Source organism: Phragmites australis, chromosome 2 (genome assembly GCF_958298935.1).
Source record: "Phragmites australis chromosome 2, lpPhrAust1.1, whole genome shotgun sequence".
Lineage (NCBI taxonomy): Eukaryota > Viridiplantae > Streptophyta > Magnoliopsida > Poales > Poaceae > Phragmites > Phragmites australis.
In genome coordinates this window covers 43,702,516-43,774,114 of record NC_084922.1, presented here as the reverse complement: position 1 = coordinate 43,774,114, position 71,599 = coordinate 43,702,516, and the positions used below count along the sequence as shown (strand labels likewise).

Here is a 71,599-nt window from a genome sequence, read left to right as displayed (position 1 = left end):
GATTGGTGGAGATTTCACAATGTGGTATTGAATTATTTGCTACGTTCCTTATATACTATTGATGACACGAGGGTTCAAGTTCCACATGTTATTTCTATAATTAATGATATATTAGAGATTAATTAGCTATTTGATGACATAATATATATATATATATATATACACATATCAATACTTACACGTCTTGTTTTTTGAGAATGACACATTGACACCCCTTGATTCTAGCATTTTATTTCTTTCTTGTGTCTGTGGTCCTGTATTTTGAACTTTTTTCTTTTCTTAATGTAATGGTACGCAGTGTCTGAGAAAAAAAATCTTCTTTGGTCGGCAAGAGAGCGAGCATATATGGAAAAAAGAAACTGCGTCTCCAAATTTCGAGTCAAACTGAATGTTATCACCAACAGATCACTCCGCAGGAAAAAATTCGATTCCCTGCGAGAGCTCAAAATGCGATTAATCTCTACTACTAGCAGTACCACCATGATTTTGACCACCCAAAGGCATCGCAGATTTTATCATCAGAGAATAAACCAGTCATGGATTGCGCCTCCAAATGTAGCACGACAAAGAAATGTAAAAGGACATTCAAGCAGGGAAGATCGACAAGGCACCCAATGCAACGAGAGAGAAAGAAGAAAAAGAGAAAGAATTCAGTTCCAATTCTTACCGATATCTCGAGTATATTTTCTGAAGATTGATTTTGGGAATCATCCATCCAAGAGTTAGAAGGAAAACAAAACAAAAAAACTTTTGGCCGATTGCAACGGGCACGATCATCCATCCAGGACAGGATACCGTAAAGATGAGTCAAACGGGAATAAGAACCCCAAACAAGTGTTTTAGCGTCTCAATGATTACAATTTAGAAGAGCAATGGAGAAGCCTCCATGCTTTCCAGACACAGAAGTACTGCTAATACAACATGCAGCAAGCAAATTAAAAGAGACCAATTAAGGCATCTTGCACTTAGCAGAAGGCTGCCGACCTCTCCTGACCAATTGCATTGTAGCTAGTGATTTGTTAATTTCTTCCACAAGAGGTAAAAGAAAGAGATTCCGGCAGTCATTTGCTAATTACTACTCCTATATCCCAGGAGGTAAAAGAAGTTCAAGCCAAAATCATCCACATATAAATATGGCATGTGACGAGATACAGTATTAACCGGGAACTCAATTCAAACTCTTATTACAAGTCTATGTTCATGCATATACCTTTGCATGTGACAGTGATTCATGTGGTCAGTTGCTTCGATAATTATGTCATAAGAGTGACTAATGCGTCTTTGCACTTGCAGGAGGTCTCTGCTGACTGTCTCCCTACTACGCACTGCTAACCTACCCATCTTTTCTAGCACAAGACATTCTGAAACTCTACATCACATGAAGGCCATTACATTGCATTGCAGTTTCCTTACGTCGGCAAGTTTTTTTTCCATAGGGAGATGTTTCAAATGATTCTTCATAGGGTAGGAATTGGGAAAAGGGATTAGTGTTTAGCTAGGAGGAGCCCTATAATTAAGGGCGCACTAATTCCCCCACTCGGCCACTCTCCTTTGTATTTTAGAGCAAGCAGCTGGCTGCATCTTTCTCTCTGTCTCTTTGGAATTTCTAGCTTTGGCCAAGGCTCTCTCTCTTCTCATTTCGCTTCCTCTCCCTAGAGGCGGGGAGTGTGGCTGCCGATTCTTTGTCGGCCGGTAACCCGAATACTTTGCGCAGATAATCTTGTTAAGCGGCTATGATTTCGGTTGTAATTAGTACTCCTTTTGTTCATAAATTCTTGTTTTCAGGCTTAAGTTCATGAACTTGCAATTGCTGTTGCCGAAAATGCTACTAATCTACTACTACAGAATATAGGTAAAATGCAGTCTTCTGCATCAGCTATTCTGAGCCTTTTCAGCCAACGCCGCGCGACAGTTGATGTTGGCTAACACGCTAATCTTCAGGTAGACTAGCTAGCTCCATGATGATGAGAAATGAGAAGAGAATGTGACAAGCAATTGTGTGAGGGCAGTTCATATTTTATAGTAGCATGCAAAGTAATCAATAATTAGAGCATTAAAATTAGAAGCACCAATCCACTTTCTCTAGTGGAGGAAGCAGAAGGGAATCGTGTGAGGTGTTGCATTCCCTCTCTCTCTATATAGATATTATGCAAATTACTTATACAAGAAGTGAAGGCCCAAGAATCAAATGATGGTCTTGCTTTTATGAACAAATCAATCATAAGCGGAACACATGGCATGAACATCAAAAAGTGCATGCTTGGATGCTATTGCTGACCCTAGTAAGAAATGTAGGGGCAGTAACCCACCCCAACCCCTTCAACAATTAGCAACCTCTTAACCCTTTTTTTTGGGTGGGGGGGGGGGGGGGGGGGCTAGAACAAAACAAAAAAAGTGTGACCTTTGCGCAGTCTCAAGGGACCCTGAATGGGAAAGTAACACTAGTATAAGGACGGAATCAAGTTTAAAAACACTGAATGCAAGAATAAGGTCAGAAATTCCATGGAAAGGGGACAAGGTCATTGTAGAAAAGGTGAGATCAGAAATGTCATGAACATTATTTACCAACTAAGGTGGCCCAAACTAATAGCGTGACTAGTTTTGCTACAATATTTTATCATGATAATTTTTTATTAAAAGTTAGCCTATTTAGTTTTTTATAAAATTAATGTCATCTAGTTACAAAATGCATAAAAATAAAAAATAAAAATTTTGTTAGTGGAAAAGAAAATTATCTATGTTCTAAACTTGTACCCGAATCGAATACATGTATTAGTTCGGTTTGTATATTTTTTGATCAATTGTCAAAATCGTGAGTAAGGTATAGACAATCCAACCAAAATCATAATATATTTACCTTGCCTTGCCTATGTGCTGTGCCTTATTTGCGGTCTACTTGATGTGATGACCTTGAGCTACACAGTGCTTCTTAATCTATTATTTAGTAAGAATTTTAAAATTTTTCATTATTTTTATTATGAATTTTAGCTATTGATTAATTGTATTTTACATGGACTCTTTATTTAGGTATTTGATTTTTTATAATACTATATTTGATATGGATTCTTATTTTTCTATTCTAACCTCAATTTTAATTATTATTGATTTTATTTTATTTGGACTCTTTATTTATATGTTTTGCTTTCCAAACCATATGAAAATTGAACTACTAATTTTTCATAATTTTTAATTCCAAATTTAGGTATTTATTAATCGTATTTGATATGGACTCGTTGGTTTCCGAATTTAGCTATTTATTAATCGTATTTGATATGGGCTATTTGGTTTAATCTAGATTGTTACATGTTTATAACAATGAGTGGTCTACATCCTTTTCTTTTTTTCGTGTAATATGGTAATTGCATGGTCTTGAGAGCAAACATGGTAGCTCCTTTTTCTTCTTAAATAATAATATAATAGACTAGCAAGGTGACCTATACCTGTTACGATATTAGATATGGAGATTAACAATTATAAAAAGATTTGGTTTCACATGTGCATACTCTAATTTTTTTTAATGAAGTGCACAATTTAACCTAATCAAGCCGAGCCTACATTGTCAAAGAAGAAATATAGCAAGAAAGAATTCTCAAGCAATAAGATTCAACAAAATTAGAGGTGAAACAGGGACAACGGGTCATAGTCTGCCATTTCGACATCACTTTGTTCAGGTTCTCCTCCTTGAACACATCGTCACCTTGTGCCTAAGTTTCCCTTATAGTTTGTAGGGCTATCATTTGTCCACGAGAAATGTCTACTTAAGGAGGTAGTCATAGTTTGGTATTAGGTATCAGATGGTAGTGATGTTTCGAAAAACTATGATGTCATGACCTTCTTGTTGCCTCAGTCTCACCTTTTATAAGCAAGAATTGATGGTGTATGTATCAAGTGTAGGTATATAATTTAGAGACAGTACATGCATTGGATACCTTCCTGCAGCGAGCGATCACTGGACTATGAGCAGTCGGCGGCATGCGGTCACATCGGTCTAAAAAGGTGATTGCGAGCGGTTTCATCAGTCTGAAAATTGACAGCGATGGGTCTCATCTCCCTGAAATGTGGCAGTGAGAGGTGACTTCACTCTGAGAAGCTGGTAGAGATGTCACATGAGATTAAGAAACGCATTAATGACATGGTAAGTAGTAATGTCTGAACTTGTAATACATAGAAAGCAGACATGTATGAATATGTAAGACTAGACATGTCATATATGCCATTTGTCACATAGCTGACAAAGGCAAAACATTAGAGGGAGATAATTCATTCGGGTACGATTACATAACACAATTACACTGCAATATGGCACACACATAGGAAAGTTACAATTTTTCTGGCGTTAGGTATCATGGTCGATACAAAACATAAGCATAACATGTTACATGTCTTAGTGAAAGTAAATAGCCGGCCTACAGTGCAGTTGTGCCAGAGTCAATACTCGGCACTTGATGCTTCTTTCTTATGCGCTTGTGTGCGGGATTCTTTCTCACACCTCCAGTTCAGCTCGTCCTCGTCCCATTTCTTCCTTTGATCCACCCATTCCTGGTCCTTGGGGGATATGAAGTCACCAATCCACTAATGAAATGAACACACTCCCATTGGTGGCTGAATGTGATTTGTTGCATGCAGACGAAATGTGTTAGTACAAGAAGTGAACGGAAAGTAGACATGTCCAAATATATAAGACTAGTTTGTGAATTGAACATGCATCATGAAACAAGCATCTAAGTTACGAAAGCAAAGATAAAATCAGACTATTACATCCCCTGTTGTCGTCGGCTGTTCCCACCATCATGGTCTTGTCGCCGTTGCTGCTGGTTCGCCCTCATGTGGCCCTTAGAGTAGGTCAGGTTGCCTGATGGAACAACCTGCCTGGTAGGCCTTGTAGCGATCACAGGAGTTGAGACCTCCTTCTAGGTCTACTACGTCAGGAGTAGAGCAGTGAGCAAATGGGACCATATGATGACGTTGTAGTTTGGTGTACCCCCGAAGAAGTCCCTCACGAGGTCAAATGGGGGGGGGGGGTCTGACCTAGGCTCATTCTCCTGACTTGAGTAAGACGACTGCGATGGTGCCACTGTCGTCCATGCATAATCACTAGAGGGGGTAATAGTATGAATGTATTAGATACGGTAAATGTGGAAATGAATGTATTAGTAAAAATACAATGTTGTACATATATGGTAGGCAGGGGTAGCAGTAGATGGCCAGACCTGAGTGTCGAAGTAGGGTGCGAACGGTGGAGGTGAAGATGAAGGCATACCAGCTTAATCATCATAGTAACCTGCAGAAGGATGATTACATTAGATATACTATTAAATATATTGAATGTGGTAGTATATTGGCGCCCATTACTCGAAAGGCCTGCGGACAGTGAAGGTGTCGACACTGGCCATGGTTTAGGTGTCAACGCTGATAAGTGTGTAGGTGCACATAATATATTTTTTGAAATTAATGCATCAAAGGATATCGTCAAACGTTGTACGCGTGAAAAATATGTACATGTTGTTACCAGCCCTGGAAGTCATGGTCGAGGTGGCAGTGTGGATGCTGGTCTCAGTGGAGGTCGTTGCATATCAAACCTCCTGGATGACTCTATGTGGACCTCACTGAACCTAGAAGGAGCACTGGCAACGTCTGCAGTGGATCAGCATGAGGTAAGCTTCAGGGTTCGGGCGGTCTTATCGAAAACCCGCTTCACAAATCTCACTACATCCGCCACACTAAGCTGAATCCTTGCCTAAAGCGTCTGTCATGTACTAATTCCTTAATCATGTCATTAAGCATAAACATGTCATTAAGCATCATAATCATCATGATTATTATTAAGCATTTTGGATTGCTTGCTATCTCAATTAATGTTTTGATTTTTGTTAGGCGTTTTGAAAATAACCAACGTTAAACTTTTCGTTAGTTTAAGTCTCGCTTAGAAGTTAATCACTGCACAAGTTGTTATAAAAGTTTAGCATCAGTTATTAGGTTGTCTCTCTTATGAGTGGGACCCACCTTTGGTCGGCCCCACCCCTCCTCTCTTTTCCCCTAGGCGCCCACCCCTCTCCACCTCAGCTCACTCCCTCTCTCCCACCTCACTTTCTTGCTCTCTCTCTCTCTCTCTCTCTCTCTCTCGCTCAGCTAGACAAAGCAAAGGAAACAGTCCCTCTCTTCTCCCTCAAGCATTCTCACTATTCTTTCCCTAAAATCCCACCCAAGGAGCAAGAAACGAGATTTGCATGTCACTCTATGACATTCTCCACCCCTCTAGCTTTCCACCCATTTAATTCTTACTCACATGCATGAAGGTTTGGAGGATTTGTAATCAAATTTGTCACCCTTGTTGTTCTGCAACTTTCAATAAGTTTGCTCTCCCTTCTCCGTGTGTTTTCCTTCAGTTCTTTCCCAAATCGACGTCCTCAAGCCTTGGCAAAGGACCTTGGGTAAGTACCCTAGGGTTTCCATGATAGCATCACAAGTTTTAGCTCGATTTTGGTTGAATTTGTAGACAACAATGGAAGATTAGCAAAGCAATGATGTGTTCTTGAGGCATTAGAGATGGAAATAAGATTTGGATGAGATAGCTAGTAAATCGGGGATGTAGAGTGAGTGTATTAGGCTTATTTGGGAAAGATTGACATGAGTACCCCTTACGTGGACCTGTGTGGTCATGCGAGCTGAATGATCCTCAAGTCATGTGAGTAAAGAGGTACTCTCTTGCAAGGTATATAAAATAATTTGAATTGTTGCGCTCTAGGTTATAAGCACTCTTTTGTCCATTTGTAGCAGTCATAGAGTTTCTGTTTGTGGTCATGATGGTATGATGAGAGATGGATAGTGATGTTGATGATGGGTGGTTTGGTTCGTATTACAGTTATAGTTATGTTAATGATCTCAGAATAGAAAGTTACTCATGGTTAGATGTAGATGCTTACACTTGAGTCGAAATTGCATTTGCTTAAGAACGTACTTAACCTTGAGGTCGAGTTCTTGCTAATTATCCAAATTGCATTCTCCTTAGAGTCAAGCTATTTATAAGTGTGAGTCTCAGGCCTCCACCGATCGACCAGTGCAGCAATTAGTGAGCGGTTAAAATAGAATCATCTTGCAACTGTCTCAGGGTTCTCTATCGCTCAGGCCTCCACCAAACGACACCGCGATAGGAGTCCAGACGCTGCCAACCTGTATCATTTGGAATATTAACTGAATGTAGAACATGCAATAAATAAATAATCATAAATATACGCAACTAACTCACGACATACCGGTGCTTCCAACGATCATCGATCGTAAGTAACTCCCTGAGGCCACGTGGTTGGAAAACTCCTAACTCCGTCTGGTGAACAACAGATAAGAAGCTACGATGCTTCTTATCCACTGCAAGTTCAAGAAGCTCGGGGGTCGGTGGGTGCTCCATATCTGCATTAAAACCAAATTTAGCTTAGTTGTATCATACATATACACACAATTACGTGAATAATATATAACATATAGGTACACAAAGTTACATGAACATATTACATATACACACAATTACGTGAATAACATATAACATATAGATACACAAAGTTACATGAACATATTACATATACACACAGTTACATGAATAGATTACAACATATAAGTACATAATCAAATAGAAATGTAAAGTCCAAATACAACGTACATAGGTACTGTGAAAACCTTATAAATATAACATCGAGATACGCTAAACACATTCACACTTGACCGCCGTAATGACCACATCTACACAGCAGGTGCATTTTTTTGGACAGTTCTTGTATTTGTGACCATTTTCATCGCACTTGCTGCATCGCTTCACTCTTGGACCTACCTCGGATTCATCCATATCATTTCAAATCCGTCGAGTTTTTTGATATCCCGGTGTGTACTTCATCTTCTCTTTGTCTGCCACGTACATTCATGTGGGACCTGAATCACTTGTAAACGTATCAACAATGTTGTAGCTATAAAGCTCATAATTCCATGTTTTTAGTATCTGATCCTTCATAAAGTAGCATGAAACATATTGTTGGGGCAATATATTGGAATCAACACATATAGCTATGACGTGTGTACATAGCCTGTGTACCAATTGTGGCTTCTGGCACGTACAGATGGATGTTCCATTCCTAAGTATGCACTCTTACAAGTGGCACTCACATCTGCCACCCCTATGACACTTATTCTGGCACAGGATACTGAACTTGTGCTCCGTAATTCCCTCTGATTCGCACGGTGCATATGTGCATTATTTGTGTCCTTCTCCATGTACTCACATAGCATCTGTAAGACCCCATTACCGGGATCTCATGTGCCTCCTGTATCAGTCCATGGATTAAGTAGCTGATACACACAGTACAACAGTTGTAGTATCACAGTCAAACTTCGTATGTAAATAGTAAGATTCTGGGTGCAAAAGGCTTACAAACCATACTGAATATTACACACCTGACCTAGCGGCTAGCAGAATACACAACGGAAGCAAAAGCCCGAGCCACGAGCAACGAGGGGGCAAACGCGGCTTCAAAGACTATTCTTCATCCCCAGCTTCACCTCCGGCGGAGTCGGCATTGGGTTCTTCATCTAAAGGACAGCAGGAGTGAGTACAGAAGGTACTTAGCAAGCCTATACTATTTCAAGGTGTTGATAAATACATAAAGGGTTTATTCAAAGATAGGCTTTAAGGTTTAGATTTAAGCATAAAACAGTTTATGCAGATTACCAATTGTATCCACTATGATTGATTTCAAGATATTTTAAGTAGTTCAAAACCAGTGATGAGCTGTTTTGGGGGTTTCTCGATCCAGGGAGGGGCGATACCTCGCTCCGCAGTCCCTTTTTATCATATCTGGTGTACTTCTAGTACCACACAGCTTCTGGCGGAGTGAGCCAGGAACCACATTATACGGATATGTAGTCCACACACTCACTCGTCAAAACTCATGCACTCGGAGTCTATTCAAGTGTGAGCATGCCTTCGCATGTCCATGACCATGGACACGGCTATTCGAATAGATTTACACTTTGCAGAGGTTGTACAGCTTTACCCATACGATATGCTCAGCCTCCAACCGTTGCAAGCGGAGGAGCGAATCATACCAAGACTCTCCAAATATCTTTCCTGCTGGGCTTTTCCACGAGACACGCCAAGTCCCAGAGCTGCATGTTCTGAAGGCCAGCATCCCTTTTTAAGACTAAGCCGATCCCTGAAACCTCCAAACAGCGGGACAGATGGACCCTTGGCTGCTCGTTGCTCTCAGCCTCCTGGTATGATGCCCAACTCAGTCTAGCGAAGGAAAGTCAAGTCCTGCCCATGCAGGACGCACGGTTGCACGGGGTGGCTAAGCATGACGGCGCAAGACTCGGTCCTTAAGTGGCCAGGCTAGGCATCTTCATGGGCAATGAATACTACCATGTAACTCAAGCCTCCAAGAGCATCCTCCCTGGAGGACCACTCTACCTGCCCACGCCAAAACAGTTTTCACCCATTTTTACACATCACCATCCATGTCCCACATGGCATCAAGGATTTCACAACCATTACGGAATTCACAACCAACAAGGAGGCATGGTATATGAATTATCATTGATATCAGTAAATCTTATCTCCGAGGAGAAGTGTTTTAAAAGCGACATCTCCAATGAGACGTATTCAATCCTAAGCATGTTAGATATCAAGGCGTCGTCTATTGTTAATATATTTAACAACAGGTATTCCTAAGGTGATATGTATTTTGTATGATGATATGTGAGGCATGGCAGTGTTGATAGGATTAACTACTACAAGTAGTTTGAAAGAAAACGCAATATATAGCACATGCGATAATAAGTCCGTTTTAGTTGATCATGTATATTAATTGAAAACATAGGTTCAATATGTTCAAGGAAATAGGACTTGCCTTCTTCGGAATTTTCTTCGAATTCTTGATTGTAATCGGGATCCTCCTCACTCCAGATACTTCCAGCGCAGCACTCGCAGAAGTCGGGTTGCCCTGAAATCGCGATTACGATCAATAACAGCAATATTAAAGAAAAATCAATTAAGCACCAAATGGAAAGTCAAATGAATCCTAATGGACACCACAACATGACAGATGAGTAGATCCCGATTTTAGATGAATTTTAGTGAAAGAATTGCCGAAATCGGAGTTAGAACAGAGAAGTTACGGCTCCTGGAAGATTTAACCAAAATTTAAACCAAAAAATTAATAAACCGGGTTTTGGGCTAAATCGGAGTCAGAACGGAGAAGTTACGGCCCACATGAACAGTAACTCATGCCCACATGAACAGTATCATTTTGGGTCGAATGGGCTTGGATGGGCCGGATCCGGGCCTAGATGGGCCTAAGCTGGGTTTGGTACGGGCCGGGCTGCACAGTGTTGGGTTGTTCGGGTTTTGGGCAGCCTGGCTAACAGGCTGCGGAGGCAGTCTGGCTTACCATGCGGCCCGTCTGGCGACTGGGTCGGTGAGGCCGGCGGCTGGGCCGAGCCAGACGGAACCGTGACCTGGTTTTGCGCGCGCGTGAGCGCATGGCGGAGAAGAGGGGAAAGATTCGGCCAGCAGCGAGAAATCTCGGCGGGCATCACCGGAAAGGTCGCCAGGGTTGGGTTTTCGTCGGAGTTTCAGGACGATGAGCAGATGTCGGCCTTCTACGTGATACAGCAAACTCAACAGGGGGCATCTCGTCGTCGACCGGCGGTGAAGATGGCGCTAGTTCATCGCCGAAGAGGAAACATTGGTGTGGCGTGACTGGACAACATCTCCCCTGCACGGGGAGGGGCCAATCCAGCATGGGAAAGATGCCTAACACCTCTAGAGCACATGGCACAACGGCTGGTGACCACACAAAGTGCACAAGCACGTCGACGGCGACGCTTGCACGGCAGCACGTGGCAATCATGTGGTGGCGCACGACAATAAGCAAGAAGGGGGTTCGGGAGTCGCCTATATGCTATCTAGGGGGGTTGTTAGGGGAACCAAGAAGCTCACCGAGCTCAAGGATGTGGAGAAGCGGGTCGGCGGCCGGCGACTCATCGAAGAAGCGGCAGCGGCGATGCTTGGCTATCGGCTCCCGGTGATTGGACGGCGGCACGAGGTCGGTGATGACTCACCGGTGATCCCTAGCAGCACGTCGTCGGCAGACGGGAGGCGAAAGGGGTGCGACGACCACAATGGTGATGGTGGCTGTGCTGTGGCGGGGCGAGAAGAGAAGAGGAAGAGAGAGAAATGCGGGGCCGCTATTTATAGAGAGGGAGAGAGAGCACGGAGGCGGTGCTTGCGTGCGTGACGTTGGGCATCGACGAGCGGGGCGACAGTGAGGTGGCGGATCGGCGCCACCACAATTCCGGCGATGTAGGCGCTCTGCGCCGGCCACACGCGCGAACGTGAAAGTCGCATAGCATGGGCAGCGAGCATGGGCGGAGAGGGGATGTAAAGAGCGGAGAAGCGGAGGTCGGTCGGGGCGCGGGATTTTTCCAGCGAGAGAGAGAGAGAGAGAGAGAGAGAGAGACCGACGTCCGGCGACGAGCGCACCGTGCTAGAGGGTAAAGATGTCCAAATGGGCACGACACTATAGGCACGGCCCAGGCATAGCACGGCCCGAGTCGAGATGGGCCTGGCCGGCACGGCACGAGGCCACGGGCCGTGCCTGGGCCGAGCGTGTGGCACGTCACGGCATGTCCCGGGCACGTGACGACCCAGCACAGCACGGCCGGCCTGGCACGGCACGGCCCATCGCGCCGGCTTGGCACGCAGCGGCCCACGACACGGCATGGCCCAGCGCGCGGGGCACGACTCGGCCGGCACGCGGGGGACGACGGGCCAGCGGGGGCACACGGGTTAACAGGTTAAACGGGCCGGGAACAGCCCGTTAACCTGATATTTTTGAATTTTATAGTCGTTTTGTGACCGTTTGTGCTCCAAAAAATTCAAAAAAAATTACAAAAATCATCATTTTTTACCTATAAATAGAGGAGCACACTGCCCTTCCATTCCACACCATCAACACTATTTTCTCTCGTATTTCCTCCTCTCATTCTTGTCTCAAAGTTTTTGAGAATTAACGATAATTTGACAAAATTAGTTTGAATTGTTGCAAAAAAATCCGAGCAATTCCAAAACCGTTATCCTGCTGACTTGCTGTCTTGAAGTTGAAGAAATCTTGGTGATTTTTTTTGCATCGTTGTTTAGTCTTATTTATTATTAGTTTTATTACTTGATTATTTCTAACTCTGAATATTTGTAATTTTTGTAGTGTCATTCGACATTGATCATGGATGCTGATGATCATGATACATCCATAGATCATGATTTTTTTCTCCAAGGACTCACAGGGTACTACGGACCCTTTGATACCAGTGCTGCAGGTGATGATGGACCCGACAGTGAACCTCCGGTTGGTTCACATGCAGGTGATGCAGCAGCAGTTCCATCGTTAGGCTCTACAAGTGCACACACATTAGCAAACACCGGGTCTAAAAGATCAAGAGCCAGTACTTCCAAAGTTTGGTAGGACTTTGAAAAGTTCTACAAAGAGGAAGATGTGGTAAGTGTCAGGTATGCTAGGTGTTATATTTACAAACATGAATTATCTGCAAAGCCTTCGTCATTGGGAGTACGACTCTCCCAATGCTCGAAAAGAGCTATGTCGCTTCATTGCAAGAGCGTATCTACCACTCAATATCGGTGAGTCTGCTGCATTTGAAGATTACATTAAACAAGCTCATAACCCTATGTTTACGTATGTTTCTAGACAGACAACTAGTAGGGATATGGTAAAATACTACAATGCGTGTCGTAGCAGGTTTAAAGAAATGTTCCAAACATGTACATTTTCAGTTGCTTTGACCTCGGACATATGGGCAGGTAGGGCTAGAGAGGATTATCTTAGTGTGGTTGCTCATTTTGTTAATAATGATTGGGAATTAGAAAAGAGAATAATAGATTTTCGTTTGATTGACAACGCGCATACCGGTGAAAATATTGCTAAAAAAATATCTCAAGTAGTTGCAGACTTTGGTATCACGAATAAAATATTTTCTATCACTTTAGATAATGCCGGTGTAAATTCTAGAGCAATGGATATTCTTACTCCGTTGTTTAGTACCTATGATGAATCTTTCTTGTTACATCAACGTTGTGCTTGTCATATTATCAATCTTATAGTAAAATCTGGTTTGAAGAGGTTGTCGCAGTACCTAGACGATTTTCGTACTGCAATATCTTTTGTGAACTTCTCTAACCAACAAATTGCAGCATATAAACAGTATTGTCTTGCAATGGGTGTGCGTCCACGTAAGTTTGCTCTGAATATGCCGGTAAGATAAAACTCTACTTTCTTGATGCTTAAAAATATTATAATATATAAGAGCACATTTGGTGTGTTTATTCATACACATTACCATCAGCATTGGGGTCAAACTTACTCACAGAAGCGCATTGGTATGTTGCTAGGTTGTACTCTTTTTTACTTTGCTAGAAAGGTTTTTAATGAGGCAATCTATCAATAAAGCTCATTTTTAGAGTTAATCATGTGTCCCTGTTATTTTTAAGTTTTTTATTGTATTCATGTTTTTTCTTTATTTTTTTTTAAAATAACCCCCACAGCCCCACCCACCTCTCGTCTTGGCCTATAAATACCATCTTAAACTCCATGTGATCTCATCGGTCACCCATCTCTCTTTTCCTAGTTGCTAGCCAAGTAGCCAGTAGTCACTTCACATCAAGAAATAAATTCCATATTTCAATTTATGAATCAAGACGCCGAGAACTCGCGTGCATGGTCATGGGTGTGGCAACATTTTGAAAAGGTCTTTAGAGAAATTAACGGGGAATAAGTAAGATTTGCTAAGTATAATATATGCAGCAATGAATTAGGTGCCAGATCTCCAAATAGAACGGGACACTTGAGGAAGCATATTAAATATTGAAAGAAAAATTTTGGATTTCTAATGAAACCATGTAATTTTCGGAGCATAATCATAGATTGTACTCTTCTTTCCTTCTAGTAGAAAGGTTTTTAACGAGGCAACCAACCAATAAAGCTCTTCTGTATTTATTTTCTATATTTTTATTGATTTTTTGGATTTTTTTTAGCTATTATTTTTTTCTATTTTCGGAGTGCTGGCGGGCAGAACATGCCTCCACCATGCCGGCCGGGCCCGTCGTGCCTCCACCGTGCCGGTCGGGCCCGTCGTGCCAAACTGGCCCGTCGTGCCTCCACCGTGCCGGCCGGGCCCGTCGTATCGACCGTGCCATGGGCCGGCCCGGCACGGTCATGAACAGTGGTCCCCGAGTACCCAGAGTTCCCCGATGACCGAGAAGAGACATATCCGGGAGAGGGCGCTCGGGGCTATGAACAATAGTCCCCGAGCACCCAGAGTTCCCCGAGGACCTGAGAAGCCCATTGCCAGTGGGTCCCACAAGGGCTCAGCGGTGAGGTGTCAATTGGTGAGAGGCTCGATGCTGCATTTAAGAGGGAGCGTGGCCTGTCACTTCCTACCACTCCTCCTCCACGCCTGTCATACTGAGTACGTCGGTCCCTGTCACCGCCTGGCAGGAAGGCGTGGGGACATTTAATGCGACGGGTCCCATCACACGTCACCATGCGGGGCCCATAAGGGGAACAGCTCGGAGATATCGTTGCTAGGCTCAAGGCACATCGCCTACCACCTGCTGTGTCAGACCTGCTCTGACCGAGCGGGCATGCGGGGTTGCCCGGTGGTTGCCCAGTGGGCCCCCCTGCACCTGCTGAAGTTGGCGTAATGGGCGACAGGACCGGCCGAGGGCGCATTTTCAACCCCCTGTAACGTCAAACTGCAGCCCCATGATGGTTGCTTTCCATTTATAGCTCTTGGGAACTCGTGCCCTCCTTTCTGGGCACGCCAAGCCTCCCTCGACGGGATAAAAGGGGGGTGCACTCTAGAGAAGAACATGCCTGAACAAGCTGAAGCATACGACACACAAGTCTGAGAAGCTGAGCAGAGGTTCTCCAAGCTTGAAGCAAGACCCAAGCTCTAGACTTAGACAAAAAATCTTGTAATATAGAGATCCAGAGAGAGGCATTCCCAGAGCATTAATAGCATACACACAGGAGTAGGGTATTACGCTCCGTACGGCCCGAACCTGTCTAAAATCCCTCGAGCATTTACTCCCACTAGCAGACGATCATCCGTCCCGCCTATATCTCACATATTCGCATTAAATCCACGTACGAGGTAGATTCAGAATCATCCCCCGGCCGAATCTCAAAGGGGGGTCCCTCAGGATCCCCGCTTGCGTAGTTCATCCTCCGACTCATACCTTGCTCCTTCAGTGTCATACATCAAAGTCCATTTCTCTCTTGGCTCATTTTGTATCCACTGCGAAAAGTTCCCAACAGCTGACCCTAAACTCCTTACTATCTTGGGAGTATCTGTTAGGATGGGTCCAAGAGCAACTGACTCATCTCCGATGTCTGCTACCTCAGCTGTCTGTTTCGTGGTTAGTTAGTCTAGTCTTGCACATAGTGTGTTGAACTTTCTCTACTGCTTTTGACTGCACAATACTTGAAAAAATTCATCAAATCCTTGTTTTTGAATTGTCTGTAAAATTTTACATCTATATGCCTCATGCACCACTTGCTCTTCGAGTCGGGCCACTTTGCTCTTACACATCATCGAACAGTGCCGTATTGCATATTCAGCAAAGCTTGCAACATCCTACATGTCTATCATAAATCAAACATACATCAAGCCAGTTCAGAACAATAGCATGCTTGACCCGCTCAAGGAACCAATATCAGTTGTCCCCATTCTCGCTCTCCACAAAAGCAAACCCCGGTGACATGACTTGTTTGTTCCCATCTACCCTAATTACAGACAGTATCTATCCTTTATACTTCCCAGTAAGGAACGTCTCGTCTAAACAAATGATAAATCGATAGTGCCTAAATGTCTTGATAATTGCCACAAATGCAAAGAAAACACACTGCAATACTCGCTTTCCAGTCTTCTCACTCGAGGGGTAACGCTTGATGTCAAAGTAACTTTTAGGGTTTCTCGCACATATTGTGGCTAGTTGATATGGTAAGTTGTTATATGAATCTTCGTATGTTCTAAACCTCATCTTAATATCCTTCTATTTCTCCCTCCATGCCTTATCATAGTTTATTGTGTATTAGAACATTTCCTCAATAACATGGATTATTGAACATGACTCCTACTTTAGGTTGTCCATAATCTCTCTATACATAATATTGGCAACAAAAGCAAACGACAGGTTCCAGTGGGAGAACTCTATTTTCTCAATGTGACAGTTATACTCCCTAACTATTAAACACTCACTGTGGTCAACCTACTTCTCCCTAAATGCGTGCACCCATCACGGACAATCTAACACCAAACACTTGACATTGTACTTTCTTTTGCTTGACTTCACAACCTTAAACTACCTCGGAAGAAATAGCGATTAGAATTTCACTGCATCAATAACAGTCTCTTTAGTATGATACATAAAACTCTGGGACACCTTGTTCTCATGATATTCCTATAGTGTCTGATGATCCTCACTGACCACTAGGTTTGAGAATTCCTGATTCCTCCACTCTGCAAGAATAGGAGTACTTTCTTCCTCGTTGGATGAATCCTCATCGGCAATAGCTTCCTCGAGCTTCTGATCCTCCATCTCCATCTCTTCAATTATGCTAGAGATGTGATCCCCTCATCGGCTACACCCATCAGTTGCATCTCTTGCACATCCCCAACATCTTGCTCGTCCCCCACAGTTGTCGGGTGTGCTTCATCCACCACTGTCTAACTTGTTCCTGCTACTGCTTCCCTAATATTTTTCCCTGTTGGATCCTTCTGGCATGCCTCAGTTAGTAGTATAAGAGGGAGACCACGTTCACATGCTATATCTACGTACTGCCTTCAAGTAAATGTCATATTAATCGGGACGAGCTCCTCGAAGTACCCCCAAGTAGCATGGCTTAGCACAGCTCTCAGCTTAAGCTCATGTTGTTGGCGATCCAGTTGAAAATGGTGTATCAGACACTTGCACATGCTCACTATTATCCTCTTATTGGCTCTACTAAGTCCCTTGATGACATGCTGAAATCCAGAGAGATCTACACCGTTAGGACCATAACCAATATGACATTCATCATAATATATCTAAAAATATAGCTTATCGGACATTCCTAAAAACATCCAAAAATATGTTCAACGTTAATACCGAAAAACTATACTTGTGATTATCAAAACTATGATAGAATTATCGGAACCGATGATCACCTAACAATACATTTAGTTAGCTACAATCAATATTACTCCTAAGAAAACTAACCAATTTAAACTAATTAAACCCCATCTACTTAATAAAATTTCTAATTATCTATAATAATTACCTACGTCACTCTTTTATAAATCTAGATAATCGAGACTATCGTACTCTAAATACAACTATATATCTAATGATTATCCAACCATATTGAAATAGATCTTTATAATATACTACAAAAGACATAAAAATCTTATTTTCTGATTACCTTGCTAAACCCTAAATCTCATATAATATAACTATTATTATGTCGCTAAACCTTTAATCTAGTGGTATTTTAATTACTAATAAAAACATAAGTTCAGAAAAATTACCGGAAACTGAGATTCAAAATCCGCAGATAAAAAATAGTAGATTTTCGCCGCACTGCCTTCCTCTCCTCTTATTCCCTCTTTTTCTTTTTTTCTAGATTTAAATAGCTATTTTAACTGATTTTTAACATTTTTATAGTACGTTGGGTGAGAGATAGGCACACAACGGGGGGTAACCATCCCTGATAGAGCTGTAAGGGTGCTAACCGCCTTCTCAGAACGTGGTAAGGAAGGCGCTCGGGGGGCCTACCTGCCCTCTCAGTGGACGGATCGAGATGGTACGTGCTTTGCGCTAGGGGTAGGGTCTATCCACTCTCTACGGAGGTAGTAAGGGGGAGTGTGTGACTTAACCATCTCCTGAGAGGACGGTAAGAGATACTTGTGTCATCGTAGTATATTAATCATCCTTAAAAGGGCTTTTTCAGATAGCGGTATAGACTTATATTTAATATTAATATTAGAAAATGTAATAAAAAAAGTCTCGTACTGCTTGCTAGGGCAGCGGGCCTAACTCTATGGGCTTGCCCGGTAGCTGAGGGCCGAGCCCAAGCGTCCAGGCTGCCATGTATGCCAGCCCACGACCGTTCATCTCATCTTCTCGCCTGTTTGTCTTCCTTGGGGGCGTGCGTGTTCGGGGGGCGTCGGGTGAAGGGGAACGAAGAGGGCTGTGATTAGTCAGGGAGCTTCAGCATCCTTCCACGGAGCGCGCCGCCCGCCTCGAAGGGATCCTCCTCTTGTCCTCTTCGTCGTCGTCGTCGTCGTCCTCCACTCGACTGCACTGCCGTGGAGCGGAGGGAGATCCATCCGGACTTGGATTGGTTGCTTCTTTTTGTCGGTAAGGAAACCCTAGCCTGCTTGGATGGATTGTTCTAAGAGTGAGTTTTGTTCTGAAGGGTCTGTTCTTTGTTTGGAGCAATCGAATCCAGATCCTTGTGCACGGATGAATGGCTCCAAATCCATCAAGTTTGTTGCTGACTTTTTGGTGTGTGGTGGGGGGGGGGGGGGTAGGAACAGCAGTTTATTATCCAAATTTTTTGGGGGGTTCGTTCGTCCACATTAAGTTCGCCCCTGATTGTGGTTGACTGTATGCTTGGAGCCATGGTGAATTAGGGAGTGATGCTTAGGATTTAAGGTGCTGATTTGTATGTACTGGAGAATGCAGGTTGCTCTACGATGGTAGCTGTTTCCAGTGTGAGTTAGGCTTTGTTTGGGTGCATGGCGAGAATTTCTCTGGAAACTAAACACCGGTGGGGATTTAATTTGGTCAAATGAGATCCCAGTGCAACATCTATGCGTTTTTAACAAAGGGTAAATCGAAATAAATCCGAAAATCTCACAGCACAAGGCTTGATCTCCATGACCAGGCTGCAAAATGCTTGGGTGGTGAGGCTCCTCGGTGTTGTGCCATCACTGGGCAGCCCCCAAGCTGTGCTGCCACATTGGTTTAGATCTGAAGCAGCGGTATTGATGATGAGTTCGAGAGATGGCACGATTCGTGAGGTGCGAGGAGACGGCGCTCGCGAGGTCGTGGGATGCGGTGGATGGTGAGCCGCGCGTGACGGCGGAGGAGATGTGACTAGCCAGGCAAGTGTTGTGGGTGGAGGAGGCAAGCGCCATGAATCGACAAAGGAGGCGAAGGACTCGAGAGATTGTGGAGACGGGGATAAGTTTCCACATGTCAGGAGGTGTTTTTTATTTTCCCTGTGGATGGAGGAGGACTAGGGCAGAATGGGTGGTGGATATTTCGGCACGCTTCGTATCCAAACAGTCAACCGGGTTAGCCGTGGGAGCATAACCACAGGCCAAATTGTCCCAGGGAATAGGCAGGGATCCCTGCAGGGATTGGGCTATCCAAACAAACCCTTAAAGGAATGTTTGTTCTAGGCTGTGTTCTGAGATAACATACTAGAAGGAAGAAATGCTGGTATGAGCTAGATATAATGCTAACACGGCAGTCTCTTTATCATCTCAGACTAATAGTCCGAACTGAACTCAAGTTTTGAAGCGTTCTGTTCACAATGGCCACTCTGACTCTTCTGCTCTGAAAGATGAGTAGCTTTAGCACTGACTAGTTATTGACCCATGTATTTCTATCACAATGGTATGTGAGTAGTAAGTAATTTGTTGGATCAGCTTCCTCTGAACTGAGACTTGTGAGTTGTGAGCATATGGCTTCCTTTCTTCTCTCTTTGCAGTGAGGAATGTGGACAGTAAAATGGTACCATCATTGAGAAATTGTGGCTGCAGTGGATACTTGTTTTAGGAACTCGAGCAGCCACTGGGATTTGAATCATCTTTTGGTAGCTCTGCTCCTGAATCCTGACTAATAGCACCTATCCTTTAGCAGTGTAACTAAGGAAAACAAATGGCACGTTTTTTTTTGTGGCTATGAAGAACTTTTATATTAATTTTTCTTGGCAATCCACGTGCCCGAATCATGACCTAGGCTCTTGATCTCCTTTACTTTTTTTATTACTATTATTAAGCCTTTTTTATTTTACTTTTATATCGTCATTGTTGGTTTCTTGTTGGGTTTCATCTCTAGCCTACCCCAACTTGCTTGGGACTAAAAGACTTTGTTGTTGTTGTTGTTGGAAGATTTATCTCATATTTGGTTGTCTGATTGACAAAAGTCCAGAGAAGAAACATTGCTATTTTGTTCAGTCCAGCTCATTGTTTTGCATTCTTTTCATGAAAATTGCTTGCCGTTTCATTGTAGAATGCAGAGAGACGGTTCAACCCAGCTCCCACTTTGTGTTCAATGTGGGGAGATCGTTTAGTTGTTTCACTGAACTTCTAACCAATTTTGTGTCTGATGTGATCAGAACTTTCAGATAGTTGTTTCACAAGCATATTTGGAAAGCTGGATTCTAATTATTCTCTGAGTAGTGGGTTAGGCTTAGAAGTTGGGAGTGGTATTAACAAGTCGTCTGTGCCCATTAATATTTTCCCCAAACAAACCTTAGTAAAATACCGCGATTTCAGATATATGGTTCCTCGTAAAAAATGATATTTCCCACTTTAGGCAGCCTTTTCCTGAAATGCCTAATAAGTAAGCTTTACTTTATTTTAGTTCTGAAACTATACTAGCAAAAATTAATCTTAATGTAGCAATCATTATTATGTTTTGAGTTATCATTTGATTACCTGAAAGGTGGTCTTAAACCAGAAGTCCAACTAGTAAATCACTGGTTCAAGCATGACCTGCTGATTGCTGAGTTATGCCCCTAGTACAGTGCGTGCTTAAATGGGTGGCTGTATAAATGGAAGTACTTGGAGAGTGTTAGTTTTGAGGGCTTGGTGAGCAGGCGATGTTGGGCGTGCAGGATGGGCCAGATGTATGAGAATGTACTTTGTGTTGGAGAAATTTTCTTTTCTAACAGAAATACACAAACTGCACAGGTTTGTACTAGTGTCCAGTTCCTTGTTGAACTCCTCTATTACTACAATAGGTCTCGTCTGTGATGTATCAGTGCTTCATAGGTGTTTACTGATGCCTGATGTGTCTCCACATGCCTGACTCAGCTAAATCCCAAATCATACTATAGCTGTGAAATGTGAACTGTGCGTTCTTTGGCTCATGGCTGCTTGCCCTGTAAACTATTGCTTCGACTTCTGCTTAATGCCAGCATATAATACATTAATACCTTCTTTTTTATGATTTTTTCGTATTTCCTTTCTTCTCCAGGCTGTTTACAGTTTATCTAGTGGCGCAATAGAAGACCATGGAGGGAGCTCATGGCATGCAAAAGTCAGAAACTGCATCCGTCATCAAAGTTGCCAAAGAGCCTGCCATCATTATCAATGGCGTTCCAGACTTGCCTCCTGATTGCACATCTATTACACAACCTGAGGTAAAAAATGATGTTGAATCTCAAGTTGATCCCCATTTTGGTGAGTGGTTAGAAGGGAGGAAAGTGAGGAAGCTTTTCGGAGACACCTATTACATAGGGAAAGTGGTCAAGTATGACAATGAAAGCAACTGGTATAATATTGTCTACGACGATGGAGACCAGGAAGATCTTGAGTGGTGCGAACTTGAAGAGGTCCTGCTGCCATTGGACATAACCATTCCACTCAAAACACTTGTTATGGACAAATGCAAACTTCAGGGGACAGTTACTGAGTACAGACCTAAGGTGGGCAGAGGCAGAGGCAGACCAAGGAAGGTTTATGGTACATTGGATGGCAATGCCAAGAAAACATCAAATATAGTTCCAATACCCCAAGGAAACAATGTTGGGAGCAATCAGATGTTGATGGTTGAATTGGAAAATGGTCAAGGCCAACAGTCAAAAAACGTGCAAGGGTTACTTCCAGCATCCATACCCAATGATGCAACGAGTGGTCAGTTAGTGACTGTCACAGCAGAAGGAAATGCTCGAGCATGCTTGCAGGGTAGTAATCAACCTAGAAAGAGGGGCAGGCCTCGAAAAGATAGAACTATACCTGCTGATTATCAACCTAAAAGAAGAGGAAGGCCTCCTAAAAACAGGAGTGCATCTGGAAATTCTCAGAGTGCAGAAAACACACCGGGTTCTCTGGCACTTGTGCCAGCGCAAAATGATACGCAAGAATCTTCCCGAAGAGAGAATAGTAACCTTAAGTGCAGTACAATGACAGCTCGGGCAGAAAAACTAAAAAGAGAAAATTTGCGTGTTCAAGGCACACCATCTGGAACTTGATTATCCTGAAATGCAGTCTCACTTCTCCAATATATCTGTAAGCATTTCAAAATCCATGTGTGGTGGTAGCATCTGACTTTCAACACGTACTTTGTACAACCCGGCGTATAACAAAACTTGTGAAGCTAAATATGCTATACTAATGCTATTGTATTCTTTCCTATACAAGTATGTTTGCAATCTGTTCGGAATTTCTCTGTTATATATGCTCTTAGAAGTTTTCCTTGTGGAAGTGGAACCTAGTTGTTGTTGTCTGGCTGAATTCTTTCGAAAGATCCTTGAGTTGTTTCGTGAGGGTTGGAGATCCACAATAGAAAACACCTGAAAGATTTATGATTATATCAACTGTTGTACTTTAAAGTCGAAGTCTGTTGTCGCGCGATGTTCAGTTATATTAGCTCACCTATGCGAGAGTTCTTGTGTGCATTGGCCAAATCAGAGAATACCTTTCTCCAATTGGGCCTCGCAAAATGTGTCCGGATCTGCAACAGGAGAATCCGATGAACAAAACAAATACAATAGCACATACGAAATCAATTGCAGATGAAAAAAAAGGACGATGACCAAATACCTTGCTGCCGGAGACGATGTCCATGCCATTTTTGGCATGCTGAAGTGATTGAACCATAGCAATCAGGGCTGACCTTGCATCCCCTTCTTCATACACGCTGGTCAGGTAATTGTGCATCTCTATGATATTCTGCAGTAGCCATATTTTAGCTTAGTTTCTGTTTCTGCAACTGAAGGATGGTATGCGAAGATGCAATCATGCAATTACGAGAAATGAGAGTGAGATAGTACATTGTGATCACTTTCAGCAACATCATTCATGACTCCTTTGAACCATTCGAAGGATCCTTGCTCTCTGGTAACCCAGTAGAAATAAGCTCTTCCCGGACCATTGTTCTTGAAGCTGCCTATCTCAGAGCCGTGGATGCTTTCCACCTCCTGTTGCAATCGACTCGATACAATTATCAGCTATCCTTGAGTTTATAGAATTGAAGGAATACTTTGTATCAAAAAGGAAAGTTACTTCGTTGTTTTTTAAGTTGTTCAAGAGATCCTTCAGTATGCTGATGAAAGGAGTTGCTCCAATTCCAAGACCGATAAGCAAAAGAATGTCATATTTCTTGTAATTTTGTGCTGGTGCACCATAAGGCCCATCTATAAGGACTCTTGGAAACCTAAAGGAAACATAACGAAGGAAAGCATGTTAGGATCCTTCAGCACCTCTCAAAACAAAATGAATATAGGATGTGTCCAAAAAGAGAAGCTGATCACCTAGTGTCCTCTATCTGAGCATCCGCCACAACTGTAGTTTCAAGTCTTGAAAGGGTAGCCTTCTTGGAAGTTACTTGTGCCTCGCAAGCCTGTATGAATTGGATCAGTAGTTCGTTTTTTATACTCCACATTCTTCCGCTATAATTCTTAAATAAAGGATCTTGTTACTCTTGTTACTGCATTTCTCTCAAACTGACCTTTCCAAAAAGGTTCCGAAGTTCAGATGTCCAGTCACCCAACGTACGGATATGCACGCTCAAGTAGTCGTCTCCTGGTGCAGACGTAATAGAGAAGGGATGCCTGCAAAGATTGTAGAATTGTAAGGAAGAGCTTCAGATAAACGACTCATTGGACATGTATGCAACGGATGAGGATCCCCTGATTCCCCACACGTTAGTGACGAAGTCACAGTGACATTGAAGTGAGAGGATCTCAATCCGTATGCAACAACGATGATATGGTACCATTCGAAAGGCGAGACATCTGGGCATTTTACAAACAGGTACATCCCACTCTTGTACTTGAAACCCGGTGGCTTCTTCATGTGAATTGAGAGCACATTTCCTGGATAAATTGCTGCCTGCATATACATCACAGCGTTGATTAATTACTAACAGTCAGAATGAACCAAATCATGTTAGTAGTTCAGTATCTTACCTTGACAATGCTCACACGGTAGTTGTTCTCGCGAACTTTTCTGATAGTTCTTTCACAGGCATAGAAGAGGACAGGGACAATCAGGTACATCCATGTCTGCATGGACATTTGAGATCATCACCATTTCATTTTACTGGTCCCAACATCGAATTTACAAAGGAAAAGGATATGTGTGTCCAAGGAAGGTGTCTGAGGATTACCGTCTTCTTATACCACTCCCTGGTGAGGAATATGAAGTAGGAGTGCACCACCAGGAGGACATAGGCGAGGACCAGCAGGTGGTGGGCGTACCAGAAGGCATTGAAACCGGCCAGGTAGTGCAGCGGTGACGGCAGCTTTACCACGCTCCGCCGGAAGGAGTGTGTCGCCAGCGTGAAGGAGAAGGACATTATGATGATCATGAGGATGCCTGTGACCCCTGGGGCGCTCTCCAGCAGGACCCGGTACGTTGGCTGCTTGTAGTGAAAGTTCGGCCCCAAGGTGGACATGAACTTGTCCGTCGGGCAGCTGATCAACCTTGGGAAGTCGCAGGTGACGTGAGCAAGCGTGTGGATCGCCGTGGCGATCGCAATTGACATGGCGATGACCTGATGTTGTGATCACAGCAGAAAAGGATTCAGACAATGCTAGCTAGTTCTACGTATGTTGTCACGGGTCAGTTTCAGTCCAGCGCTGTACCTTGTGGAAGTTGATGTTGTCGTCGAAGGGTATGACCTTGCCGAGCGCGGTGGACCTGAGCGTCGTCAGCGTGTTCCGGCAGACCGGCAGCAGGATGAGCGCCATGTTGAACTTGAGTGTCTCGGCGGCGCCCTTGGCGACGCAGACGCAGTAGCCCATCACCTGGAACGCGGCGTGGCGCTTGTACTGCTCGAACTTGTACGCGAACAGGCCGATGTTGACCACCAGCCACAGCGTCACTAGCCATATCCGCTTCCAGTTCTCGTGGATGAAGTCCACCGTCTTGGAGATATGCCGCTTCAGCGGGTTCCGGTACCGCGACGGAATCATCGTGCGCGCCAGGCTCGACGTCGTCCGCTTCAGCTTCTCTGGCGCCTGCGCGCTCACCATCCCCCGGAGCAACGTCTCCAGCTGCCAAATCTGCATTATCGAAGCACGCTGTAAGCAAACCAGATCATTCATCCCTCTTGATCAGAAAGCAAATAATGTTTCTGTACGAGTACGACCTCGATGTAGCCGCGGTCGTCGGGGTCGAGCTCCTCCATGATCAGCGACGCGTAGGTCGCGGCGTGCCCCTTCAACTTGGCCAGCCTGTTCGCCGACGCGCTCAGTATAATAACCTGGCGAAGAAAAACAATGGAAAAACCAAATAAATTCATTGATGATGTACTGCAAGATCTGATCATCATATCCGGTTCAGTGAACTCCTCACCTCTTTAACCTCATCTTCAGTGAGCATCCCATCGCCGTTCTTGTCGCACCTGCGTGAGACGCATATAGGATTTCAATCGATCAGTAGGTGAATAATCCGTGTGCCATTGGCGTGGGAACGAGGGGGCGGTGGATCTTTACATGTCAAAGAAAATGCGCAGCCGCGAGTCAAAGTTCTGGTCTGTCATCTCCTCCCAGAACTCCTTGAGCTGCTCTTTGGTGATGCCGTCCTCCGGCTCGAGGCTCCTCCGCCTCGCCAGTGCCACGAACAGCTCGCCGGCGAACTCCCTGGAGTCCCCCATGCCTTTGATAAACAGATCCGTCAGTAAACCATGGATCATGGGCACTATTTAAAATCAAACTTGACTACTACAAACGATCTTTAGAGATCAAAATTGATAGTTAGGAATAATTCTAAAGCTAGCATTCCATCACCTATTGGCTCAAGCATAGTCATAGGCATGCGGTAAAACTGTGCATGTGGTGGTTGCACTAGGATTTTCTTGTTCCAGCAGATTACTATCGAGGGACCATTTCGAAGAAAAAGCATCAATTTTGAGAAGATTCTTGGGGACCAAATAGTGGACCTCAGTTAAGTAAGCTTGTCCTGCCAACTCTTTGAGCAAACAGACACAATGTTCATGATATCATCAAAGAACTGTTCCAAGCATAAATTTGACAAATAAAACGAACAAGCTGCCTCCAAGACTCCAACTTAATATTTCCATTCAAACGCGTTGCGTCTCTGTCAGGGATTTGCGGTTCTCATCAGCGATCGATTGCGTTTGAGGTTATTTTCCATTCTGGATCACATTCACACCAACCACCCAGACAGCGTGTGACCAACCGACAGAAGTGGCAAACTCGGTAGGTACTCACCGATGCACTTGCCGAAGCTCTCCTTGGGGAGTCGGCCGCCCTTGTTCATCTCATCGAAGCGACGCTCAACGGACTTCCATCCTTCCTTGCTGCCGGAGGTCTTGTCGAGGAAGCGCAGGCTTCGCAGCCCCACCTGCGCGCTGGACTGCATCCGCGTCATCCGGCCCGGCCGCATCCCGGACACCCCCTCCGGCACCTTCATCGACACCCGCGACGCGAACTGCCGCACCCCCGAAGCCAGCCGCGACGGCTGCTTCATCAGCCCGCGCGCGAACCCGGGCGCCAGCGGGGGTCTCCCCGCCCCCGCTCCATGCTGCTGCTGTGCCCTGCCCCCGTCGACGGTGATGCCCTCCAGCGGCGCCCGCTGGTCCCCGTACCCCGCCATGCCGCGCCCGGCCGGAAAACGTAATGCCGCTCGCCGGCGCTCGAGGCCGGCTAGCTCTCCGGAGGAACGTGGCGGGGGCCACCTGCGGGGGGAGGGGAGGGGGGCAGAAGAAGGGGACAGAGATGGCGGGTAACATGCGTGTCCTCTCCCAGTTATAGCCGTTGAGGCGCCGCGCTGCCAGTCTGCCACACGGATCCACCTGACGACGGAGCGCGAGCCGTCGGATGCACGACGTACGGTCCTCGTGGGCGTGCCTTCCCCTGCGATATATCGGGCCGGTCGGTGAGTCGTACCGCGCCATCGTCTGGCACGAGTTTATCTTCCCCTTCCCGCGCAGGCAAGGCCGGGCACACGTGGATGCCCTCCCCGCCGTCGGTTGAGGAACGTGCGGAGATGAAAGGGGATGTTCGCAGCCCGCTCTTTTGGCGGTGCTCGCAGCCTGTCGTGACTCGTGCAGGCGTGCTCGCCTTTGGCAGGCTCTGCCGCGGGTAGCAGCAGGCCGAGGCGGTAATCGGACGGCGGAGAACAAAAGCTGAGCAGAACTTGCTTAGGACTGCTATTATTGATGACGAGCTCTCAACTCTCAACCGTTTATGAATTATGATGGACTCGTAAGAAATGCAAGACAATGGTTTCATGGTGGGGCCCGCGTTTCAGTCGTATCGTGCAAGTACATGCAGTAGTGGATCCATAACAAAATTAAATGTCCTATACACATCACTTCCTATAAATGACAACGGATACTATATTTACAGGAACAAGCTATACAAATTTATATCCGTAAGCTAATATATGTTACAGGTAAAAACTGATATTCATGCTCGTCTCTTTAGACATCACGTACTTACAGACATATCTATATACTTGCTAATATAGTAAACATGTATCGGACATAAGAGAAAGTATGTAACAATAATATAATCAATTTAAACATACATCTCAACTCAGCTAATGAACATATAATATATTATTTCACAATTTGAGAGTGCTTAGTGCAACACATATGAACATTATTCAACAGATAATAAGTATAGAGCAGGAGCAGGTACATAGGGTAAGCCTATTTTATACCTATCTCTTTTATAACGGTTGAGTTTAATTTTAAATCCGTACCTAGATGTGTACTACAAGATATGAGTGTTTTAGAAAGAAAAAAAAATGGAAAACTTTAGGGTCAAATTTTTTAGAACCTTTAAATACATGAGTAGGGTTATGAGAGGACTTGAACCAGCTATTTAGGAGAGGCAGTGATAGATTTTTAGGAGAGAAGATGAGAGGCTTAATCTTGTAATAGGTTAGAGTTTTGTGAGGGAAAAATTTTGTAATCTATTTAAAATAGGATTGATCTCTTTAAATAATGAAGTTTATGTTTTTGCATATGTTTGAGTTCTCCTTCTTCTATTTTCTTTCTATTGTTTCTCCTGTAAGTTTGTAAGTTTTCGGTGTTTTGTTGTTGATTTTTGTTTTTACTTTTGGTCTGAATTTTTAACACTTTGAGAGTTTATTTTTCTTGATGCTAGAGACATAAAATTCAAATACACATGTATATGTGATGGAGTCTTGAATTCACTTACCTCTAAATCATCATCTTAAAGAGTTTACTTGTCCGATGATCTTGTCTTTGTTTTACCTATCTTCAAAATTACGAGCTTTTGACACAATGACATGTAGAATGTTCTTTAATGAAACTAATTGTTTATATTCTATATGTAGAGTCATATTACTTTGAAACGTTTTATCTTGTTTTGTCTCTCTGAGTATTTTGCTTCCGCTTAAAATTTGAGATACGCTAATGATGAAAATAGGAGAAAGCTATCTATTTCGTAAGAAATTATTGAAACATTTATTCCGTACTTAGTTGTCGGTCTCGATCCTACATAGGATTTGCCACGTAGTTCTGCAGTACATGTCAGATAGCAATATCTTGCTTGTGAGTACATGAATGTTGTTTGCAGTCAAGCATCGAACTTTTGATGCGCATTAAGATATGCACAGTACACATCTGAAAATTCGTGGGCGTGTACTGTCTATCAGGTAGCCTCGCTTCTTTTAATCTTGCAAAAGCAATAGATGTGAAAGCCATTGCATGCCCGAGCTTTTCCGAAAGGAGCTAATGATCTAGAATCTTGTCTGCGATACTTTAACAGGGGCATCTTTACGACCTACCATTGCAACCTCTGAAGTGTGAAGAAGTACCAGGAGAACTTTACCAAGCGTGCTCGCCCTGATATCGAGAAATAACAATCAGGACCCTAAATAACACATTATTTCCATGATTTATGTAGTACTGACATTGGCAATAGCTTGCTTGGTCCTTAAGACTGAACCGTCATGTAGGACCGAATTTCTCTTTCATAACTAATATGGGACTAAGGTGTCTCTCATCCTTTCATCGTTCCTTCATCGTACATACATGGTCTCTCAGTCTATGCCCTACTGACACAAACGATCTATCAAGTATTCACATACTAGTGTTCATCGGGTCAAAAATTGTGACCCAGCCCTGATAAACTATTCCAACATAGCCTCTTAGGCAACTGGTAACTACGAGCTGCTGCCTGTGTTGAGTTTGCTACAAGCTGAAGCTGTCGAAGAAGCAGTGGACGTTCGCATACAACCGCCGTGCCACATGACGAATGGCCATCGCCGAGGCCGCTTTCGCATCCACGCCGGCTCGAAATGCGACACCTGAAACGGCCAAAAGGCGAGAGCTGCCGGTGGGACTGATCGCCGTGGCGAGCCAGTGGAGCTCGCTGTCGGTGTCCGTCTATGTCAGTGAGGGCAACCCGGATGAGTGCGAAAACTGGCAGGAGCAACGGTTGTTAGCAGCACGTGGTCCTTATCGATCCGGGACCAACGTTGATCTGCCCCTGGCCCTGGCTGCCTGCTCGACTGACAGCGAGCTTAACGTCGGTTTGGTTTTCCATTTTCAATCAGCAGACAAAAATATTATGATTAGGATCTTTATTTGCGGTCATGATTAGGATCCTTTTGACCTAATATAAAGTCACGCAAACATTGTCTCCAGACCAAATCGAAACTATTTTCTTTTAAAAAAAGAATTAAAAATTCGAAAAGAATGCGCAAGAGCCGCTTTCGATTTTCAAACAAGCAACCTTTGATTAGGTGTTCCATCATTGCCAATAATTTTTTTTTATCAGGTACTCCAATCTTTGTTTTCGGTTCACCAGATCCTTGAGTTACGCGGCGAGGCCTTGATAAATTCGTAGCCGTGCGACGTTGTGCTTGCCACTAAAGAAATGGGCTCTGGAATAGAATGTTCCAAGCCACAGTTGTTTATACGCCAAGACAACACCAGCCTGTACTGCAGCCTGCAGGGGAGAAGAACCCAACAGTTGACATGCACCGTCGCCGGTCGCCCGGGCATCTCACGAGACGAGAAGTTCGACAGGCCGCGCCGGCGAGGGGTTGGCTGCATTCTCGCCGCACGTCTCGCACGCCGTCCGATCAATCAAAGCCGCGCGAGTCGTCGCAAGTTCAGTGGCGGGAAAATGGGCCGCACGTTGGGCAGGGGAGAGAGAGCAGAGTGAGAGGCCACACCTCCCACTCCCCAGCCAAATCCTTGTCCGTTCAGCTGCTCCGCCGAATGGGACCTCTCGTTTCTTGCGCGACTTTTTCTCTGTCAGGTACGGAACTTGCCGAAACCATAAGAAAATTGCAGGTGCATTCCTGTTGATGTTCCCTGTATGCTTCGGCAAAAGAAACGAGATTATTATACTTCACACACGGATTAGTAATGCTTTTTCGGATGCTTAAGCACATGGCTGGATCTGTCTCTCTTTTTTTGAAGGAATGGCTGGATCTCATTCAGACGGTTGTTTACCTGTTTCTCTACCTAAAGACTAAAGGAAGCATTTATTCAGCACATCTATGTCTACTATGGTACTACTGCGAAAGGGGGCGATCGGTAGGAGAACCCCAGCTGCTCAATATATTGATTGATATCCATTTTATTTTATTTTTTGACGGAAATTGATATCCATTTTAATTCAGTACCAAATAGCGCTCCTGCAGCTTCCCTCTACCAAAAAGAAAAGATAAGAGGATCGAGTCATGTCGTTGGTAGCTTATTGTTTTCAGAGATTAACAAGCCCTGGTCTTTGAGATGGCCCTGAGATTGTACTGTGCTCTGTGCACGTCAATATCAGACAGCTATGAGCATCTTACTTTAGAGATTGCAAGAACAAATGGGTAAATGCAAAGCTTATGTAGGGAGCAGTACATGTAGATGGTTAGTGCATCTTAATCAAACAGAAATTGTGATATGTGTAGGGTGTGGTTGGTTGCTTGGTGGGGTTTTGTTAGGATTCATGAAGTGGGCACTTCCCTGCTTGCACATCAGCAAGTTGGGACTACATCAACCGTTAGAAGGGGGGAAATTACATGGTGCATCATAAATGTATAATGCAATAGAGTTCCTTTTTATTTATTTAGTGATTTAGGCGTACTTTTTTGGTCAAGTCAAGCCGGAACAGATTAATTTTATAAGCTTTTCTGGCATTGCAAGCATGAACTATCTCTTTGGTCAAGGTTACAGTTCATTCCTGTCTGTAAACCGTGTTGGTTTCAGTTTTCCAAGGATATGGTTGTAAGAAAGCTGTATCCAATCAAGGTCCTGGAATTCGTAATGGAATCTCTGATCTTTTGAAACTTGCAGGTTTTGATTCCTAGTTTAAAATTGTCACATTACTACCACTACTACAGAAAACATAATCCATTCAGTTCCAAAATGGTTCGGTTTTCAAAAACCAACTTAGATACTCTTATTCCAGTCGGTTCATAAGCTCTATCAGTTGGATAAAAACCAATTGTAATATGGTATTATTTCTATCGGTTCATAGCTAAAATTGAATAAAATAATAACGTTATTATTCCAATCAGTTTGTGCCTATTATTCCAGTCGGTTCATGCCTAAAACCTTATTTTGCTAATAAAACATCAATAATAACATTTTTATTATTAATAATTAAAAAACATTTTAAATAATATGATAAAAATATTTTCACAATGAATAATTAGTATGCATATGGTCTGTAACACATGGAATTCCAATAAATATATAAGGGGAAATGGTCAAAAGGAACATTTATCCTATTATATTAATAAAAAGTTGGATGGAAAAAACGTTTATAAGAAAATTGTAGCCCTCTACGATATGATTTGTCATTAGTATCCCATGCATTTTCCTCAATCCCGTGACTTTGGTAAATCAGCACTATATGCACGTAGCTAATCATTTAAGAAAGGGATTTGCAAACTCTTTTACTCTGCAGTAAATCATCTGAAAACCTCAAGGTTATCACTTACCGTTTCAAGTAAAGAAACAACATTAATTGGGTAAGTAGCCCGTCCACATTTGGGCACTGTTAAGAGCACTTGTAAGCATAAACCTAGCTATTGCTTCTTGTCTCTTCCATCAGCATCTCTCGCTCACATAGACAGCTCTTACCTACGTAGCCAGCTATAAGATTAGCCTAACTGATGCTTTTATTATAGCGACACTTGTAAGCATTAGGATCACACCCATCAGGTAGGCATCGCTATCACCATCCATCACGCGACTTGTCCACTTGTTCCGAGTCTCGATCAGCAAGGCTCAGTATATGCGTGGAATTAGCACCTGGGTTAGAGATTCTTCGTCTCTTTGCCGTTGGGCGAAACACCATTTGGTTGCTAGATAGACACTTAGGGATATAAGTTTTGTAATTTTTTTGGTTGATTGGATCTACTAAACCTTAAAAAAATTAAACTAAACTGCAATTAAGGTTTAGAGACTCTCACAGGTGCAACGGTTGCGAGGGCACGGTTTAACCCAACCGGTCTGGGTCCGAGGTTCCTCATCTACTTTAGGGAAAAGCCGGAGGGGCATCTTCCCCCAAGGTATAATCCTTCTCACGTCATCGTGTGCCAATTCCTGCAAAAGTTGATGGTTCCTCTTGGCATAAAAAAAAGTGAGGCTGGTGCGGTACCGGTTTGATGAGACCTCGCCCCTACCAAATGATGTAAACGTAGTGATGATTTTGATCCGTTTGTTAGGAAAAGAAGCTTCGATTAAGACTTCGATTCAATCTCTTTCCTCCTTTTTTATTAAAAAAGGAGAAAAGCTTCGATTTGAGATTGTTGCGATGCAGCGAGGCATGACACAGGTTTGATTGAACTGGATATGCATGCACATCATTTAAAGTTTAGTACTAAATGAAATCCAAAGTGGCGCATAGTCGGCTCTCACCCGACCCGGGTTCTAATCCCAGCAGTGGAATCTTTTTTTTATCTCTCGCCTTGTTATCTTTTTTCTTTCTAACTCCTCCTCTGTTCCGTGTTTTCCGAATCGCTATTCGCTTCCTGCTACTTCCTAAAAAAAAATCGGAGAGCAATGTATATGCATTCCATCACGAAACGCACTGTGCCACAAACGGCTACATGACATGACTGAGCAGTGAGCACTTGCTTTGCCACTTGAATCATGACTGCAACCGGCAGTACCGATAAGATTTGCTAAAAGCCAGAACCTGAACGTTCCCGTCTCTCCTGAAGTCATGGCTTCGGCCTTCGGACGATATGAGCAGGCTCGCCTCCCCGGTGGCAACTCCCTCTCCCATCATCCCCTGTGCTCCGATCGACCTGCTCGGCCAGTGGCGGGGAAACGCGCGACGCCGGCCTCGTCCCTCGCGAACGCCATCCCGCGGGCATGCAACGTGCTGGACTGGGACGGTAAGTCTGGTGTCAGGAAGAGCCCCCGCCTCCACCCCCACCTGAGCAACCTTGCATGAAACGAAAACACAAGCACAGGCGTTCGTCTCCAGTTTCTGCATCTGCACGTACTCGTTACGGCTGCGTTCAAAGCCCCGTAACGAGTACATGGCGCGCACCCGATCGCCAAGGCTGCAATGTTTCCCCATCGTACGTGTCAGTTGTCACGATGCTCCCAGTTGCCCGTACGATGTCCAGCAGGCCGAGAGGCCCATTATGGAAGTGAAAACCATCTCAACCGGGCCCAAACATGTTTTGCTCGTTCCAAAAGAAAAACGGGAGCAAGCCCCCATCCCAAAATGCTGCACCGAATCGGTGGGCTAGGCGGCGCTGCCATGGATTCGTGCTGCGCTGTGCGCGACTGCAGCATCGTGAGCCTGTGTGGTGGGGGGGGGGGGGGGGAGGTCGTCCAGCTATGGACTATGTAGTATCTTTATCAAATATATATTACGTATCACTGGTTAGCATCCTCCGTTGTAGTCTAGCTGGTTAGGATACTTGGCTCTCACCCGAGAGACCCGGGTTCGAGTCCCGGCAACGGAATTTTTTTATTGTGCAAAACGGCACGCTATTTTTCTGCCTTCTACTAACTCACTAGTCACCACTGCGAAGGCCAGGATGTGCAACGCTCCATCGCTTCCGATACGTGAAGCCAACGCATCCAACGGTACGTCGGCTAGCTGCTGGTCTTCGGCGAGCGGAGAAATGCGCTATGCTGCAATGCAGTGTCTGCTTGTTTGACTGTGACGAGACGCATGCGAGTTGTGGCTGGCAGCTTTTGCTAGTACCGTACCTGTGATATCCGATAGGGGAGACGCTCGCAGCCAAGCGTATGTTTGGTTCCGGTACCTGGCCTGATGGGATCGACCCGCTCTCGCCGGGTGTTCGGTTCACCATTAGATTGCATGGCAAAAAGCTGGATGAGCCTATCCGGGGGAAAAAACCCACATGAGGCTGCTCGTGTTCTATATTTATATTTTTTTTATTTAAATATCGATTTTATTTAAAGAATAAAAATGGTATAAAAATTCTAAACATTTTAATAAGTAAATTAAAGTTTACTAGCAATCCGTTTTAATTGATTTGATTCCAAAAGCCTAAACTGATATTTAATTAAAGTTCTTTAAAAACCTATTTTTATAACTTAGCAGTTTTTAGTGTCTCAAATAAATTTTTAAAAATCTATACAAATTCACTAATATTCTTCTCATATAATGTACTAATTTATAAAAATATTTTCAATCTAAGTTATTTGGTGAAAAAATAAGTTTCTTTGTAATGCTCTATTTATATGTATTTTTATCATTTTATGTGATATTCCCTTTTTAATTTAATTTGAATTCAAACAAATTTAAACATACACAAATTACTCTAAATGCTTATGAAATACATATAAACAGAAAACTGATTCATCCTACCCATCTAACTAAACAGAAAACTAACTCACCATATCTAACTAATCTCACCATCCAAATAGAAAAACTGTTACGTCACATCAATCCAACTAAATAAAAAATTAACTCATCTCATCCTATCAAACCTCTCTCTTCAACCAAACACATTATGAGTGTGGATTACTCGCAACCATGCACTCTGTATACGTAACATGTTTGTCTACTACGTACAAAAACTACACGATCCGTAAAAGTGCCCTCCTACTTAGATCCCCTCCCCAGCAAAACTAGCATTCAAAACCATGCAATGTGTTGCAAATGTCAGCACATTTACCAATATCAGATCAAAAGCTTTCATGCATATAACAAAACCACTTGCAAAGTAATTCAAGCATTCATCGATTCATAGTACTACGAGACATACTACTCCTACTAGTTGCTTCCAGTCAGTACGTAGTTCTATTTCTACCACAACGCACTGAATGAGAGATATTACCATGCCAGATATGCTAACTCCGCAACAGCAAACAGCACAGCACCGTAACGCAGAGCTCAGTTGAACACCTCGAGCGCGTCGTACTTCGGGCCGGAGATGGCATCGGCCATGACTGCTGCCGGCGTGAGCGCGCCATTGGCCTCCAGGAAGAGCCTGACCAGGTTCTTGGAGTAGCCGCTCACCAGCGCCGCGCCCTCCTGCGCCACCACCACCGGCATCGATGCCTTGGACGTGCCCACGTTCCAGAACACCACCTCCGGCACCGTGAAGCCCTCCGCGCTGAACCTGCTGCGGATGGCCTCGTACTCCGTCTCCCACGCCGCCACGGAGCCGGCCCACCCGTCGAAATCCATGTCGCTCAGCACGAACACCCTCCTCACCATCATTTCCTTGCGCAGCCTGCCCGCCAGCGCCGTGCTCAGGATCTTGCTGAACACGCCCTGCAGGTTCGCGCCCTTCTTGCGCGCCTTCATGGCTGCCACCAGCGTACCTTGTGCTGCTGGTGCGTCTCGTCGAAGGTGATCACCCTTCCCTTCCACGGCTCCTGGCTAGAGCTGAGCCCCAATGTTCCCGGGAGTACCAAATATATACACACACTCTGTTGTACAAGCGATCCTAGATCACACATGCCACCCCAAGGAAAGTTAATCTGGGGTTTCAATCTCGGCCGTCAACGCACTAGGTCGTTTGCATGTACGGGCGCAAAATCAATGGAAGCTACGACTACGAGGGTCCACCTCCGCTCTCCGCGTGCTGTACTCCAACAGGCCTTAAAACGTAGGCGACACCGACCAGCCCACCGCACGGAGGAACTTGGGCGGCTCTTTTTTCCGTGCGGCCCATGCGCAGTGAGTCGTTCCATGTGCAACGAACAACAAAAAAAAGTATGTACTTCTGTTCTCATCCTAGCGTGTATGTGCATGTGGTATGAATGTAGGGTACGAACCCTCTAAAAAAAAATCCACTGAACAGGCCGTACCGAAAATTGCAAAGGCTCTTAAGGCTGCAACTCTGAGTGTATACAATACAATTATCTTATTATTCTTTTTTTTTATTGATCTCCTCTCCAATCTTTAATAGGAGCACCTTGGCTCTAATATATAAATACAATTATCTTATTCTTCTTCTTTTTTTATTGATCTCTTCTCCCATCTTCTATCTCTACCTCAAATGTTAAGTTTGTAAGTTAAAATAAAGTTATTTAAGTTTTTGTTTTTAGTCTAAAATAGAAATAATATTGCTTACCTAAATACTCTCAGTGTATCTACAACTCTTGCTTCATAAATTTCTAGAGTTAGGAATATCCAGCTTCAAGAGTTCTTAGAGCTGAAGCTCTGCTAAACAGCTAGAACAGTTTTACGATTCCTTTTTATGTTACTAGTTTATTTTGTTTGTTCGCTCATATAGTACCAAATCGGTTGGGAAGGAATGAAAACTACCGCTCACTTAGTGTCAAGGTTAGGAGCGGCTGAGGGATAACGACCACGAGGCCATAAGTCCTAACTCGGTTTGAGCGCTGGTCATCACCGAAGGGCTTATCGTGCTAAGGGTTATTCTGGACACCGCGAACCTAGCTAGCGAGCAGTGTGGAAAGCCACGGTTACCCTAGAAGTAACGACCAATCTAAGCCTACTCACCACTTGAACGAAGGAAATATTTATATAAATTCAGGTCCTTATATTATAAAATGATCGCCCATGTAATGCCCGAGGTTGGTTCTGATTATCTATTTAGTGTCCCCAAGATCCGAAGATGCTTGACAGCGGTTCGAACTAGACGGTCCAAAGGAGGGAGCGAGTTGCAAAAACAAATGTGTCAGCAAGATCATGGAGCTCCTTCGTAGTCTTTCGGGCACCGATGAAGCCTTCAGAGATGGCCAAAATAAGGTCGATGTCGAGGAAATGCTCACTGACGCACGCAAGGGCAAGAAAGGCGTCATAGACTCCGACCTAAAAAAGGTGGTCGCCAAAGGTCTCGCGAAGCCTCTGCTTGAGTACACCCGCCTCCTCAGAGGCCACCAAGAGTCAGTCGATATGACCAGTCACGGTGTCCCTAGGAGTGGGGTGAACTTGAACGTCGATAAATCGAAGTAGTGAGTCGAAGGGTGTGAATGCCCGACTAAGGCAATCGTAGAAATACGCCTATCGCTGGTCGTTTTCACTCATCATATGCTCTAAGTCCCTCTTCACCGCTAGCAGTTCCTCCCGACAAGCTGGTCGAAAAAACATGCCAAAAAGCACGCAGTAGTCAGCTAGTCGGGTCTCACTCGGCTAGCCTAAGAGGCTAAGACTACATGTGGCTTAGTCTGGGTAACACTGACGCACCTCGAAGATCACTCTGCAAGTTCTCTCGCTCGACAGCGAACCCGAGTTCACATTCAGCCACTCTTCCTAACTACATTGGTCGTTAGTGTCGTCGATGGATGTGGTCGGGGGCTCAGAGCGAGCAGGATGATCAGTTAATTCAGGGACTCTACGACCACAGTATCAACATAATCCCATCAAAGAAATGAAAAACTTCATTCAAATACGATACAAGCCCAAGTTACAGTATGATATTTATCCTTCGGTGGTCTCCACCCAAAAGAGAGACCCTACATGCTCCACCGCCTCTTGGCACTTCGCCTACAGTCTCACCTCGGCAGACCGGCGGTCACGACCCCCTCCTGGATGACTTTGAGGTTAAAATTGGAGTCGTGACAACGCTAACATTGGAGAATGTACCCCGCCACGGCTTTCGTTGCCTTCACCACGTCCTCTGCTACCCTCGTCGCCAGGATGCCTGGGAGCTTGGTGAAATTCTTCGCCAGGACACCAATGACATAGGCCTAGCACTGTGCAGTATCTTCCTTCAGCTCGGTGGCTTCTAGCCCGACGTTCCTTAGCCTCCCCTCGCATTGCCATGAAGGCATCATGAAGAAAGCCACATGCCATTCGCTCATCCTGCATCAGCTTCGAATGTCGAGCGATGAGCGCGGCCTTCTCTTGCTAAAATGTGGCCTTCTCCTGTTGAAGCGCAGTGTTCTCCCGCTAGAGCACCCGCCTCGCCTCCTTTTTCTTCGACCACCAGCCTCTCTAGTTTGGCGCACTTGCAGTCTGTCACCTCCCTCTCAACGATCAGTTTGTTGATGGAGGTGGGGAGGCTGGTGACCAGGGAAAATAGGTCGGAGGCAAAAGCAAACTCCACGGTAGGCTCTGCAGGTATGGGGGTCACAACTAGTGCTTCTGGCGTCGGGGCCACTGCTGGCTCGAGGGCTAGAGTATCCAGCCGAGGCACCGGAGGAGGAGTTGCGACCAGGGTAGAGGACTTGCAATGACAACAAATGGCGAAGTCAAGAAAGAACTCAAAGTATCTACGTCTAACCGGAGGACTTACCGTGTGGTCAGGATGGTGAGCACAACTCTCATCCTCAAGAAGCCACTGAGTTGACCTGGTGAGGAGGTCATATCTGCCATCGAGCCGCGGTCGGTTGGTGTCACACAGGCATGCTTGGACACTTCTGCGGAAGCCGAATCCTCTATCGATCTCTTCTCCTCTTATGTGGAGGCATGGTGAGCAGCGATCTTGTCACCCCCAATTGGATCAGGACGAGGCTAGTCGCTCCCTTGCGAGCCGGCACCACTCGCAGGGTCTCTGCCCTGGGTCAATAATCGACTGTGAGTAGTCCGATCGCCCCTGGCTGCTTTAGGGCGAGGTTGGTCGCTCCTCTGCTAACCGACACTGCTCGCAAGGCCTCCACCCGTGGTTGGTGTTTGGCCCGGGGCAGCCTAGTCGTCGCTGCGACCAGACGAGTCCGAGGCGCAACCAGATAGGCTAGGATTGGGTGTGGCCATGCTCTGTTGAGGTGGAGGTCATTGCGAATTCCTCTCCTTGAGGTAGCCTAACCGGATACCTCCAGGACCTCATCAATAATTGGGCCTAGAACGATGACCTTAGGGAGACCCTGGAATGGCGCCAATCTTGAAAATCTAACTCATGAAAAGGCTCGGGGGCCAGAATTTTGGAAATGCCAGACTTACCCTTTTTGAGTCGTGCTCTCTCAAATGGGGTGAGATCACATAGCGGGGGTGCACTGACCGGAGGACCATCTTTCCTCGGGGCAACTGATATCAGGCTTCGGACTCACGAGTCGATGGTATCGCCATTAAGATCTGGACAAATTAGGAGATGTCAGAAGTCGCACGCCTATCTAAAAGAAGCGACACCAAGGAAATGACATCGGGGTTACCTGTGAAGCTTTCCTGTCGTTCTCCCCGGAGTACTGAAACGTGGGTGCGCTCACCTCTGCAGGGGGCACAATCGACGCTTTGATGAAGTCATGGACGACATCCGACCCCGTCAGCCCGGCCTCTCAGAGCTTGCCAACTAGCTTAGCCAGGGTCAATAGCTGCCAGGTTTGTAGTGGGCAAACTCTCCCAGTTGTCCGTGACTTGCGCCGGCGCGCTCGGCACTCGGAGGTTGTCCAAGGTGTGGTCCGCTGCAAGGTATTACCACTCCTCCCTCCAGTCTGATCGTGACGACTTGAGGCCCACCTCAATGTAGGAGTCTGCAGATCCTTCACAGAAGCGGAACCCGTAGCTTTTGGTGGCCGACCCGATCACCGACTGGCAAGTGTAGAGAAAAACAAAAGAGGTCGAGGCACGGCTCGACCCCGACGAAATTCTTACACAAGTGAGCGAATATGCTCATCATAAGAATGGAGTTAGGGTGGAGGTGACAAATATCATAGAAGGAGATGATGGTGGTGAAGAACTCGGAGAAGAGCGGTATGAGGCCAACCAAGAAGAACACGACAAACATGATGATTTCCCCCATGCGGGGAGCAGGCGCGCTCTCCCCAGAGCGGTACCTCGAGCTCAGGCGGCGAGTGAGCAGGCTGGCGTCGTGCATCCGTCGCAACCGTGACACGTCATACTTGGACTCGGGAAAGGGGGCTTGCTGCCTGTGCGCGTCATCAGACGACACTGGAAAATGCTGCGAGGGCAAGAACAGAGATGGAGACGAAGGGCTAGGAGCATGAAAGCTTGGAGGCTAAGGGGGACGATGAAAGGATTCATGGTGAACCATTGACGCTCTAATTTAAAGGACCGTCGTGGCATCTCAATCGTCGTGGGGTCCAATCCGCTCAAAATTCGGAAGGCTGCACGTGGGGAACCAAAATTCGCTTAGGTCCGACGACAATTAATATTTCTCTCTCCCACGTTCTCTCTCTCTCTGGATATTTAACTTCCCATCAGGATGCAATTTACTGAGTCGACCATGAAAGCGGGCTGCGTCAACAACCACTCCCTAAGGCGAATATGTGTTGATCTCGGATCCAAGTGGTGCGACCAGGCTCGACCATGATCACTTGTCATTCAGCAACCATGGTCGACTACGGCAAACCACTCAGTCTGTCCCATCCGCGATGAAGCTTAGAGGCTACTATCGATGTAGTAGATAAGGAGGCACCCTACAAGGCTGGCTTCACACTGTCAAATGTCAGTCGACAGTAGATATTATTAAGACCAAGGACTCATCCCGCGACCAAGTCAGGGCTCGTGCGACCAGCCCCTAGTCGCAAATCGAAACCCTGCGACCAGCAAGGGGCAGGTCGCAGGGCAGGTATTCATCTAACCTATCAAGACATATTCATGTCATATATTCGAGTGTTTTCCGTCCTCATGCACTCTATTTTGACGAGCGAGGTCGTGGGTAGGCGTGGTGGAGAAGTGACCCATATGCTATGGGATAGCCTGATTGGTGAGTGTGACAACGTTCGGTGATGAAACAAGATGTGCATGACGACCAGAGCACAACGAGTATGCCTATCCTACGTCATGATAGGCTAGTGGTAATTGGCTTTGTCAGAGATAAATCTATCGTGGGGTTTGACACGGTCTATTTGTATTTTTTTCCCTGCTATATAAAGGGAGAAAGGGAGTTCGAGAAGGAACATGGGGAACACTCTGTAACAAGTTCACCTAATTCATAAGAAAATATACATGATGTATGGCTATTATTTTACGAAAGACCTGAATCTGTATAAATCCCTATATTTTGAGTTCATTCGATACATACCTGCAATAAATATAGATAAACGCGTCCATCATCTAGTATACTCCGAATTCATCGTTAGAGATTACACCAACATAATACATCTTGAGTACAAACCGCAGTACAAAAGTACATGGCACAGTGCCCCACGAGTATAGTACTCCGTTTAAATCTACGTCCTAGTATAGCCTGCTCGGCCTCCTGGAATTGGAAAGAAGTCGGTCCTACGCTTTTCATGGGGGTCCCTAACCTTTTTCATGTGGTGTCATCGTCATGGGCTCATTGTTTGCCTCCGGCCTCCCGAGCCCAGAACGGAGGTCCTCCGATGAATTGTCTGCCGAAACAAAGGCCGGACAGAAGACCAGCGTGCTCACTTTCTTGTCAGGATGGCAGCTGGTCCACAGGTACCATCTCCCCTGCTTGTTGGACGGCCACACTCGAGCAGTCATCTCCCTTGCACCCCGTTTTGTGTGGCTCAGTGGCGGACGCAGAATAGACGGTTAACAAGGCACACATCTTTTTCTCACGTCTACATCTCCTTTCTCTACATGAAGCACCAAAGGTTGGACCGCTGATTATTTGCGAATCGCGAGATCGGTAGGTCTAGACGGTATACTTACTAGCACGTTTGGTCCCAAGGTCGTCGTAGGGCTTACTGCTTTGGGTTGCCGGCTTGCGTTGAAGGAGCGTGACAGGACGGGTTGGCAGTTGACAGATGGAGTCTGCTCCGGACTCACGGTTGCCAGATCTGCCGTGCGATGAGATGGGAGTCCGGTTCATGCCACGCTGTGCTTCACGGCCGGCGAGCGCACAGTTCAGAGTAGGAGTTCGTGTGATCCGCGGCCTATAGGCACACAGAGAGGCAGTGCTTCTATGTAAACAAACCCATCAATCGATGTATCAAAAGGACAAATAAAAGGACAGTACGCTGGCACTTCGGATGTTACTTCAGGTTCTAGAAGGAAAACGAGAGTATCACAGGGAGTAGCAGACTACCAGGTGACAGTACGTCTGTATCTGCAATACGCCCCGATTTATACTGCACGCGTAATGTTTCAGATCACGTCGAGTGCAGCTCTGTCTTTCAAAACACCTCGATTGGGATGGTAGACTCGTAGCATGTCACGAACAAACTGGCGCACGAAACATGTGCAGTGAATGAGCGACGTTTGAGGTCCGGGATGCTTGTCAGCAAAAGGCTGCACTGCACAGCTAGGCGTGCTGCTGATGTCTCGCCTGGACCCGGCCGTGGCCGTACCCTGGCATGATGCGAAGCCTAACGGCAGCAGGAGGCGCGTATCCATCATTTCGTCCAAAAATCCAAACAGAAACAAGCACCGTGCCTGCCATATCTTGATTATGCTGTGAAACAGTTTCAGTCGGATCTAGAGCTGAGAAGTAGGTACCTTTACTATTTATATTCCTTATTCCCTTTCTCTTTTTCACAGTTTCGGTCGATAGCAGATCTAATCCGAAAAATAGAGCTCTCCTTTTCATCTTCCTCATTCTCCTCTTTTTTCTCCTCTTTTTCTTTCTCTTCTTTTATGCCTAAAACTTATAAAAGGACTTATGTCCCTACTCGTAGAAACACTTGAGAGCTCTAGACCTTCCCCCAGGGTTGGATCCGTCCATGGTTCTGGTGGTGCTAAAAGCATCTTTGGCTAATTTCTGTTGTGGAAGTCTTAAAACTTTAGCTTTTTTTTCTTTCTCTCGAGCTAAGTACTAGTACCAGTATTACCACTAACATTTAGCAGTGCTAAGTGGAGCCGTACCAGTGAATTTTATCCGCCAACACATCAATCCGTCCAATCTTTCGATAGAGTGTTGTCTCTCTTTACTTTGCTACTTTCGTTTGGCTACATGCATTTTATAGGCAGAGCAGGTGAACTCTCATATATTATATTAGCTTCATACAACTATAAGAATTAATAAAACTTCCTATAAAAAAAAATCAATCCGTCCATTGCAGCACAGAAGCGAGCACAGCTCCCCTGACAGGCGGCGTGTCACTGAACCCGCCCAGCTCTTCCTTCCATGTTGACGAAGAAGAACCCACGAGGGGGCGGGAGCCACTCCCAAGTCCCCATCTCCCCAATCTCCATGCATCCGAAACCCCAAAATCAAAAGCAAAAAAAAAAAAAAAAAGAGAGAGAGACGCTCCTCCAATTTCCCAACTCCCCAGTCGGCAAGCCAGCGTCTCCACGGTTTCACACTGCCACGCAGACGCGCAGATCAAATCTCAAATCTCAGCGGCAGCAGATAGCACTAGTTTAATCCAGTCGCCACCGACTCCTAAGCTAAATCACACTCTACTCCGCTCCTCTGCTCCCGTACGCTTCGCGGCGCGTCGCTTTTGCACCGCTACTCCCGCGCCACCGATACACATCGCCGCCGGAGACACAGGGGCCGCCGAACTAGAGAAGCAGGAGAGGGTGGGGGTGGCGCTGGGACGCGAGGCCCTCCTCGGGAGATGAAGGCCAAGGCCCTCCCCTTCGTCGCCTTCGAGCACAAGCGGTTCGTTCCCGCCCCGCCCGTCTCGGCGTCATGCTGGCCTATGCTGTTTCGGGGGGTGATTTCCCCGGAATTTTCGAAGTTTCCGCTCGAGACTTCCGCGTGCGTGCATTTTGCCTGCTTTTCGGAGATGTTTAGGGATTTTTCTTCTGTGCGCGGGGATCTCGATCCGGTGCGAGACATTGGGGGCCAAATTTGGGCAACGCAGCGCCTAGATCTCCGCATTTCTGATGTGTTACTTTTGCTTTTCTAATGTTCGAATTGTGTTTTTGTGATGCTTGCCAATGAAAGTATCTGAGTGATGCGAAACTGTCGAATTTTTGCGAGTCACGTTTTGTTACACCAAATTTTGTTGGGCATCATGAGTTTAGCAAAATCAAACCACTGATATGTATCTGGATTGATTTCGGGCCTTTTGACTAAAAAAAAACTTAATGTTTTAAGCACAATGGTTCGGCTTTAGCGGCATTAGCTACTGCATTTCTGACTGATGCGTTGGGTGGTGGTACAGGGATGCCTATGGTTTCGCCGTGCGGCCACAACACCTGCAGCGGTACAGAGAGTATGCAAACATCTACAAGGTGGAAAAGCTGCCCCCTGGTGATGCCTCCATTTTGCACCATGTTATTTGATCTTCCTGAGTTTCGTATGTCGTGCTGCTGGGTCTACAGGAGGAGGAAGAGGAGAGGTCCGAGAGATGGAGGAATTTTCTTGATAGGCAGGCTGAGGACAACGAATCATCTGGAGAGGACTGTAAGGTTGCACCTTCCAATGAGGATGAAGGAGCTGCTGGCAAGAATGCCGAGGATGGCAGGTCAAAACTGTCGGATGAGAAGACACCGAGGCAGCCAAGACCACATAAGATCCAAATATGGTCCCAAATTAGGCCCTCCTTGGGCCACATTGAGGAGATGATGAGCTCACGTGTCAAGAAGAAGCAATCTTCTGCCGACGAGGAGTACACGAGGGATGCAGTGCACCCTGATACTCCCGAAGAGAGCAAGTCATTGGAGGATTCTGATGATGAGTTTTATGATGTAGAGAAGGTTGATCCTAGCCAAGAAGTGCCTGTGGCTGACAGTGCCAATGCTGATTCAGGCACACATATAGGTGTGGTTCAAGAGGGATATTATCCTTGGAAGGAAGAACTGGAGTGTTTAGTCCGTGATGGGTTACCAATGGCTCTGAGGGGAGAGGTACAGCTTGCATTTTCTTAATATATTCTGTAGATTTTCTGTTCTATTGAAACAATGAACCCCGTTGCTTTGTGGTGACAGCTATGGCAAGCTTTTATTGGTATTGGAGCTCGTCGGGTGAAGGGGTATTATGAGAGTCTCCTTGCTGCGGATAGTGATAGAGAAGACAGCAAATGCTCTGATTCTCCAACCACTGAACATGGTGATGGAAAACCAAAAGCATCTCAACCATTTTCTTCTGAAAAGTGGAAATGTCAAATAGAGAAGGTGCATATATGATTATAATTGTTTCTACCGGATTCAATCTCTTTATTCGTTGATAAATTTTGTATATTTGGAAGTCCTGTGCTAAGAGGTCATCTGTTACTTTGGGGTCTCTTTAGGATTTGCCTAGAACATTTCCAGGACATCCTGCTCTAGACGAGGATGGCAGGAATGCTTTAAGACGCTTGCTCACAGCTTATGCTAGACATAACCCATCAGTTGGTTACTGCCAGGTACATCTCTACCTTAATGCTGATTCATATTGCTTTTCATGTCAATGGATGACCTTAGCTTGCTGGGCAGCCCTTCTGGTTTTCAAATGTGATCTCAGTTGAATACTGATATTTTGAAGTCTAAAACAGTGGACAAACACCCAAAAATATCCTTAAAAGTTTCTGATAAGAGTGAAGTTGACCATAGTCCCGATCTCATAATGGTCTTGTACGTGAATTTTTTTCCCATTACTTATTTCTTTGCTTTTGTATTTTACTATTTTCTGGCTTGGATGTAGTTACTCCTAAGCAGCGACTTGACTGAAAAGAGATGTTTTATGGTGATTTGATATCATGTGGTCCGCTCGTTAGGTGTGTCCAATGGTGTACAATTAAAGGGACCCAAGCGAAGGTACTGAAGTTGTGGGTAGGTACCCACTAAGAATAATGCTGAATGTTAGACAAGTAATTTGCTTCGCCCATAAACATAAAATAAGAGGAGGAAAGTCATGAGCAGGGTTAACAAATTCGTTTGGGAAAGAAAACCGCTACCCACCGACTTTCCGAAATTCGTGAAAACCAGAAAATCCGGTCGAAATTTGGCGAGAATTCGGACAAATTCACTTGATCAAATTTATAAATCGGAGACAAAAACCGATCGAATCGAGTCAGCGAAAACTGGTCGAATTCCACCGAAAACCGAGTGAATTCTCCAATTTACCGATCACACTTTCCGCATTTTGAACGAATTAGTCGAAAAGCGGTCGAATTTCTCAAATTTCAGTGAAGTTCAACAAAAAACCAAAAAATAGCTCGACCTTGTAAAATCAATAACTAATTTATCTGAGCTTCAAATCAAGTGAAACAAATTTTGTTGGTTTCCTTGTTACATGATTTACATGATAAAAGTATTTATAATCATCAAAAAGTTGAATATTTTCTGTGAGAAAATGTATTTGCTAAACCTAGTTAAATGCATAGTTAATTCTTTGCTAATCCAAAAATCTTGAAACCAATTTTGTTAGTCTGCGTACACGATCCTATGCCTTTTAAAAATACATGAACTCATGAAATAGTTATTGTAACATGTAGGATTGTGTAAATGTGTTGCAACTAGATTAATTCATAACTAACCCATCACTCCTCCAAAATTAGTGAAACCACTTTTATTAGTTACTTATACTATGCTTTATGTAGGAAAAATATGGTAGACATGGAAAAGTTAATTACAATAGTGTTTCTTAACATGTTTACTTCATGCTTGTGAACTTTGTAAAAATCATGGAGAAATTAATAAAACTAAAACTCTAAATGAAGTGAAATAAATTTTAAAGATCCTCTTGAGATACGTCATACAAAAGAAAAATATGTGCTTGCATGTTAAGCTTTTCCTTAACATGATGGGCCAAATCATCATGTTCATATGGCCCATTTTAGTATTTTTCTTTTTCTTTTCAAACTTCCTCCATATAAAATACGATGCAAACAACATTATTTTTGATTTTTTTTTCATAGAAGGTCTTAGAATTGTTTTTAGTATTTTTAGATTTTTTAACTCAAATTCAAAAACCGGTCGGATTCAGAATTCGGTGCGGACCGAATTGACCAGTTTTCAACGAATTTTCGAACCCTGGTCATGAGACAATAAACATGGTCATTCCATTTAGCTGCAAATCCAATTGTAAACTGTATGCCTATTTGTTTCAGGATTTATTTTGTTTCATTTTATTTTAGACAACATTAGTTTTATTCTGAATGCATGAAGAGCAACTTGCCATAACATCATTCCTATTTGGAGTTCTTTTAGTTTACTCTGACTTCGTATTTGCACTGCCCAGATTTTTACATTCTGTTCTTATCAATGCAATTGTACTGTTATTTATTTTTATGCTACTTTATGCCTTTCTGAAAATAGTTTAAATGTTATACTAATGTGCAACATAGAGGTCCAGTATGATTCTAAAGTTTGTGTTGCAACTATGAGCTGTAACTTGTACAAAGAAATATCTTCCCACCTTTTCTATTCTAGAATTACAGTTCTGTTGCTCTCAGTAATATAATTGTAAAAAATTTGGACTTGCATGCTCACTGACTCTGCTCATAGCTAAGATTAATCATAAAAATAATGCAGGCAATGAATTTCTTTGCGGGTTTGTTACTTCTGTTGATGCCAGAGGAGAATGCATTTTGGTATGTTCTGCAGTACATCTTTATGGAATGCCTGCATTATTTTAAATTATAGCTGTTGAAGTGTTGATTGCATGATTGTACAGCTGAACTAAATATTTTTTGAATTTTTTATGGGGTCCACAGGGCATTGACAGGCATTATGGATGATTATTTTGACAGTTACTTCTCTGAAGAAATGATTGAGTCACAGGTTTCCTGAAGCATCATTTTTTTTTCTCATTATGATGTTTGCATGCATGTTGGGTGCTTTGAACTCACTTTGTTCATTATTACATAAGCTGCATTTTGGTTTCCCCTCAGGTGGATCAGCTTGTTTTTGAGGAGTTAGTCCGAGAGAGATTCCCAAAACTAGGTGTGTGACTTATTCCATAGATATTTCATCATATGTGCCAAATGATTGTCTGATATATTAACCGCACAAGTTTGACAAGAACTTGCATGACTCTTTGCAGTAAATCACCTTGATTACCTCGGCGTACAAGTTGCATGGGTTACTGGGCCATGGTTCCTATCTATTTTCATGAACATGCTTCCCTGGGAAAGCGGTAAGCCTTGTTTTGCATTATTTGAAACACTTACTATTGTGGGCCTAACTGGCCCAGCCTGCTAACTTCAAGGGAGAGGGGCATGCGAGCAGCCCTAGGGCAGCCACATGCCACCGCCGTCACCGCGTCTCCGCCACCGGCTTCAATTCCTAGCCAAGTTATCGATTATTAGGAATATCTCTTTTAACTAGGCAGGTTGTATCTGTAAGTTAGGCAGTAGGGGATTGCCACTATAAAATCCCATCTATAGGTCCCCTGTACCTGTTGCAACCTCTCCAACTTTCCATCCTCATTCCTCCTTGTGCGCCACCAACTCCTCTCCCTCGTGCCGCCATGGGCGACCCTTCCTTAGGGCAATCCGTCGCATCCTCCCTCCCACTAATGATCTATGCCCATAACACTTACCCTCAAATTGATACTTCCTCTGCTTTTGCAATATAAATCAATTTTCTTGAGAACCACTGTTTCAATATATAGGTCATCTAAGAAATCATGAGTGTAGCTATTGTAATATTTTCACTTTCTACCCTGAGTAGTTGTAGTGTTCCATTTAATAGATGCGTGTAAGCTCAAATGTCAACAACAATTTCTTAGATTTGGTGTCTCCTTGGTCTGTGTGCTAGTAAGATTGGACTAATATTGTGAAACAGATTGCTTCCTCAACTCCTAGCTTAGCTAATTTAATGTTTTAGGGCACTGAAGGCCATTTTTAGGTCCAAATTGTTTTGCCCTTGTTGGACTTGTTACATGGCACCATAAATATTGTGGTTCGTTAAAATGCCAATTACTGTTTCACTGACATATGGCTCCATAGTCCACTTGCTACGGACAGCATTTTTCTGAATTGCACACTTTTAAGCGGCACCAACTAAAAATTCATAACATCTTGAACAAGAAAATATCTGTTACAAGTTACAACCTTGAAATGATAGAAAGAAATGTTACAATACCCGGCCATACTAGATTATGAGGGAGGAGAGGCAAAGGCAAATGAAAACGATGAAGTGGCAAAACATCCATAACCACGGAACCACTGCCGTCCTATTTCTTACTGTAGGGATTGTAGGATACCTGGGAACAAATGAGCCGAAGAATTCCTTCTTATTCTTGTACTGGCTATGTTTTGTTCTATAAATTGGAGACATGGCACTGAAATACAGTTAGCAGCAGAACTTAAGAACCCTTACCTTTTTGTTTAAAGACCGCTAATATTTTGAGTTAGCTATTATCTTCGCTAAAGACATTCTTACCATTTATTGCTATTTAAACATTTCAGTTCTTCGTGTTTGGGATGTGCTTCTATTTGAGGGAAACCGCGTGATGCTCTTCCGGACAGCCCTTGCACTGATGGAGTTGTATGGTACTGGGCTCGCTCTTTTGCTTTATTGACACGCAGAGAGACCCAACAAGTTTCTCTGAAGTCAGGCGTCTGGTTGGAGACTTACCACCACTGTTAATTGCAGGTCCTGCACTTGTGACAACAAAAGATGCCGGGGACGCAGTAACCCTTTTGCAGTCTTTAGCTGGTTCAACTTTTGACAGCAGCCAGCTTGTTTTAACAGCTTGCATGGGATATCAAGCTGTAGGTGAAGCAAGGCTGCTGGAGCTGAGAAATAAACACCGGCCATCTGTTATATCTTCAATGGAACAGAGAGCAAAAGGTCTTCGTGTATGGAGGGACACCAATGGTCTTGCATCAAAGCTATATAATTTCAAGCGTGACACTGAACCATTGGTGTCATTATCAGAAGAACAGTTAAGTGACTTTACAGATGGCAATAGGAACCAAGAAACCAATTCTGGTAACATGGATGATATGTATCGTGGCCTCACTGTCAACACCGAGATTGACTCTTTGCCTGATCCTAAAGACCAGGTATCATTCTCAATAGTCAATATGCTAACGATTTCTTTCACCTCCAAATTGTAAGACAGTGGTTTCATTAAACTTAATGGACAAACTGAAGAACACAGAGAAACAGAACTAACCCATGCACAAATATTTCCATTAGTGAGGTTTTCCGATGTCCAGTCTATTGATGAAATTCATACATTGTCATGCACACTTAGCATTTCAGGAAGCTATTTGCATCCATCTTTTTTTGTTTTTGCTGCAAATCTTATTTCAAGGACAAGATGGTTGGTCAAAGCAAGATATATTATATTTGCCCTCTTGTTAGGGCAAACTGCTTATTTTTCGAAGCACACAACATAACTATTCACCAAGTAAGGGATACGGTTTGGACTCTTATAGCCTTTTATCACTACATTTCTCACTATGAGGATTTGTGCAAATGGCACCGCCAGCATTTAGCATCACCGTTAAGTGACAGAACTCCTGGCCCAATAGATTATGTAAGTCATATAATTAACATGGCTAACACGTCCCCGGGGAATCCATGTTACATTTTTTGTATCTTGTTAGACTGGTGTAGCAAGTTCTGAAACCTGGGTACTTTAATTTCACCATCGTAAACACTTATGTATACCAGTCTTTGGTTCCTCTTCATGTTTTCTCCTTGGATTTTATACTTTTATTGATACTTAAAGTATTAACTGTACCTGATTAATCAAAGTATGTCTGGTTGTATTGTCCCAGGTGGTCTGGCTGAAGGGTGAATTATGCCAACTGTTAGAGGAGAGAAGATCAGCTGTTTTGAGGTATGTTTCAAATATCCAAGACTGTGACCCTTAGGTTGCTTGAGTTATTTCCTATCCACATACTATGAATTGATATATACATGCAGCGATGTAAGTAATCATTTTACAGGAGTCAATCTATCTGTTCAGTAGCTTGAGTTATTTCCTATCCGCATACTATGAATTGATATATACATGTAGCGATGTAAGTAATCATTTTACAGGAGTCAATCTATCTGTTCAGTAGCCACTAGGATTAAAGATGAGCGGTTTTTCCTCTTTCGTGTTGAATTACTCTTCTGATTGTTTTTTTCATCCGTATCCAGGGCTGATGAACTAGAGACAGCACTGATGGAGATGGTTAAGCAAGATAACAGACGCGAATTAAGTGCAAAGGTAAACTATAAACATCAAAATATTGTTCTTTAGAGTGCTTCTCTTTCTTATAATGTCATCATCATTACATCTCTGTTTGTTGCCTTTATTGTTGAGGTCCTATTACTGTTTGTTGGAATATGCCATCCGAGCTAGCTATGCAGCCGTGCGGCGTGTGGCCATGCAGGTCGTGCGGCCCAACCGTGCTCCCCATGCGGCCTCATCTGATAGAGTTTGTTTGTACAGATAGACTTGACTTAGAGATAAACCCTCTGTACGTTGTACTATATATAGCCCCCTAGGGCTCCCTGAATAATCAAAGTCTGAGATTATTCCCCTTACTTCCAGTCTTTCATGGCATTAGCCTAATCTGATCCCCCACCTCCTGCCACGCCCTCTGCTCCCCACCTACAAGTCGATATTCTACCACAAGTATAATTCCGATGACACCCTTGCACGCTACAAAGCGCGTGGGTTCTATGTGGCTTCTCCTAGCAGCTCGGCATCGACTAAGACAAGACCCTCAGCTCTGTTGTCAAGCCGACCACTATTTGCGTGGTGCTCTCCCTCGCCGTCCGCAACAACTGGCCCATCCACCAGCTTGACATCAAGAACGCCTTCCTCAATGGCAAGCTCGAGGAGACGGTCTTCTGCCAGTAGCCTTCCGGCTTCGTCGATGCCGACAAGTCGAATCACGTATGTTGGCTCAACAAATCACTCTACGGCCTGAAGCAAGCTCCTCGCGCATGGTACAACCGCTTTTAGAGCTTTGTCATCTCCATCGGGTTCCGCGGCTACGAGACAGACTCCTCTCTCTTCGTCTACAATTGCGGCACCGACATCGTCTACCACCTGTTGTATGTCAACGACATCATCTTGACGACGTCCAACATGGCTCTACTTCATCGACTCATCACCGCCCTCCGCAATGAGTTTGCGATGATCGACTTGGGCGACCTCCATTACTTCCTCGGCATCTCGGCGCATCAAGATTCTCATGGTGTTTTTCTCTCCCAAGAGAAATACGCCACATAAATCCTCCAACGGGCCAACAACAACATGTCTACAATGTGACCCCTGCGCCATGCCGATTGAAGCACACTCCAAGCTGTCCGCTAATGCCGGTGCCCCCATCTCCAACCCGACGTTGCACCGGAGTCTTGCAGGCGCCCTCCAGTACCTCACGTTCACCTGTCCCGACATTATGCATGTTGTTCAGAAGGTGTGCCTCCACATGCACGATCCGTGACAACAACACTTCCAATTGATCAAGTGCATCCTGCGATACGTCAAAGAGACGCTGAGCCACAGTCTGCAGCTCTCTCGCAGCTCCTCCCATGGCCTCGTCGTCTACTCTAATACGGATTGGGCGGGCTGTCCAGACACTCGCAAGTCTACCTTAGGTTGCTATGTCTTCCTTGGCAACAATTTGATCTCCTGGTCCTCCAAGCGCCAGAACACCGTATCCCGATCTAGTGCTGAGACCAAGTACCGAGCCAACGCCATTGCCAAAGCTTGTTGGTTGCGCCTACTCCTCGTTGAACTCCGTCGCCTGTTGACCAAGGCCACCGTTGTCTACTACGACAACATCAGCGCAGTGTACCTCCACCAACCCGGTCCAGCATCAATGGACCAAACATGCGGAGATCGACCTACACTTCATTCGCAAACGGGTGGCACTGGGAGACGTCTGGGTTCTACATGTTCCGACGACACTTCAGTATGCTGACATCTTCACCAAGGGTCTGCCAACTGCGGTGTTGCAGGATTTTCGCTCCAGTCTCAACATCCGCGAGGCTCCCAGTTGACACTGCGGGAGGGTGTTGGAATATGCTAGCTGAGCTAGCCATGCAGTCGTGCGGCCCAGCCGTGCTCCCCATGCGGCGTCATCTGATAGAGTTTATTTGTACAGATAGACTTTACTTAGAGATAGAGATAGATTTGACTTAGAGATAAATCCTCTGTACATTGTGCTATATGTAGCCCCCCACGTCTCCCTGAATAATCCAAGCCTGAGATTATTCCCCCTACTTCCAGTCTTTCACTGTTGATCTTGCATGCTGAACCCAATGTTTGCCAACTAGAATATGCTGGCTATTTATTAGTAATTAATTCTACTAGCTCCCAATTTCTTGTTTCCTTGGAATATGATTGTTCTTATTTTTTCCTTTTCATCTCATAGGTTGAGCTGTTGGAACAAGAGTTATCCAAGCTGAGGCAAGCTCTATTAGACAAGCAAGAACAGGAGCAAGCAATGCTTCAGGTGCAGTTCTTAGTTTCTTACCCATATGTTGTTCTAAATGAACCTTGTTACTACTATGCCATATCCAGATACCCACCAACTATGTCTACATTGTAGGTCCTGATGCGTGTAGAGCAAGAACAGAAGGTCACAGAGGATGCCCGTATCTGTTCCGAGCAAGATGCTGCTGCTCAGAAATATGCTGCACACGTGCTCCAGGTTAATTCAGTTTGATCTATAATCCATGCTGTTGTTCTTTTTATGTTCTATTGTATGTCTTGATCTGAATGTCATGTTTGAATGTGAAACTACTGTTATTTGTTGATAGAATCTGGAGGACAGCATTGAGTTTATAATTGCCTTTGCAGTAACCGGTTCATCCTGATTCGTTGCCATTAGTATGCAACTATGTGTTGCAATGTACATGCACTTATAGTTATATCTGGGTTGATTAAAGAAATTATGTTATTTATGATGCCTATATGGCTATATCGAGAGGGCTTGGAGAAGAAATTTTATGATTTGCTGCCCGCATTCAACTTCATATACAGGAAAAGTACGAGGAAGCTATGGCTTCACTTGCACAAATGGAGAACAGAGCAGTTATGGCAGAAACAATGTTGGAGGCAACACTTCAGTATCAATCTAGTCAGCAGAAAGCACAGCTGCCATCCCCTTCTCCTTCTCCAAGGTACAACTGCCATGTTCTTATTTAACGATATTAGTACAGATTGCTACTCACACTGACAAGGAAACAACACTAATCTACCAAGTTATTGAGCATCTCCATTCTGGTAATATGCTACTCTATACAGTTAAGTGCTTTTTCAAAGCCAACTGGTGAACTGGATGTGATCTGACCACTAAATTGTATTATGACATATTTGAAAAGGTGTGATATTATAAAAGTATTATTTAATGACAAAATTTTGTTCATGTTTTTGACTTATATCCAAACTACATATTATAGAAAAATCTTTGGCCGAAACATGGTTTGCATTTGACCTTGTCCACTCTGAGGTCACCACTTTTCTCACCAGAGGAAATATTACATAATTACAGCAACAATTTGTGAACTTTACTTTCAAAGGGTTCTATCAAATTTTCCACTAGTTTGGTTTCATAGTTCTCCAGTGCTTACTTGATATCGTCGCTTAACCTTTTTTATTTCCCCTAGGACACCAACACGAGATGCATCACCTGGCCAAGCGAACCAAGATTCATCACAGGAGTTCCATCCTAGAAGAATAAATTTGCTTGCCCCGTTTTCGCTTGGATGGCGCGATAAGAACAAGGTACATTCTTTTCGCAGGTGTATTAGGATTGACTGAGTATCACTTTTTTTTCTTTCTATGCAGTCATACACTTATACTAACTTCTTTGTCCAAACTCCAAAGTGGGGAATGCCACAATTTCGTTCCTCTGACAGAACCCTTCATTTTGGGAAGTTTTATCATGCACATGTGGGTGTTGAAAAGGGTTTGGTTATTGAATGCTATAGGCATCATCTGTCTTAGCCTTGCTGCGAGGAGTAACAGTGTGACACAGTAATAAAATTTTCTGCACACCACTCAGTCTCAGGCTTAGTTTCCAACTGACTGCAAAAGGAGCAAACATTTTACTATCTTATTCTCTATAGTTTGTGAGCAAAGTGTGGTCCCTGAAAGGTCCTGTGAGTGATGAGTCTCTTTGCTGTTAACAATGGCCATTCAAAAGATGGAACCCATCATGAGTTGTCTTGCCGTGTGCGGTCTTGCCTAGTAAAATTTGGTATGCCATGCGACCTAACTCTTGAATCATTAAATTTGGATAAGTTCAGACTACTGTTATAAGTTAATTAAATTTGGTCTTGCCTATTAGTTCCTGGTGAACATTATTGGGGGCTGGTTTCTGACATGTACTGGAAAAGGGCCTTCTTTGTTTTCTTCTCTTGGGATAAATTACTCAGTTTCTTGTGGTATTCTTGCATATTTTGAGTTATCATATATAAGCTATAGGTCTTTTTGCATCTTCTAGGACTCTTTGACTTGCATTGTAAAATCTATATGAATTGTTCTGCTTTGCCTTTTTTTATATTATCTGAGCCATGCCTGGGTTTGTACAGGGCAAGCAGAACAGCACCGATGAGTCGATGAACGGCAAGCTTAATAATAACACTGAGCAAAGGGTTGAAACCCCCAATAAGGGCGATGTAATGCTGGGAGACCTGCCGAATGAGGGTGAACACAGAGTAGAAACACCCAAAGGAGATAGTGTGCCCAGATTAGAGACCCCGAAGATGGATGGCAATCTGTCAAGTGTCCAAGGGACCACAAATAAGATGAATGGGCATGAGGATCAGTTGGAAGAAATAAAATTGGATTGATAAAGAGGTCATCCTTCAGCTGATTTTCACCAATTTGGTTAGTGACAACACATGGCGCTATTTTTTAAATTATATATTGTTGTATTTATTTTTTTCCCTTCACCGTTTTTCCTCTTTATTTTTATCCTTATTTTGCGAATACATCTTTCTTGCAGTATAGATTCAATCTTTTGTACCATAACTTGAGGGTGAGTGAATAAGTTATATTTTGCTTGTTAATTCACGATGGGCTGTAAGTTATCAATAGACACAGGAAAAAGTGTACCAAATGGAAGAACACAATGCAGTGTATGGAAGAGCCTGGTCGCTATTAACATCTCATATAAGAAAGATTATTGTGTGGCCTAGTGACTTTCTGGTTGCTTATACCATCGTGTTGCGTACTGCATATTTGCACGCCAACGGACTTGATGCTCAGTGTATCGTGTTGCCTTTGTTTATTGATGGTCGTTATTCTCTCTTCTTTCCATCTCTCATGTCCATTCTGTTTCAGGCAATTGCATAGTTCAGTGAATTCTGCGCGTTGTTGCTGGTGGGCGACGATTTTCAGCAGAGCATGGTCAATTGGTCATGGGCTCATCGCATGGAAACATTGTTCGCTGCACGAGCCAAAGATTTCTTTGACTTGCCGTGCTTTGTTTAAAAACCAGACGAGGAGTCAGAGTACCTTTTCTTCACAGATCCCTAATTAGTCTTCAACATTTTTTGAGACAGATGCAACATCTTAAGCATGTGCCTTTCGTGCGTGCGTGCGCTCAGACAGATCGGCTTCGAAGTGGTAAATTAGGAGAGATGCCACATCCATTTCATTTTTGGTCTAGTTACGGACCTTGGTAACTTGATCTTGCTTTGTGTCAACTGTTAAGTACTATGTACCCTACAGTTTGTAATGGCATAATTTGGCTCTTTTTTCTGATTTTTTGAACCATATATACGTACAGAGAAGAGGATTGGGCAGCATAATTATATTTTTCCAGTGCGAATAAATAGTAGCAAAATAATAAAATAGTAGTATTTAAGGAACCGGCCGTTCAACCGGTCCGCAGCGGTTGAACCAGTGAACCAGTTAACCGACACCTTGAGCGGTTCGATCAGCGGTCCGGTCTCAATAACTATGCTCACGAGTTCACGCAAGGTGCCTGATGTTGCTATCCGTTCCCGCTAGTAAACAGCCCAAATCGTTCTTTTTTGGGGGTCGAACCCGTTATCTATGACGCGTCTTGCATTGGACTCAATTTGTTTCGATTGATCGGGAAGCAATTCACAATTGAACACCCAACGATTAGCTTTTTTAAGTTTTTTATTGAGAAACTAAAAATTTATTATAAAAATTAATCAACAAAATTTAATGATTATAACCGCTTACTTAACTAGCCAGAAACTCTAAATCCGCAAGGTAAAGGATGAAGCTAAGTTCACGGCGGCGGACGGACGTCACGAGCAACGGGAATAAGTAGACTGAGCAACGGGAATAAGTAGACTGGGTCGCGAAGGGATCACTAGCGCACAGATGACTCCCGACCCTGCATCTCGATCTTACCGCATGTGTTGCTGCTGCTAGCGCGCTTGTCTAGATTCTCCGGCATTACCAAACTGCGCGATTACATTAGTTAACTCAAAAGCACGATCACTACTTGGTACTTCTGAGAAAGAGGCGCCAGAGCATCTAGCACTAGCTTCTATTTGGCATGAGATCAAGTTGCTTGATTATCTAATTGCCACGAGGCTGATCCCTCCCCAATCCTGTCTTCGTGATTGGCTGGCCTGTCCCTTCATGGATGCTTCGAAGTGAGGAGTGAGAGCTGAGAGTGAGAGGTGATGCTGCTCCCACTCGCAACAGAGACAACCACATGGTTCAAAACAAGGTCTGCAGTAGTAGTACTAATAAAGATGCCATATATCTAATGGAGCATCAGTACTGGACATCAGAGATCTCAACAGTGCGAAGAAAGCTCACTCAAAAGCGCTCCGCATTTTGGTCAGGGGCCAGAGCCTAAACAAAACCTCAGTGCACACACTCCCCTGTACAAGAAAGCTAACTACAGAGTCGTGGCTTACAAACATAAGAATAAACAAATCTAGTCCGAGAAAGAGGCGCCGGAGCATAAAGTAGTAGCATTAGCATCTTTATTTGGCATGAGTTTAATTTGCTTAATCATCTAATTGCCATGAGGCTAATCACACCATAATGGTGTTGGTTGCTCACTGGCCTGCCTGTCCTTTCATGGATGCTTCGAAGAGACCGCTCCCTGAGTAAGTCTGTAAGTGAGGAAAAAGTTTTGTGAGAAATGAGGGCTGAATGCTGCGTGAGAGGTGACACTCTCCCACTCGCAAGAAGAGACAACCGCATGGCTCAAAACAATGTCAACTTTATTCCCGGACCCCAGCAGACGGATTAACAAAGAAGAACGCGCGTTTTCAACAACTTCCAACGCAACATGCCTAAAAACTCCGGGCAGTCCGGCTATAAGTACCCTCTGCACTGCTGCTCCATCCCCAAGCCAGCCAGCTCTGCCTTCTCCATCAGCAGCAAGGCCACAAGGAACACAAAGCTCACGCACAAAGCGAGCGGCCAGCGAGAGAGAAAGGAAGCAAGCAGAGGAGCAATGGAGTACGGGTACCCCTACACCGGTTGCAGCAGCAACAAGGAGAAGAGGCCGCCGCTCAAGAGGGGACAGCTCAAGCTGCAGATAGCCAAGACCTTGCTGGGCAGCCACGTGGTGCCGGCCGGCGCCACGAACAGGGATCGCAGCTTCGGGAGATAAAGCAAGCTTGGGCTCTGTTCTTAAGTGAAGCAAAATGCAGAGATTGTACGGTATGGTGCTTGACGTAGGGATTGTGCAAACTGATGAGTTCTTTTTTAAAAAAAAAATTGGTAGTTGTTGGTGCCAAGTTTTGCCCGAGTTCTCCCCCTTTGCTCACCTCGAGAGTTCTCAGCTCCTGGAATGCAGCTTAGAGCTCTGTTCTTGAGTGAAGCAATGTAGAAGAGGTGTACTATTCCTTGTTTTTTATGTACGGACTACGAAGTTCTATTAGTATGTTGCAACATGGTTTTGTTGCTAATTGGTCGGTTAATTTCAGAACTGCACTGTAGTTGACTCAATGGATATTTATTCTTTCCCCTGTTTCATTGTGTTGTCCAGCTGCAGCTGAGCTGAAGTGATCAGTGATAATAGTACTAACGGGTTATATCTAGGTTTTATTTGGCACTATAGTTCTTATAAACTATAAGCTGAAATAGATAGGTTGATTTATTATTAGTTTCTAAAAAGCTAAAAAGCTGATTTTTGATGAAATAAACTAAAATTTGATAAGCTGATTGAGAGTGATTTTTTTAAAAAAACTGGTGTGCTGAGAACTTAAAAATTTCATGTAAAAGTCAACAACTTTTAGCAAAACACGATTTTCAACAAAAACTCATAAGTTTCAGCTATGCCAAACATAAACAGAGACACACTTCAACCCCCCGCCCCCCGAGAGCCCCTGTGGCGACCAAAATCGAACCGCTCTCCCCTCCCCTCCGGCCCTCCCCTTCCGAGCTTCCGACGTTTGCTACGTCGAATCGTCTGATTCGGTTGGCCGTGGAGGTGACTCCCTCATAATTGTACGCTTGCCACCACTAGCGTCTCTAGGCTTCGGCAATTTCTCGCCAAGCGTAAGGGGCAGGGCGTTGCCGCGCAGACAAGGATACGTGATTTCACGCGGCACTATACTACCAATGGATGGACAAACATGCCGTAAACAGTAAAATCAGTACAATATTCTCATGAACAGTATCATTATTGCGGTACCTGAACATCACCTGTTTGTTGGGGGCAGGTCTCCATGCGCTTGACCATCTGAAGCATGACATTTGGAAAAGTCGACCGATGCCCGTGCGCTGTCACGTTTTTTTGCTACACTCTACTATGCAGGCGGAGACAAATTTTATTTTAGCCTATTTAAAGCTATTTTTTAATAAAAACACGTGGGTAACTAAATTTTCAGAAAGTAGCCCCTTTAGTCACGCCAAATATATCGACGTGACTCCCCACCTGTGTCATGCCAACTACTTTGGCATGACCAAGGAGCCACGCTAGCAGCCATTCCCGCGACGTACCACGTGTCGTCAACGTGGCATTGTTCTACACCTACAACCACTCGCATCATACGCTAGCGCCCATTTGCACTTATTAGTAATTTCACTCTTCAACCACTTCATCGCAGGCTCGTTCAAAACCTTCTCCAATTCTACAAGCCTTTTGTTGAACTGCCTCTCCTATTTAACTTTGCAAAGTATCTTTAGTTTCTTAATTACCTCCTTGCTCTTCTGTCTTCTCCAAATGTTAGCAGCAAAATGATGCATGCACCATCGGTGCACAAGTGACGGGTAACCCTCCATTTGTTCTCTAGCTGCATTAAGGAGACCCTAGTGCCGATTTGATATCATACAGACTTAGCGTCCCGCTCCAATTACGTGATGGTGAACCAGGTATAAGAACCAAGACCAACTATTATTCCTCTCTCCCTATGTCAACACAAATGCTAGGGGGACCAACTGAACCACTGCATCGATACCGATAGCAAATCATCAGAGCACCCTTGTACTTTCCTGTCAAGAAAGTGGCATCGACGCTAATCACGGGCCTACAATGCTTGAAGGCCTCCACACATTGAGGGAAGCACCAAAACACGCCCTGCATGACAGGCTGCATGACCCCACTATCGTTGCCCATCATGCCACCCGTTGAATTGAAGCAATTCGTCTTGGGGTTGAAATGTAAAACTTCATCCAATCTAAGGACCCTCGCGTTTGCCTCTTTCCAATCTCCCCATAGTAATGCCATCGTATATTGTTTCACCCTCCATGCCTTGCCATACAACACCTGATAATTGATAAACCCAATTATAGATCCAATTAGAGAGGCCACAGTCATATCCGAATCTGCCCAAACAATAGGGGCGATGTGCTGACCAAGATACTTCATCGTGCACTACGAGTGCACTTGTTCTGACTTTGCTGACCCACAAGTGTGGGGTTGTTTCACATTTGTAACCTCCCATCTTCGGTCGTCACTTGGAATTACACGGACCCATACACCTCATCCACAACCTTTCTGGTATTTGATAGTGTACCTCTCCTTCTCATAAGAATGAATCACGTCGTACGGCCTGTGGTGCCACACTGCGTAGTCCCTGAATCAGAACTTCACTTAGCAAGACTATCAAATGTCATCCACTTCTTAATCAATGCATTCTCACCGTCTCACTCCTCCTCCGTGGACATTAATCCGTTATCACATGGAGCTTTCTTGGTCAATGAAATATCCGCTCACCCCGGCACCTCGGGCATATGCACATGTATAGCATTCAATGTCCTCATCACCTGCTTAGTGTAAATTTCATTCCATCAAGCCCCCACTTCATTTTCACTCGCTTCTCCTTCAACCTCAGGACCAAAGTGTCGTTGCTCAACACTAGACACATGTTCTACTTCTTCTACCTCATCACCTTCATCTTCGTCCTCACTATCTGAAGAGAAGATTGGTATTTCTTCAACATTTCCTTGGGCCCCCTCATCCTCATAAAAGCCATCATTGAAGTCATTACATATAATGGCAAAATAAAACTTATTGGAACCACCGACAGCTACCTCCTGAACGAAGGCATAAGGTACCTCTAGAATAGTAACATCGGCGAGTTCAGAGACACCAGCAACCTCTAGGATAACGACGGTAATTTTCTGATTCAAATGCTCAACAGGCTCCACTTACTGGCTAATTCTACCTCACACTTCTTGAACCAATTGCATCGAGCTTCCGCATATACCCACATCACCTACAACCTCCGTGCAACAAACTCGAGAATCATTCACACAATTCTTGTACAATTTTCAATCATTCTCCGACGCCAACTCTATGACAACATAGTGAGTCCTACTACCCGGCCGGTATCAAACCCTCCATGTACGGTTACATCACTTGCATCCACATCAACATACATAATTGATCAAACATGAGCAATAATTTCGTCGAAACAAGGCGGGTTCCCAAATTTTTAACACATGCTCTCTCATCTTATCAAACTCTCCATTTGTATTAACCATGCCACCACAAAACACACGAACAATCCGATCCATTTACACAAACCATCCAAAAATTTCACATATACAAAAATATGTAACGCAATCAATTTCAATCCCTACGCCTCATTATTTCATCACAACAATTCAAAATTGCTCATATATATAGAAGAACAAGCATTGCTCATATACATTGAGCCTAACCATACATGCCTCAATTTCCTACGCTCAAATAATTACATACAACAAAATTCCACATGATACAAATGAGTAACTATACATCAATAACACGACATTTGACCTCTGATTTAACCCAAAACGTACAAATTTTATATATCATCATCATCAAAATATTAAACCCTAACTACCATTCATCTAAGAATACAAGAAAAAAAACTAAAAATACTTAGAGGGAATGGACGAGTTATATTCTTAAGACACTTCCCCGCGAATTCCCCTTCGAATCCGGCCCGATTGGTGGAGGATTAGAGGAGGGGAGGGTCGGTGCCATGCTTCGGTCGAGAGAAGTCAGGAGGAGGAAGAGAAGCTGCGGGAGAGAAGGACCGGCGCATCCCTCTATATACAGCTGAGTCATACCAACACCTTTGGTGTGATAGCCAGTCATGCCAAGAATCCTGACGCAACTCAGGTCTGCCATGTCAACAGACTGTCCGACGTCGTGTCAGCGTGGCTTCTTGATCACACTAAAGAAGTTGACGTGACACGGGTGGAGAGTCACGCTAACACTTTTGGCGTGATCTAAGAAACTACTTCTTAAAAAATTAGTTTACCAAGTGCTGTTATTAAAATATTAATTTTAAATAGGCTAAAAAAATTCGCAGGCGGATGCGGTACCAACTGGGCTTCCCACTGGTCTTGGTCTGTGAGTTGATCATACGTCGGTAGAACAGCATAGCACACCCCAGTGAGGAACAAACTTCTGTGAGACCCGCGCGCGAAGGACCACGAAGAGACCCCCATCCGCGCCGTGCACGTTTGATCGCACGGCGCGCGCGTGCGGGCCTGCGTGCGTACGGGCACGTGTCGCAGCGTGGCAGGGGTCTCTCCGAAAGACCCGACCTCACAGAATTTTCTTCCCCCCAGTGATCCCCACGACGCAACTGATCCATGGATCTCGCTTCTCTGCAAGTGGTACTACCTTTGCTTATCTGATGATAACTAATGCTTCACATAACAGAAAGATTGAATACTTTAAGCGGCTTTTCTGGTGACGTTAATCAGCTTGCATTGGTTATGTGTATCTGATCATTTTATATTGAGACTCAAATCTTAGGCAGCGTCGATACTAGATCTCAGAGATCTCAACACTATAGCTTAAAAAAAAGCCACAGTATATACACGCTCCTCTGTTAATCGTGGCAAGAGAAGCTAGAAACAGAGCGGTGACTGCTCTGAAAATTCCCAGAGCACAATAAAATCAACATATGGCGATAGCATGTATATTATACAGCAAAGTAATGTCACCGTTAATCATTAACCATCATGCCAATAAGCTAGGACATATCACATCACCAATCAGGAATACCATTATAACGAGAACGAGGGCCAGCTCAGTGGTAGTGCTATAGGTGGGCAGCCTTTACCCACCTAGATTCGATCCATGGATTGGCCTAACCTAGGTGTCTCAGTAGACTCATAATAGGAGGATAACATATCTGTCTCACTAGAGATATGATTTATCTAAATTATATGTAGTACGTAGGTCTGTGAATGTGTACGTGCCTGTAGAATTGATATATGTACATATATATATTGAGATACTACAGGTGTATCTAGTTGAGAGAGGTAAAAAATACCACTACAATCAGGGAGCACCTGCTACTATTGAAGTGTTATTGGATCTCGGTAGCGTATATGCGCAATGATTAGGATCACGAGTTAGGCTAAAAGATAACCAAGTGTGATATATAGAGATGCTGCTGAAAAGTATGTATGTGATAAAATCTAGTATGTATTTGAAATACTCAGGTATATATTACTCTCTCTGATCACTTACGTGTCATCCTCAGCTTTCAAAGACAGTAAAATACACATATTTTATCATTTATGGCTATGTGTATTTTATGATAAAGAGGCTGGGATAATAATAGTATTCTATTTTCTTAAAAATATATGGTAAAAATACAAATGTAATAATATAAAGTACTTTCGACACTAAATTAGCTAATATCATTTTTCATGTGATAAATCTAAATATTTTTATGCCTATTGGTAAGGTTTCCAAGCTTTTTTTTTTTAACAACGCAGATATTTATCATAGTCATCCTTAGGACTTAGCGATCCAGAGATCACAGGATCAAATGTGGAGATCCAAAAGGAACCATGGTTGTTAAGAAAGTTTTCAAAGGTCCAACTGGACTGAGGCCCTGTTTGGCACCACGGTGCCTAAAAGTGAATATTTATTTCTAGTTTTAGGAGCAATGGTTCGTTAAAAGTATCTTTTTTGTCTATGACAACAAAAATCCTACTAGAATTAATAATATTCATCTAACGAACTAGATCCCAAGCGCATCCTAGCAATCTCAAACAATCCCTTAAGGTAAGTGACATATGGAAGGCAGTGGTGCTATACGTTGGTGTGTGTCGCTGTCGCTCCCAGTCTACCTCACAAGTCCTCGTATGCTCGTTTGTGAAGGAGTTCCGTAGAAATTCTAGAGTCGGCTCAGTTTATGTAGGTACACCAATGGTCAAACGGGATCGTACAGCCGTACAGTACAGCAGAACCGCCTAGACATCCAACGGTATACCATATTTAGGACTAGACTCCGCGCACAAATTAACAGTAGCTTGGTAATCTGAACCTTTTCAGAACTCACTGGATAAGAGAGCCAGCATGTTGCTTTCTCCTTTCGGCGTCTCCGCGTGCGCCTGACGAAGCCATGGGAGCACGTGACGTCGGCCAGTGAGGTCACGCGCTCAGCTCACAGTCTCCAGTGAGTTCAATCGTCGCTGAAGAAGCTACCAGGCCATTATCCCCTCACCATTCCTTATCGCTGCAGAAACAATACGAACGCGCGCGCCCGTACGATCGAAACGTAAGAATATGTGCCGAGGACCCTACCAAGTGGCAGCGGTAGCAATCACCGGTCATCGGCGAGACCGAGACAGATGCGAACGTGAGCTCGATCCACTCGCGCGCCGTGCGCTCCCAGCCCCACGGCATCATGCTCCCAACGTGCAACTCGTTAGGATAGCATATGATTAGTTTTTATCTTATTTGTAGGTTTGTTTATATTCTACTTATATGTACTCTATATATTCTGTATATTTTGTTCTTAGACTCCATACAATATATTTATCATATTAATTAATCATCATACTCTTTTATGGTATTACGTGTTTTGTTTCTAATCTTAAGTCACAAACCACGCCCTCCTTAGAGATCGATCTCCATTGAAGACAGCGTCGTGCGTACATAGGGTTCGTGCCATCGATCATGTTGATTGGTCGTCCTAGAGAGTCTTTTCTTGATTCATTGATCAGATTTTCTCTCTCATCGGTCGTTGATCGACGTTTCTTTTTAGTTTTTTCGATCTAAGATCAATTTGTGTCGCCTACCTCCTGTCGATCTCGCGCGCCTCTACTCTAACCTCACCAACGACTTCATTGGCCGGCTCCTCCACTCGTGCGACACGACTCCTCCTCCTCCCATGTAGCAGGACGATGGCCACCATGTGCCACGTCCACCTGTCGCAAAGAGTTGAGCCATCCGTGCATCCATCCATCCACGTCGTGTCACCTATCCACACGCCACACACGAGCTGGCGTCTTCGTCCTCACCACGCCTCCACGCATCCTACCTGCCCGTCCGCACGGTCTTCGTCAACCTCCCACGCACCTGGATCCAGTCTCTGTCACCATCTCTTGCCAATCTCCTGGCGTCTTCGCGCACACGGGACGTTTCGACTCCACGCGGCATCGCCACATCTCCACGCCGCTCACACCTGGATCCACTCGATGCCCGCCTCTGATCGGTCGACTCCAGATGTCATTGCACTGTCTCCACGCGGTTCCATGTGCACGGCTCCATCCACCTCCGTCTCCACATGTTTGATCTAGCTCCGTTGACCACGCGTCCGACCTCGTCGCTGACCTCAACCACATGCTGGACTGTCAGGCCCGACCATGATAATCAGCCGGTATTAACAATAAAGTTGAACTGTCGGAGCAACGACTAGTTGGTGGGTTTGAGGCTATAAATACCCCTTCACTCAATCATTTGAAGGGGCTGGAGTTTAGAGAAACACAGTGACACTTGATAAGACATCCAAACCATCAAAGTGCTTAATGTGATTATTTAAGGCAATTAAGCACATAATTAGTGAGTGATTAGTGCTTATAGGTCTATAAAGAGTGTCACTAGGTAATTGTTATCTAGAAATTAGATCAAGCAGTGATCCTAGCTTGTATCGGGTTATACGTCGGCGCCTTGGAGTCTTAGTGACTCGTCAGCATCTTAAGCCAGAGTTGCTCAAGCTTGTTGACCCTTCGACTTAGTGTGGAGCGGCGGCAAGACACATGTATGAGGACGCGGAGACCCTTGCCTTGGTGGCTCAAGCTCCGAAGTGATCACGGCGGTAAGTGACTGGAAGAGAGGCTTATGGTGAGATCTTACCTTGGTGGTTTGATGGCTCAATCTACTTGAGGTCTTAGTAGCTCAAGGATTATGATCAGGTGTCGATCAGGAGCATATTCTTAGTGGACCTCTAATATATACTAGGGGTAGCATTTATGCTACCGATACTACGGGATAAAAATCTTTGTGCCGCATTTGCTCTTTTTACCTTATTTATGTTTCTGTATTTACATTCTTGTAATTTACCTTCTTAAATAAGTTGCAATCTCTTTTAAATGGTAGAGTAGACACACTAGATAAACCTAGAGTATATTTAGATAGAAATTAATATATGTTTATCTTTTATAGTTTTTGGAGCCGAATAGATTCTAAGTATCCTAATTCACCCTCCTCTTATGACGTCACCGATCCTCACAGGGATACCCTCACACGTCGCTACCCAACCACTCCGTTTGCACGGCGCTCCATGCTGGATCGTCTTCGTCGTCATCGTCATCTACACTTGGAATCATCTGCCTTGACCATGTCGCATGCCATCAATCTGATCAGCCGATTGTGTACGTTTCATCCTGACTAATCGGTAGCAACTCTTGTACTCCTCATCCACGAGTACACGCTTCTTCTCAAGCATCGAGGCTACCACCGCGTCATCTTTGGGCCACAATGCTGCCACATGTGGTTGTGCCTTCGCCGCGCCATCGCACCCTCCCTAGCGTGGTCCAACCGAATGGAGGATCCCATCATCGCCCTACATCGCTATCATGTGCACCATGACACTTCGGCCGACCAACACCCCCTTTTCGGTGCATGATCGCCTCAGTCATCAGCGCCCTTGGTCCTCATCACGTTGTTCGGGTGTTCTTTGTTGGCTTCTTCGAACACCGCTGTCACGCTCTCCAGACACCAACGTCGCCGCTCCAGACCACTGGTTCTGCCTCTATCACCTTCGTCTAGCACAACCTTATCGCCAACATTGTAGTCTCCTCCTTGACTTCTTCATCTACTTTGGGAACTGTGGACTACATTGGCACTCTCCTCCTCGCCGCTCTGTGCACCGCGACCTGAGTCCTCCTCTATTGGTCTCTCAGACACTGGTGTATGGTTGGATTTCCTACCTTCGTGCGCTTGGTATTGGCAATACCGGTGCGTGCTTTCATCCCCGATGCATTCGCGGACTTGGCAAACTTGGTGCACGGTTCATCCTCGACTACCTCAACTGCGTCGACTTCAGCATCGACCTCCTCTTCTACTATTGTCTCATCCGTGTCACCGTCTTCTTCCCTTAGGCCTCCCTGTTGCCCGTCACCATGATGCCATGTTGTGTTTGTGGCTTCATGTGTAGCTCTCTCGGTCATAACAACCATAACTACAGCTACGTCAACCATGACTATCTCACACACAATATCCTCGATCACGGCTACCCACCTCACTTCCGACTACCTCGACATCAGGTATAAAGGGCTATCATCTGTATGAGCAACTCATCGGTTTCTCCGATCACAATATCTACATCATGTTTGGAGTCCTATGTCGCGATACTAACGGAGGACTGAAGCTAAAAAAAATAAACCGTATACAGATATTAACATACTAGAATAAGTCGCTACTCCACGCAATATTCTTCATCCATTCGCGGCCGCGAATCGGCGCAGTGGGGCTCGGCCTGCACGTTTCCTCTCCCTTGCCTTGCCTTTCCCGTCCCTAATTTATACCTGGTTCTGGGTTGGGGCTGCCGTGCAGGCTGCCAGCTCTTCCCCTTTCCGAACCGGGCACACTGCTCACTCGCTGGTACTCACGACACGAGAGCGAGCGGAGAGTCAGTCGTCGATCAGTCGAGCGTCAATGGCAACTAGCCGCCCCGCTCCGGTCCAACGGTGCATCAGCAGGACGCCGTCGGGGAACCCGCTGCCCCGGAGGGGCCAGGTGAAGGAGAGGATCGTCAAGGACATCGCGGCGGCCGTGGTAGCGGTGCTGGCTTGCGACTGGACGGTCGCTGGCGCCGCCAACAAAGGTGCCGGGGGCAAGACACCCGCCGCGGCCGGCGCCAAGAAGAAATGAAAGATGTATGTTGCTAATTCTACGTGCTTTTTGTGTCCGGTGTTTCATGTTATCTTGTAATCAGGGGTGTACGTGAGGAATGGTCGATCGGCGTGTGTTATAGCCTGATCCTTTCTTGTTATATAACCAAGCATCGACGATGTATGCTGCTGGTTTCTGATTGTGCAATACCTCAAAAAACCTTTTTGATTGGGCTACTACTATCATTAAATCTATATGGTCTGTACGTGGTGTTTGATCCAAGGCATGGATTTCTAATCCCAAGGATTTACACACAACTATCATCTACTCGCGAGGAGCACACTACAGCAATTTTTTTTTTCATTTTAAGGCTGGCCGCACAATTACACGGCTAGATTTAATAATATAATATTAACATTTAATGTTATTGTTAATATTATATACTTTTGATCTAATCAAAATCTCAAAGCAAACTTGGAACTTGTGGATATGTTAAAACCATCTAATTAAAGAAACCAAGACGGTATGTCTTCTCCTTATTTCGTTTTTAACCAGGTAAAGAATTGGACTGCATTTAACCCAAGAAGTTAAAACCTTACGTTGAAGAGCATGAGAACTTCAAGTAAATCAAACCCAATTACAACTCACTCTTTTTGAAAACTTCCACAACCCAAGGGCTTCCCTCTAACACCCAGGTCTGAAACAAGCGACATGTATATGTCGTATTTCCAATGAGTGATATATACTTATAATTTTTTTCAATGAAATTAAGATTGACTTAAAATAGAAATTTCTGTTTTTTAGAATTGATCGGGTTTTTAGATATTTGACATTGTAACGCTAACTGTTGTTTGGAGCCCTATGTCGCGATGCTGACGGAGGACTGAGGCTGAAAAAATGAACTATATATGGATATTAATATAGTACAATAAGATGCACACAATATTTGATAAAAGTAACATACTCACTAAAGTAATCCATAAACCTAAATGCATCTCCACTTTGAATCGATCCCTTTATGCTCATACGATCTCGGCATCCTGCGACTCTGTGCCCTCACATAGTTCGTTGAGTACGTGAGTGGATCCGGTGAGACAACTATCTGTGAAGGCACACACTTGCACCGCAGAATATTTTCTTCGATGCTGGTAAAAGATTTTCTTTGATTTTCCACGAAGGCCTGTCAGACCTTTCTCTAGTCTCATCTTATAAAAGATTTTCTTTGATGCTTGTCGTTGGTTCGTGGAGTTGGAGTTAAGATACACTAGGTCTATTTTGGTGAGCTGTTTTGTTTCGATTTTAGATTAAAATTTAAGAGTTAAATTACTTTATTTTAACCTAATGTGAGGAGAGGTGGGAGGTAGAGGTGTGCCCAAACTAACGCTCCACCCTGTCCAATCTCTGGATCCTTATGCTCCCCTCCACGATCGAAATCAAGAAAAAGAGAACCGCGAGCCTTCCCTTTCTGGTCGTCGGCGCGGTCGAACTCGGCGGCTGCGGCGGATCATCTGGTGTTCGGCGATTCCGAATGTCGCCGCCGTGGCGCCAGGGACCCGTGCAGCAGCATCAAGCATCGCGGCATCGACCCCCAGGGAGCGCGACCATGGGACTCGCTGCCGGAGGATCTGGTTCAGCTGGTTGGGTGGCGGGTGCTGGCTGGCGACCTGCTGGACTACGTCCGCTTCCGCGCCCTCTGCACCCACTGGAGCTCCAGCACCGTCTGCCCGCAGCCTCCTCGACCCGCGCTTCCACCCGCGCCGCTGGATGATGTTGCCCGAGGGTCACGGCCTCTACCCCGGCCACCCCTATCTCGGCGGGTACGGTTGCCATCCGCCTCCTCCACCCCTTCACCGGCGATATCGCCGAGCTCCCACCGCCATTGTCCCTTCTGCCGGAGATGGAACCCCAAGCGCGCTACCGCGATATGAGAGAGGATAGCAAGCTCCACGTCTTCCTCAGTGGAGTTTGTGCCGCCGGGGCCATCACTGTCATGCTAGCCTTTGACACGAGATACCGTGTAGCTCTCGCCACCGCCGGTGACCAGCGCTGGACGACCGAACTCGAATGGTTCGCACTCGCTATCTCTGCAGCCACCGAGGATGACCGTCGTGTGCCCACTGGTCGGAACTATCGGTGCAGTCCACCTGGTAGAATGTGGCTTGGAGCTCATGCCTGTTGGCTTCAATGGCACTTCATGTGCACACCTGGTCGTTTACAGACTCGCTGACTTTATCAGCGGAAGAATTGTTCCACAACGAACATATTGGTTTTGTTTAATTAGTGGGTATATTGGTTTACTTACTGTATTGGCTATTATTGAAAATGGGCTCTCTGTTTTGTTTTGTTTAATTAGTGGTTATTTTGTTCTCTTCTTCTCCCCTCTTTGTCTTCTGCCCTCCGTTTGTAAATAAGACTTTGTTAGTTCCTCTGCAAAGTTTGCTGAAGGGCGAATACTTGAACTTCTTATTTGGGCGAATACTTACACTTACTGACAGAAGTGTTAGTACACCTCTGCAAAGCTCTTGTATCTGCATGACTGCAGCTCTAGTTATGTTCACTCTGTAGTTATCATGCAGTACGAAATTCTGACAAAGCTATTCATAAAGAAAACATGCGGCTATATGTCATGATTCCAGAATTATTCAGCCATCTTGCCGTTTTTGGTTCATGAGGCTATGCAGTGCTTACTTCCTGTATCCTTTAGGCATATTTACTGATGATTCAAACCGATAAGTACTCTGGCAGTGGCAGATCTGGAACATAAAGCAGCAGGTGTCCAATTTCTGCAGC

At 44.6% G+C, this 71,599-nt stretch overlaps 4 protein-coding genes and 1 non-coding gene across 5 annotated transcripts; 4 read left to right on the top strand and 1 right to left on the bottom strand.

Moving 5' to 3' along the window:
* The first annotated feature begins 18,226 nt into the window (after positions 1-18,226).
* On the top strand, positions 18,227-22,506 carry LOC133909089 (uncharacterized). Its single transcript, XM_062351376.1, has 2 exons — positions 18,227-18,454; positions 21,308-22,506. The coding sequence occupies exon 2, from the start codon at positions 21,345-21,347 to the stop codon at positions 22,302-22,304; it is 960 nt and encodes a 319-aa protein (XP_062207360.1). The 5' UTR covers positions 18,227-18,454; positions 21,308-21,344; the 3' UTR covers positions 22,305-22,506.
* On the bottom strand, positions 22,301-27,027 carry LOC133909088 (putative respiratory burst oxidase homolog protein H). The gene is made up of 15 exons (XM_062351375.1): positions 26,511-27,027; positions 25,773-25,935; positions 25,633-25,681; positions 25,427-25,540; positions 24,921-25,340; positions 24,443-24,829; positions 24,243-24,338; positions 24,050-24,165; positions 23,783-23,885; positions 23,586-23,674; positions 23,338-23,488; positions 23,106-23,252; positions 22,876-23,004; positions 22,708-22,786; positions 22,301-22,625 (listed from the first exon to the last, which is right to left on the bottom strand). The coding sequence occupies exons 1-15, from the start codon at positions 26,893-26,895 to the stop codon at positions 22,516-22,518; spliced, it is 2,538 nt and encodes an 845-aa protein (XP_062207359.1). The 5' UTR covers positions 26,896-27,027; the 3' UTR covers positions 22,301-22,515.
* Positions 27,028-34,136: 7,109 nt separating this feature from the next.
* Positions 34,137-34,209, top strand: TRNAE-CUC (transfer RNA glutamic acid (anticodon CUC)). The gene has a single exon. It is a non-coding gene; the product is annotated as a tRNA-Glu (tRNA).
* A 9,411-nt stretch (positions 34,210-43,620) lies between these two features.
* On the top strand, positions 43,621-56,498 carry LOC133909087 (uncharacterized). Its single transcript, XM_062351374.1, has 18 exons — positions 43,621-44,106; positions 44,615-44,684; positions 44,775-45,299; positions 45,381-45,566; positions 45,683-45,796; positions 47,907-47,965; positions 48,089-48,155; positions 48,266-48,317; positions 48,418-48,510; positions 49,787-49,870; positions 49,974-50,386; positions 51,110-51,171; positions 51,477-51,546; positions 53,708-53,788; positions 53,885-53,986; positions 54,319-54,458; positions 54,945-55,062; positions 55,872-56,498. Exons 1-18 carry the CDS (start codon positions 44,063-44,065, stop codon positions 56,130-56,132), a joined length of 2,541 nt encoding a protein of 846 aa, XP_062207358.1. The 5' UTR covers positions 43,621-44,062; the 3' UTR covers positions 56,133-56,498.
* A 2,057-nt stretch (positions 56,499-58,555) lies between these two features.
* On the top strand, positions 58,556-59,249 carry LOC133910151 (uncharacterized). The gene has a single exon (XM_062352665.1). The coding sequence runs from the start codon at positions 58,571-58,573 to the stop codon at positions 58,895-58,897; it is 327 nt and encodes a 108-aa protein (XP_062208649.1). The 5' UTR covers positions 58,556-58,570; the 3' UTR covers positions 58,898-59,249.
* The last annotated feature ends 12,350 nt before the right edge of the window (positions 59,250-71,599 follow it).

Bases quoted from the DNA above. Each gene is read 5' to 3' on its own strand.
- LOC133909088 (XM_062351375.1), bottom strand. From the start codon at position 26,895: ATGGCGGGGTACGGGGACCAGCGGGCGCCGCTGGAGGGCATCACCGTC. The intron at 23,675-23,782 runs GTCAGTTTGAGA...CAATTCATACAG, and splicing joins TTCGGAACCTTTTTGGAAAG to GCTTGCGAGGCACAAGTAAC. The intron at 23,253-23,337 runs GTAACTTTCCTT...CGATTGCAACAG, and splicing joins ACAACTTAAAAAACAACGAA to GAGGTGGAAAGCATCCACGG.
- LOC133909087 (XM_062351374.1), top strand. From the start codon at position 44,063: ATGAAGGCCAAGGCCCTCCCCTTCGTCGCCTTCGAGCACAAGCG. The intron at 49,871-49,973 runs GTACTGGGCTCG...TGTTAATTGCAG, and splicing joins TGCACTGATGGAGTTGTATG to GTCCTGCACTTGTGACAACA. The intron at 50,387-51,109 runs GTATCATTCTCA...GTATTGTCCCAG, and splicing joins TGCCTGATCCTAAAGACCAG to GTGGTCTGGCTGAAGGGTGA.
- LOC133909089 (XM_062351376.1), top strand. From the start codon at position 21,345: ATGGAGGGAGCTCATGGCATGCAAAAGTCAGAAACTGCATCCGTCATC.
- LOC133910151 (XM_062352665.1), top strand. From the start codon at position 58,571: ATGCCTAAAAACTCCGGGCAGTCCGGCTATAAGTACCCTCTGCACTGC.